Raw genomic sequence first — 60,948 nt, 5'->3', positions numbered from 1 at the left:
CGGACCTCGCCGGCGGCCAGAGGGGACGGGCAGTGCTCCGAGCCCGCGGGACAGAGCGAGGCAGGGGCTAAGGACTCGCGGGGTGAGGGCTGAGGGGTAGGTCCGCGAGCCTATCCTGTCGCGCCTTGACCTGGAGCATCCGCAGCGAAACGAGCGGGACAGGACCGGGCTGCCCGGGGCGAGCGGCACGTCCTCGACGGCAGCGGGGAAAAAGGAAAAACAACGCATTCCGCCCGGCAGGACGCCTGTCGTCCCCGCCTGAGCGTTTCAGAGCCTTCTCCATCACCAAAAAGCCGGGAAGGGCCTCTCGGAGAGAGCGGGGCCCCCCGCATCTTCCCGCTTTCGCCACAGACACGGCTCCGAGCCGAGAGAGACGCGGCGTTCCGACCGCAGTGCGCGCCCCGGGGGGAACCAGGCTCCTCACAGCCTTCCTCTGCCTTTCCGGCAGCCTCCTGCCCGCTGCCCCGGATCTCCTCCTGCCAATGCCCCGTTCCGAGCCCGCCATCCCCAGAGCCCGGTAGGGAGACGCGAGCAGTCAGAATGGGCGGAAAGCCGAAAACAGTCAGCACCACACCCGCCCCTGCTTTTATTCGGCCAGGTTGCTGAACGCGCTCCTACAATCCCGCGAACTTCGGCTTTTCTTCCCCGATCCCAACAAATGAAACGTCGGGGGATGACCAGCCTCCTGTCACGATCGGTTGGTTGGGAGCTCTTTTCCAGCAGCGGGAACCCGCAAGCGCTGCCGCAGACCCCCGCCCTCTGTCTTCTCGCAGAAGAACGCCGCGCAGCGCCCGGCTGAGTTTCTTGCCCCGCTCCCGGACCGAGCCCCGCGCGGGAGCCCGAGCGGCGGCGGCTGCGGGGGCGCGGCGGGAGGGGCTGCGGCGGCCGCTCCACTTCTGGCGGAGGAGCGGAGAGAAGGCGGAGAGCTGAACGGCCCTCGGAGGGAGGCATCTATCCCGTGTCACCGCCTGGCTCTTCACGGAGACTTCACGACGAGAAGTTTGATTTAAACTCGGACAGCGGTGATTTTCAGCTCCTCCCGGTACAAACAGAGCACCGTTCTGAGACCGTGCGTAACGCGCAGCGCTTTGCTTTAGGCTCGAGGCTGGGTTTGACGCGTACCGCTTCCGACAGGACGAAGCGTGTAGCCGACAGCCGAGGGAACCGCGCCGAGACACGGCCGCACGGAGCACCTTACACACAACCGCGGCTCCGCAGCTTCTCTCCGCGCTCCTCCAGCCCGGCCCTGCCCCGCTCTCCGCCCTCGCAGCCATGCCGCTCGACGCGCAGCTCCCGGCGGGGCCCGGCACACCGCCCGGCGCACCGCGGCCGTGCGCTGCGAGCGCCGCAGCCGGCGCGGCACTGCCGGAGCCTTGCGGGGCTGCCACGGCACTGAGCCTTGCGGGGCTGCCTGGCACTGCCGCGCCGCTCCACTCATTGCCCAGCTTTCGTCCGACCCGACAGACTGCAACGAGAGCAGTATGTCTCTCCTTCGACGCCGCGTTACCGACAAAGTTCATCTGCTCTTTTTTCAATGAATTATCCCTTTTATTTGTTTATTTCTTTGATCAACTATAAATGAAAGTTATTCGTGTATATAAAACTGAAGTTTTTTACCGTTGAAATCGAACTGTACATGTTTACTACAGGAAAAAATATCAACTCTTGTTTAACAAGACATTATACATCAATAAGCAAGAACCTTGTGGAGGGTTTGCAATCACCTGGTCTATAAAAACAAGCGGGACAAATAACAGCAATTTATATGCAAAAGTAATGATTTAATGACTATAAGCAAGACAAAGCAATAGAATTGTGCTTCTTTTGCAGACTGGAGACAATGAAATGTTTAACTACAATTTTCCCGTACAAACATGAAACAATATCCATATAGAATAAACACCCTCACAAATGTATAACTGGTGGGTGATGAACACACACGAAGTTCGACCAAAGCAAAGAACAAACTGAAAAGTGTTCCGGGCCATTCTGTTTGGTGTCAGAAAAGTTCCTTCTGCTGAACAAACCAAACCCTCAGGAGCCCCCAGGAAACGCCCCCACTGGCGGCCCTCCCCGAGGAGGCATTCTCCGCAATTTATCGAAGGAGTCAAGTACCTGTTAAGCTCTAATGAAGTTAGTACTGTACCATATCCGTATATATTAAAAGAAATTTAGATAAAATGCCTTCACCCAGCGAACTGCTGGCTCCTTAAAATTTATACCAAATAGTTTATGGCTTCTATAATGATTCCGTGTGCTTTTAAAAACACAGTCCCCACCACACCAAGTAATAAAAAGGCAATCAAGCACGTCAATTACTTTCATCTCCCTTAACTTTTTTGTTGGTTTTTTTTTTTTGCTTTTTTTTGCTTTTTTTTTTTTTTTTTTTGCTTTTTTTTTTTTTTTTTCCTTCACTTCATCACTTCAACAACATTTGGTAAAGTAAAATAGACCACTTGGGGGAACAACAACAACAAAAAAAAAAGACAAAGGCAGTCAAATGCTTTCGGGATTGGCAATCGCCTCCAGGTTATCAGAGTGGCTGTGCTTCCTCAGCGCTGCAGCTCTATGGCAGTGCGAGCAGAGCTCAACCAGGCGGCATCTGCAAGGGTCGAACCGGTTCTGAAATTTAACAACCATATCATGAGTGCATGAAACACAATATTTTCTTTATAGTATTTATAAATATATCATACAATACTGTTTCCTGTTATGTCATATACCAATATGGCATTGTACAATAAGCATAATGCCATCTGATTCTTACAAAAGCGAATCATTTAAACAAGTCAGTAAATAAAACGGTAATACCCGCTTTTAGGCATACAGATTGTAAAACTGAAGTTTACTTTTCGTTTGATCGGTTCTGTGCAGCAACAGAGAATTAAGGATGCAACATAAGAATCAAAATGGCTAATACGCAAAAATTGTTATTCACAGTGACATGGCTACATATATGCATTATTCTATGCATATCCTTTCTGTTTCGTCGAATTTCAAGATGAAAAAGCACTTGCTTTCTACAGGTTCACAAAACGGCATAATAACAATAACAATCGAAGAGAACGCGGTGGAGGAGTTAGTCTGGGTTAACCAGCTATATCCCAGGGCTTCTACCAGCTCGGTCGGGCTGAGGGCCCCGCAGCACTCAGCACACCCAGGTGTCACTTCTGTTTGCTTCCCGGTCCTTTGGAAACCATTTACATTTCAATCTCGCGTCGCAATTAACGTCCACAGCAAATGTCACCTAGTTCGCCTTTTATAGCCAAGTTCAGTGTCACTACAAAAGAAAGCAGTTTGGACGAGAGTCACGTGTATTAGCATCTATAAAGCTGTAATGGCATGAGAGATCTATAGAGAGGAGGGTCGGGGCCGGGCTGTCAGCCGGACGAAGTGGCCGAGGAGCCGTTTATGGAGGATTTCCGTGCTCTGTTGGTGAAGGAGGACTGGTGGTTGCTGCCGGGGCTGCTGCTGGTGCCATTCATGGTGCTGGAGATGTGTGGGAACTGCGGGTGGGGGGACTGGACCGGCGTGCTGGGGCTGGGCAGGCAGGAGGAGGTGGAGGGCAGCCCCCCGGCCGGGCTGCTGGCCTTGTCGCTGCCGGAGTCACTCTCCAGCTCGCCGCTGTTGCTGAGGCCTTCTCGCTGGTGGCCGATTTTCATCCGCTTGCAGGTGGGCCTCACGCGGTACTTGAGGGGCAGCGGGCCGTTCTGCAAGGCAAGAGACCCGTCAGAACCCCAGGAACCGCCCCGCCAGGCCGCTGCGTGCCACCAAGACATTACCCGTCTCCAGGTGTAGATGTAGGCAATGTCCATCAGCGTGTAGTAGTCCTTCAGGGGCTCCTCCTCGTACATCACGTCGATCTGCCGGGAGGTGCAGCCCGGTGTCAGCGTGCGGCTCTGTGCTGAAGGCAGCCTCAGAGCGCTCCAAAGCACCGGGCCCAGCACAAAGGGAACTGGGAATTTTCACGTATACTAAAAAGATCAATTAATCCCCTCACATCTCAATATCTGCAGCACGGCCAAACCCTCCACGAGGTATTTTAAATAACACCCTCACTCTCACCAGCATGCTGCCAACTCCACACATACACGGCCAGAAACCCAAAGCATGTAGGATGCCAGCAGCATTAGCAGGGATGGAGCAGCAAAGTACCTGGAAAGTGTTGGGGATGTCCATCTTGCTCCGCAGGAACTTTCGTAGATGCATCACTGTCATTGCTGCCGGGCAGCGCAAGTATCTCTTGTCATTCACCTAGCGGCACAACAAAGGGCACGGGTCACCAAAGCTGCACTCTTAACATCATAGGTGACATTTTAAAAATGCACATTGTTCAATTAAGAACTGCAATACGGCAATTTCTGCTCTTCTAAGGGACAACGGAACGACATGGTAAATCATAGCTCCAGAAAAAAATAAAAAGCCACTGATTTTACCAAAGAAGACTTACATCTCACACTACATCCCTTTCAACAATGCATATGCATTACAGGCTGACTAAAATAAATAAATAAATGATTTATTTATTACAAAATCACACACACAGAAAAAATCAGATTCAACTTTAAGAGTGACATTGCCAGCATTCGCTACTTGCTGTTTCTAGGAGCTGGCAGCACGTGGGGCTGCAGGAAACCCACAGCGCTGGGAGGTGCACTCCTTTTGTCCTCGTCACAAACCAGCTATTTTTCCCAGCTACAAACCCACGAGGAACTGCTCGCGGCTGTGTCACATTTCTCTGGGGTAAAGGAAAGTTATTTACCTCCTCCTTTGATTTTTCTTTCTCTTTATTTCCTTTTCGTTCCAGTCTGCGAGGAGAAATGAAACAATTACAACAAATAACAAAGAGCTGCTATCGGTCAGGTGAGCATAAAATACTGCCACTCAGGAACTTGCCTGTTCTGGTCAAAGAACTCAATGGATAAGCTTATTATCTCATCGTCTGTTATAATTCTTTTGTCTTCGTCAGCCACTTCTCCCCTGTCTTCATTAGAGCCATTGGCAGCTGCGCAGAAATTTCCACAATAATTTACATTTTGAAATTCAAATCAGGAAGAAGGGCAATTCTCGGTGAGGAGGAAAAGAAAAAAATCCCCACGGTGAGATTACGATTAAATCTACTGAACCGCCAAAGCAGCAAACTTTTATCATGCTGAATTTACTTCTTAAAATTCCACCCCGACAACACAACACAGCGCTTGTGAGTTAAAAAGGAAAGAGTAGAGCACCGGGGGCAACGCGCCATCGATTAGGGTCGGGAGTGAGAAGCTTTTACCATCAGCCGACGGATGAGCAGCATAGAAATCCCTTCTTCTTTTCATTTCATCTGGGGAAAAAAACACGTGGGGCATCAGAACCTCCTTGCAGCTCCCAGCAGGGATGCGGAAGAGCAGTTCTGGGTTCGGGGTATTTCTTCTGCTTTTTGGTACTTACTTTTGAAAAGGCCCGGCACGAGCTTGTACACAATATCCTGGAGAGTTTTATCTGACCTGGAAAGAAGCATTGAGCACAGTGCTGAGCGCACGAAGCAGCGTTTCGATGCGAGCGGCAGCTCCTGCCGTGTAACCTCTGCCAACAGCAGGCGGGACTCCCGGCCTCGCGGGAGGCCGCCCATAAAACGCAGCTTACAGGAGCTTAAAATCAAACTAACACAGCTCTGAGCACCGCTGTAAAACTAAAGCCGGGTCTACCGCGGCAGTGCCGCCGAAAAATCATTCTGCCTAAATCTACAATTCCTCCACAGAAAACGAGGAGCGGCAGAAAGGAACGGCGCGGACAAAACGCTTCTGGCAGCAGAAGCATGCCGAAAGGGTTCAGCTTTCGGCTGCCGGAGTTCCGGTAAGTTTGGGGGGCCGAGGTTTGGCCGTGGGAAACGGCAAGCGGCGACGGGAGCTGCGGGCGCTGTGAGGCGCGGGGACGGCACCGTGCCCGCCGCAGCCTCCCTCCGCAAAGCCCGACGCGACTCCGCTCGCACCCGGCGGAACCTTCAGCTTCCATCCATGACAAAAGTCCAAAGAGAGCGCCTGGCCGCGAGGCAGCCCGTAAATTCACGGCTCCTTTCAGATTGAAATCGGGACGCGGAGATAAGATCGCCCAACGGCGCGGCCCCGCGCGGCGTGCCCGCCCCTACCTGATGTTGAGCAGCGGCCGGGTTTTGTGCACTTGGACGTCGCAGATCGGGCAGTACTTGCTCGTCTCCAAGTACCGCACGATGCACGTCTTGCAGACTGCAAGGCAAACACGGGAGCCTTTAGCGACGGTCGGAGGTGACACCGAGCATGCATAGACAGAGAGAGGTGCGATCTCCTAAACTATGCGGCCGGGAATCGGCCATTGTCAGCAGCGCGCCGCTTAAGCTAAACAAATACTCAAATCGGCCGCGATTAACATGAAAAGGCGACGCTTAGAGCACATATATTGCGCCTTTAACAAAGACCGTAGGGCCGCCGCCAGGACGAGCCGCGGTGCCGCGGTGCCGCGGTACTCACAGGAGTGCAGGCACTCGATGATGGTCGTCGCGTCGATGAAGTACCCGCCGCACAGCACGCACATGAGGTGCGGGTTCAGCTCGGTGATTTTGATTCTGGTCGTCCGGTGCATTTTGGCGCGGGGCGAGGCGGCTCTGCAACACACACGGCCGGTGCGGGCCGCTCAGCGGGGCCGCTTCCCAGGTGCGGGGCCCGGCGGAGGGCGGCGGCGGCGGGGGCCGAGCCGGGCCGTGCGGGGCGCAGCGCGGTGGGCGCGGAGCCGGCCGGGCGCAGCGCGTGGAGGCGCGGACGCTCTCCGCCGGGCGCCGGGCTCGGAGCCGGGGCTGCCGGCGCGGCGCGGCGCGGAGCTCAGCGGGGCCGGCCGGGCACCGGGCTGCCGGCGAGCAGCACAAAGGGGAACCAGCGCCTCCCGGTGCGGCTGCCCTGGCATTTCCGGAGAGCGGGGAGGGGAGGCGGGGGGAGGGCGGGGGGGGGGACACGCACCTCGCGGCGGGGCCGGGCACCGGGCGGCGGGGCCGGGCCGCGAGGGGGTCCGGGCGGCCGCGGCTGCCGCTCGGTGCCGATCCGGATCCGCTCCGCTCTCCGAGGGGGTTGCTATAGCAACTTACACTTACACTTGGCATCCTGCCACCGCTGGGAACACGCGAGAGCCGGGCGGGGGGGCGGCCGGGGGGGTGGGCCGGGCCGAGCCGAGCCGGGCCGGGGGGTGGGACGCGGGGCCCGGGGGCTGGCGGAGGGGGTGGAGGCGAAGAGCGGCCCGCGGGGGTCTGGGAGCCCGGCGGCGAGGGGAGGGGACGGGAGGGAGGGGAGGGGAAGGGCGGGCAGGGGGAGGGCGGCGGGAGCCGCCGGGGAAGGGGGGTGGGGGGGGTTCGGCCTCGAGGGGCGCGGGGCGCGGTGCGGGGCCGAGCCGGGCCGAGGCGAGCGCGGGAGGCTCCTCCCGAGCCTCGGCCATTTCGGATCCTCGCGGGGGCCTCTCTCTCTCCACGTCGACTCGGGGCGAGGAGCTGCGCTGAGCCGCCGCTCGCCCCCGCCGCTCCCCGCCCGTTCCCGCGCCGGGCACCGCGCCCGCGGCCCCTCCGCTCCCTGCCTGCCTCCGCCGCTCCTCTCCTCTCCCCGCCGCAGCGTTCTGTCTTTCTCTCCCCCCTCTTTTGAGGCTCATCTGAACGTCTCCCGTGGCCGAAGTGGAGCGGGGCGAAGTTCCGCGGGAGCGGGTCAGAGGCTCGAAGCGCCGGGCGAAGGGATGAGGCAGAACACACGTCCCGGTTCTTATAACCCTTCTTTTGGGTCACGAAGAGGCGCAGCGAGGGGGGGGGGGGGGGGGGGAGAATGCAAAGCCCAAACCGACCTTAAACTGTACCTCCGTAACAACACGCGAAGGACCATGTGACCAAACCATTCCTAAAGCTAAATCAACACCTTGTCAACACGACGCGGCGACGGGAGCGAAAAACAAATGTCATCTTCGCAGCCTGAAACCCATAAACCCTATCGGGTGCAGCGGCACCGACGTTCCATGCACACTCACTATTGAAAACGATAGGGAACGCGAACCGAAGGGGAAAACGCTCCGCGGGAACACGCCCCACCAGCCCCGGCAGCGGCACGGCAGATAGCCTTCTGCCCGCCCGAGCCCGAGCAATGCCGCCCGCCACCCGGTCCCTCCCGCCCTCGGCGCCGCCCCCCACTCGCAGTCCGCGCCCGACGCCGCTCCCCGGGCCCCGCGCGGAGCCACCGCCCCTCGGGGCGCTGCTCCCAGCACCGTGCAGCGCGAGGAGGGCACGCGCGGCGCTCCCGGGGGCTCCGCGGTTCGGCCACGCTGCCCCGGACCGGGCACGGCGCTGCCCTAGAGCAGCGCACAGCGCCAACGAGCGACCTCGGCACGGAAACTTCTGCTGCTGCTGCTGCTCCAGGAGGAGCTCCAAACGAGCTCCCCAATACCAAACCGGAGCGAACAGGCACAGAGAAAAGCGAAGCGTCCAAAGCACCCCGGCTTAGAGCTGCCCCTACATCGGGCAGCAAAACGGGAGCCCGCCCCGCTGTGTTCCACGTGAATGGCTCCTCCAGGGTCCCTGACCCTCCGCTCCGCACTCCCAAAGAGGCACCCAGAGCTGCTGTGCCGGAGACACAACAGCGCCCTGCCGCGCTGTCCGCCCGGTTCTGGCTCTGCCCGCTCAGTGCTCACCGCTCCCAACAGCCCAGAATAACCTCAGCAGGAAGCTGAGCAAGGATTTCTCCCCATCCCTGGCGCTCTGGGACCAACTTTTCAATACACCGACGCGTTTATTTCACTCCTTCATAAATGGAGGAGGATTGAATTAACCCTGACATGCGTTTTGTCGACCCCCCCCCCCCCCCCCAACGCGAGGGATTCACCACCCGCAGACCGTCCGTGTCAGCACTGTGTCACCCTGCGATCCCTGCCCGACAGGACAACCACCGGCATCGGTCCCTGCCCCGCGCACTGGCCCCACGCACACGCGCACACGCAGCCTCAGCCTCAGCCCTGGATTTGGGCAGCAGCGAAACACCTTTGGATTTTTCCAGCCCGTGCTGGTAGTGCTTGACGAGGTCACCCGGCAACTCCGGGCCGGGACAACACGTGAGTGTTTAACCCGACACATAGAGCGGCCCGACCCAAACACAGGGAGATAACACCCGCCGGCAGCACACACTGCCCGCAACCGATTATTGAGAGGCCTTATACGGGTGATGTCAAAATGAAGAAAACCAGAAGGGTACTCCCCTGCTCAGGATCAGCGGCATTATCACAAATCCATAAAAGCAACCGACTCCCGAACTCTGCCCGATGTTCCCCGATGGAGCCCACGGACAGCCCCTGGTCGGGCCGCCCCGCTCTACCCCCGCGGTGCTTCGGGGAGCGAGGGGACGGGGCTTCCCGCGGGGGCTCCGAGTCCTCGCCCTGCAGCCAGGGAACAGCCGGGACAGAGTGAAAAAGGACCCGTCCTTTAAGCAGCCGCCGTGGCCCCGCGTTAACTCCGCAGCCTGTCCCCCGGAACCGGCCCGAGGTGCTCGCTGTACGTCGGGGACGGCCGGGGCAGCGCTCGGCACGGCGCGAGGCTGCAGCCCCCATCCCGGGGACGGCCCCCCGGGGCTGCTCGGAACGCTTGGGGCTCGCAGCGGTGCTCCCAGCATTTCCCGACCGGGAACGGGCACACAGCCGGCCGGGTCCCCGAGCCTCGTGAGGAGCGGAGCAGCAAGCAAAGTTTCTAAAAGCTGAAAAGCGTCTCTCCGACTTCCACAGAAACGCGTTTTTTTTTTTCCCCTTTATTTTTACCTGATTTTTCGCAAATATTGACAACGCCCCACGGCCCCTGCCCGCATGTATTTTTCGCCAGGCCACGCACCCGCACACACCTCCACAGCCGTCCGTCCGCGGCCGTCGGGGGTCCCACGCGCGGCGCTGCACCCGGCGGGGCTGCACGCGTGGTCCCCTCCGGGGCCCGAGAGAAGGAACCCTCGATCGAGCGCGGTCCCGTCCGCCCCTCCGTCCCTCTGCTCCGGGGCTCCGCACCCCGCACACCGCTCCGAAGCCCACACTTAAAACCACAATCTCAACCCAAAACTACGAAAAAAAAAAAGAAAAAAAGAGAAAAAAAAGTTCGGTCCCGGCGCTGCCCCCCCCCGCCGCCCCTCGCAGCGGGGTTACCCCAAACTTCGCCGTTTTCTGCACGGCCGGGAGAGAGGCGCCGGGAGCAGCCGGGGACCGCCATCTTACCGCCGCCCGCTCTGCCCCGCCGCTCGCCCAACTTAAGTTAATAACACTCGGTGCGGGGCGGCCCGCAGCCTAACAGCCCCCGCGCGGGGACCGCCGCCCCCCAACGGCCCCGTCCCTATAAAACGACCGCGCTCGGGGGCCCCTTCGCCCCCCCCGGCCGCGTTGATCGCCGAGAGCCCCGCGCTCGCTCGACCCGGGCGGCTCCGCGCTTCGCGATCGTCCCCGTTCCGTCAAAATCTGCCTTTAAACAAAGGGCGCCGGGGCCGGGCCGGCAGCGGGGGCCGCAAATACAAATATTCTCCTCGGGGGCCGTGCGCGCCCGAAGCCGCTCGGGGGCTCGGGGGGGAAGAAAGGAACTAAAATCGGGCGCCGTGGGCGCGTAACGAAAGCGGCCGCCCGGGCCGCCGCCGCCGCCGCCGTGTGTGTGTGTGCGCGCGTGCGGCGGGCGCGGGGCTGTCAGCGCCGCTCCGTACCGCGCCGAGCGGGGACGCCCCGCGCCCGCCGCCCCCCGCCGCCCCCCGCCCGCCCGGGGCCACCCCGCCGCATACGTACCCGGAAAAGGGAGCCGGCGGGCGACGATCGGGGCGGCCGAAAAAGACAATGAAAGTTAAAAGTCGTTCAGCAGAAAATGAATGTGAGCCAAGCGGCCATCTTGAAATGAACTGCAGACGCTGTCAATCGCGAGGAGCGCACCAACGCCGCCGCCGCGGCGCTCCGCTCATGCCGCCCGCGGGACCGCCGTGTCCGCGCCGCTCCGCCGACCCTCGGCGCTCCCTCGGCGCCGCGCGGGGCCGCGCCGGGCTCAGCCGGCCGGGGGCCGCCCGCTCCGGCCCATTGTCTCGCCCGCTCCCCCCCGCTCCGCCGCCCGCTCGCCGTTTTTTTTTTTTTTTATTATGATTATTTCATAGTTGGTGGCGGGGGGACGAGGGAGGGAGGGCGGAGGAGGGAAAAACGCGAGGCTGAAGGCACACACTGGAAACTGACACCGTCCCCAAAATGGCTCGGAGTTCGCCCGCCCCGCCAGCGTCACGTGGGGCTCCTCATTCCTTAAGGGTGGCCTGGGAATTAGCGGCGGTGCGGCCGGGGCCGGCCGCCTCCCCGTGACCCAATCCCGCACCCGGCCGCCTCCCCCCCGCCCCCCGCCCCCCTTCTCCTCCCCCGCTTCCCCCCGCCCCCCCCGCCGCCCCCTCCCCTCCCCCCGGCCCTGCACGCGCCCGCCCGCGCGCCGCCGATGCCTCCTTTTCGCCGCCGCCTCCCCGCCCCGGCCCGACCCCCGCCCGGCCCCGGCCCCGCTCCCCGCCCGCTCCCACCGCCCCCCTCTGCCTCCTTCCTCCGCCCCCTCCTCTCGCCTCCCCCCCCCACCTCCCCCGCGGCCACGCGCGTCCACCCCCCCCCCCTTCGGGGCCCCCCACGCCGCACTTGTTGCGTGGCCCTCCCGCGCCCACGCGTGGGGCAGCGCCGCGCGGGGCCCCTCGGGGGCGGGGGGAAGCGGCAGAGCCTCGCAGCGCGGAGCGGGGCTGCGCCGGGGCCGAGCCGCTGCCCTCCGTCGGGGCCCCTCCGCGCCTCCCCGGGGGGGCGGACCGACCCGACCCGTCCCGCGGCGCCCGCGCTCCCCCCGGCGGCAGGTGCGGGTGGGGGGCATCGCCGGGCGCGAGGTAGGGGGAAAGCCGCCGTCGGGCTCCGGGATCGGCCCAAGAGGAACGCGGAGCGGCCGTCGGCGTGCGGTGCCCCGGGAGGAGGCAGGGCTCAACCGCGGCCCGCGCCGACACGGCGCCCTCGGGTGTGGGGAGCTGCGTCCAGTCGGTACGAGAAGGAAAAATCGTCTTTAATGGAAAATGCACAGCATAAAAGAGGAGGGATGCTCTGCAGACAGAACGGTTGAGGCAGTATTTAACTGAAGCGTTAATTTTCAAGAAAATATAACAGGAGTGAGGAATACCGACTGCATATTCCATGCCAACAGCTTGCTTAATTCACATCTAGAAATCACTACAAAATAGTTTGGATCAAGAGATGTACATTGAGATGTGCACAGAAGGGTGTTTGCCATTGGGAATGTTCTCACGCAGTGCCCGGCTGCCCTCGGTCACAGCTGTGTTGCTCTCTCCAGGCTCTTGGCAGCGTCCTTCAGCTTCCCGACCAAATCCTGGGAGAGGGAACACCTCAGAATGAATTTCGGAAAGGTCAGCACGTGGTGCCACAGTGCCCTCTGTGCATAGCAGGATGGGATATCCTGGAGTTCACCCTCGTCCATTGGACAACACAAGCAGATCATTCCATTTCTTACACTTTTTCTGCTGTAAAATAGGGTGGTACACTGGAACTGAAGGACAATGCCTTGTAATATATATGACCTACTAACATACATTGCTGTCCTTAGCACATCAGTACAGCTGCAATGGCTGCTGCACATCGCTGCTCTGAGCACTGTAAGCACTTCTTCCACCCTGAAAATACCCTGAGTACCATTCTGCACAGGGACTACACCATGTGCCAGTCCTGCCTGGGGCAGCCATCAACCCAAACATGGGCACTGGCAAAGATGCCTCCCAGTGCCTCCAGTTCACTCCCTTTTGCACAGGCACATAACTACAGCACAGAGCAGAGCTCAGTGTTTGCTTCATCACACTGCTGGTGTGTCACCTACACACTAACACTGGCTTCAGTTCATTCCCTACTTGGGAGCATGACATGTCATTCAGCTGCTTCCTTCAGCAGCTTCTCTGAACCACTGGGACAAGGGTTTTGGGGAAGTGATGCATTCCCTCCCAAACGTATGTGTGACAGCACACCCACTATCTATGCGTGTACAGAAAGCAGCACATGCCACTGAAATCAGTCACTTTACAACTTCAATTAAGACCATGACTAGAAGTGTAGCACAGTAAATTCTCCCCTCCTGCCTGTTGTTTTTGGTTTGGTTGGTTGGTGGCTTTTTTTTTTTTTTTTTAAATAATTATTTGTGCCATCTAATTGTGACTGAAAAAGTGCTAGAGACATTGCCATCCAGAGCGGGAGCCAGGCAGAAAAACAGGGAGGGAGCAGGGGTACCTGCAGCTGCTCCATGGTGCAGCTGAAGCTGAGGTCTGGCTGTGATCCCACATCACTGTTCTGTAGGAAACAAAACCGAAGCAGGCTGCTTTACTCCAAAATGACATAAATGGCACTGAGAGGGGTGTGAGGAGTGCATACCTCAGTGCTGAGGGTCAGCAGGTAGGTGGGCTGGTAGGCTCGGTGAAGCTCGTGGGTCTGTGGCAGAACAGTGCTCAGCACAGCAGGGCCAGGGCAGCGGGGGGGTCCCACAACCCTGTGCCCCTGCCCTTACCTGGATGCGGTATGCTAGGCGCCAGGACACATCTGTCACATGTGGGGGGGCCCGGCCTATGCTGGGAGAGAGACAGCAGCAGGCGGTGTGGGAAGGGCTGAGACCACACTGCCTGTCTGCGGCACGCAACGCTGCTGCAATGGGTCACAGAGACTTAAAGGGCAATACGGAAAGGAGGGGGACAAGTTTCTATAGCTGTTTTATAAAGTTTGTTAGAAATGCAACAAAAAATGGTAATTAAAAAAAAAATAAAGCATTACTGTTGACGTGGATGAGGGGAAGTGTGCCTGGTGCTCCCCAGGCAGTGCTGGAGCAGCCCCTACTGCGGCCCTGTGCCCACTTACCTCCCCAGCAGCTCCTCCAGTGCCTCCCGGTTTTTCTGGAGAAAAGGAAAAAAAAAGAAAGGCGAGAGCAAAATACATTTGCAAATTTGAAACGATTGCTCCAGAAGAAAGAAAACGCCGACATGTTACAGAAGGGTGCCAGACCTGGTACTCGGTGCAGAACTGCTCGATCCGCTCCCTGTCCAGCTTGCACTCCTCCAGGCACGCGCTGCAGGAGGACACACGGCCATGGGCGGCCCCCAACACACACACAGAACCCCGCCAGCCCCGGCGCCGTGCGGCGGCGTTGCCGGGGCCGTGGCGGGCGGTATCAGTACCTGAGGGCCGCTCGGTCGGCTCTCTGCCTGCCCGCCTCCAGGATGCAGGCGGCGGCGGCGGCGTGGCACTGCTTCAGCACCGCGGGGTCAACGTCGCTCAGCTCGGGGTCGGCTGCGGGAGACGCGGGGCTGCCGACACCGCCGCTCGCCCGCGGGACGGCGCTTCTGCCCCGCGCCGCACGCTCCATCCCGCGACCCGAAGCCGCGTCCCGCCCGGCTCCGCTCCTCTGATCGGGGTCGCGGGCAGCAGCGGCTCCCCCCAGCCCCGAGCCCGACCCTGGGAGAAACGCGAAGGGGCGCGGGCACGGACGCGGCGAAAGCTTCAGCGGGCGGAGGAGCGGAGCGGCCGCGGGAGGGGTCCGGCCGGTGGGGACGGCCCGGGACCGCCGGTGGCGCGGTACGCGCGTGCCCGCGTGCACGCACGAGCACCTATGTGCACGCACAACCCCGTGTGCGCACCTACGTGCATGCCCGAGCACCTACGTGCATACATACCCCTACGTGCGTGGCCAGACCCATGTGCAAGCACACCTTCATGTGTGCGCACATACACCTGTATGCGTGCACGTTCCTCTATGTGCACGCACTAACATCTCTAAGCATGCACACCCCGATGTGGACGCACACACGCATGCACGTGGCTCTGTATACACGCACACCCGCACGTGCACGCAGACAGCCCCATGTGCACGTACATACACCCACACGCATGCACGGACACTCACGTGCACGGACATCCCCACGCGCGCACAGACGCCGGTACGCACGGACACCCCGACTGCACGCGCACCCGCAGGCACACACGCACCCCTAACCCCGGCAGGCGGCACGCAGGCGGCCCCGCCGCCCCACGCAGAGCCCCGCTGCCCGCTCCCGCTCACCCACGCCGCCGTGGGGCTGCAGCACGCCTCGGAAGGCGGCGCGGAGCAGCGCGGAGTAGGCGCGGCGGGACAGGCGCCGGGGGTCGCCCAGCAGCCGGCAGCCGCCCTGAGCGTACGCCGACAGCTCCATTGCGGCGCCGTGACCTTCGACACGCGCCCACGTGACCGCCGCCGCTGAGGCGGAGCCGTCGCGGCTGCGCCACCGGCGGGAGGAGGCGCCGCCGGGCGGGGAGCTGAGCCCGAGCGCCGAGCGCCGAGCGCCGAGCGCCGAGCGTTCTCCTGGCGGCGCCTCCTCCCGCCCGGGGCGGCGGCGGCGGGCGCGGGAGCGGGCGGCGGGCGGCGTGTTGCGGAGATCGGACGCGGCGAAGGGAGACGCCGGCCGGCCGCGGGCAAACGTGGCCAAATCCGTGCAGCGTAAATACGGTGTGCCCTTTGTGGTGTTCAAGAGCTCCCGTTCCGCACCTCGGCTGCCCCGCTCGGTGCGTGCTGTTTGTTACCCCTCGGCGCCGAGGCGGGGGGCAGTCCCATTTCGGACGGGGGTTCTCTGTCAGTAGGTGAAAACGTAAATCTCCAAGCTCGGCTCTCAGCCGCGCTCGGGCGGAGAAGAGGAAATCCCGGCGCCCGCAGGATCGGGCCCGCGGTTCCGAGGCGCGCCCCACGTGTGTCCGCCTTAGGCCTCGCGGCACCTCGAGGCGAACGGCTCCGTTCGGTGCGCGCTGCGCTGCCGCCGCGCTGTTCCGAAGCTTCGGCGTACCGATGAGCGCCTCTGCGTCCGTGGACGAAGCGCCGAGCCCGGCGGACGGCGTTCCGGGGATTTGCATTTTGCCAGGAACCGGGAAGGCGCGACGGCGGCAAGGTGGGCTCGGGAGCGGCCGTCCTCCGTCCCGTGGCACCGCTGTCACATAGAGACACAACACGTAAGAAAAGACATAAAATGGAGGAGAAGAAAAACCATAAAATGGAGGAGAGGACAAAGCTCAGAGCCGTGGATTTACGAAGGTGCAGAGACCACGGCTGTGAAACAGGATCGTAATAAAAAAACGTTAGAAATGTGCACGCGTGGGGCATGGCTGCACGCCACGGAAATCTCCTCCCTCATCATCGACAGCATGTGGAAATCTATGAATTAAAATCTAGCTTCAAAGACAAATTAATCTGTTAAGGATTCCTCGCAGCACGGCACAGTCCGCATCAGTCCTTTCAATAATTCTCTTCAGCAGATCTGTGCTTTCACTTCCCCTGCCCCACCTCCCAGCAAGATCTCTTCTCCCCTTTCCCCCCCTCCAAAGGGAACACGATGCATTCACACAGGCTGAGCAGATTTCACCACTCGTGCACGGTGTTTGCACCTTCTAAACTCTGTTCATTATAATTTCTAAGAGGAAGGGAATGTATATCAAATAAAGAAACTCCAAAGGAAATTCATTAATACTTGAATATTAATTAATCAGTGAAACAAACCACCCTGCTCTGTGCAGGCTGCTGTTTCCCCAGCTTGTTCTTCATTGCTCAGAAGAAAATAAAGCAGCTGTCCAAAGTGAAGGGAAATCATTTTGTGTGTCAGGAAATTTTAATTCTTAAAATTTCAGAATTGCCATAAGTGTTTCTGAAAACTCCCAGAGCTGCACTTTTTTCCCTGTATATTGGTTTTTGCAGAGTTAGAAGATGGTAACGTAAGATGGTGTTTCTAGCACTTATTTTGTACAAAATCGTTACTGACTTCAAGGAGTTTCAGCTCCAGAGCAATGGGCTGTCCCCAGAACCTTTGGTTTAGGTCAGCAGTGAGCCTACTTTATTATAATGTATGGATTCTACAAGGAAAAAAAATGTTTCAATCAGAGAAACACATTAAGTAACTATTTACTAAAGGTTGTATTTCTTGCGGGATTGATTTCTGAAGGAACAACTCAACAGTCACATTTCAGTCCCTGATAGTATCATAGCATCAAAGAAAAGGACCACACAGACCCAAAAGGCCCAGGAGAATTCCTTACATGTCTCTGGTACCAACGTGCAAGGCAGCAAAGAAGCTCCTGCTCTGAGCCAAGCCCTAGCGAGGTCCATTTCTTTGGTGCAGTCCTTGTAGGCAGCCCTCCTGCCCAGGGAAAGTGCAGTGCTTAGCATAGCCTTCCAGGAAGATGTTATGCTCCCGGGTTTGTCTTGCATGTCTGAATTGCAGGCAGTGCCTTGTTTGGCTGCAGACAGGGACTGCTCAATAAAACATTCAGTGTTTGCTCACAAATAGTTCTGATTTAAGTGAGGAGTTCAGGAAATTAACTTTTTAATTAAATATGTGAAGGAGCTTAATTTATTTCGGTAAGGCAAAACCCATAGAAGCTGAATATGGTTTTGATCAGGAATTTAATATCTCTGATTTTAAGTTCAACCTGAAAAACATTTTTGCTGCTAGGTGGCATTTTTGGAATTTAAGTGACATTAATTTAGGGAAAATAAATCAAGAAGGGTTTCTCCATTTATCTTTTGATTTTCTTCTCTCTGACTTGGTGCTGCCTTCTCTTTGTCCAAACTTCAAATCTCCTATAAAAAAGAGATATCTCTCTATAAAAAATATATATCTTTTTAAAGGAACTGTCAGCTTTCACTTTTAAATTATAGGCTCGCTTAAATTCTACACTTTTGAGCTGTTAATGTTTCATTCCTTCTTTAAGTGCTTAGCAGCAGAGACGAGCAGAGAAGAGCTGCTTGTTCCTCACTTTGTAGCTCCCCTGATTTCTAACAGTATGGAGAAATCTCGCCTGTTAGAAAAGTCCCTTTATTTACAGAATGCGTATCAGATTGAACTCTCAAAAATACATTTGAATTTGTATTTATATATCAAATAGAAATGAATCACAAGGAGAATTTCTACGTTATCTAAGATCGCATCAAAAGTAAGTAATAAAATGGTGCAGTGGTTTGGATGTGTAAGCAAGCATCACCGCCATGTTCTGGGCAACGCATCCTCGGGGAGAGCAGCTTTGTCCTTTTGTGCATTTTAACACATCCTAGCATCCTACTAATTAAGGGAAATTACTGCATTTGCTGAATTGTCAGTCGTTCCCTTTCTCCCACAGAGAAACAGAGCTCCACAGTTATAACACATTTGCTCCTTCACAAGACGGAGCTCCCTGTCCCTGGCCAAATTCAAAGGTTTGCAGTCGAGGCCTACGTGAAAGGTGCTCCCCTTTAGTGCCGAATGCAGAACCAAAAAGATCCCCGCTGCTTCTGCCAACCGCAGCGCAGTTCCCTGTCTGCTCCCATGTCACAGACACGTGTAGTTTGTCATACTCACAAAAATGCTGGGAACGCTGCTGAATGTTGATATGGGTAGCCTGTCTTTGTAAGCAACATTTCTTGGCGATGGATTTCACCCTGACGCTTTTGCTGCCTTTCAAAGGCTCTGACATAATTTACAGACACTTCAAAGTTGTGCTCCTGCTCCTGCTGCTCAGGCACACTCGGGTACGGGCGTCACGCGCTGCGCTCAAACCCTTTACATTTCACCTTATTTTTTTGGAATTTATTGAGAAATGTGCAGTCTGCCTGGTCCTCCAAACAGGAAACCAAATCCGTTTGGAATTTGTCAGTGTTTCAAGTCAGACTTTTTTGCATGTTGATGCAGTCAGCGGTGGGATCGCAGCCTTGCTGTTGGAAGCCTGTGAGGAGGATATTATGCTCTATTGTCAGGAAGCATTCACAGTCTGTCACATTAGTGCTGGAGATGTGTATAGAAGAGTAATTATTATAAGCTGACATCCAGCAAAGGAAGTAAAAACAGATAAACCTCAAAGGAAAATTAAGCTGGATGGTTCAGGTTCTGTTTGTCTCCAGGTGCTTAATGTCAGGGCATGGAAACATAATTTCGCATAGCACCTAGTTGGGAAAATAATTTTGTGCTTATGTAACAAATAGAAATGTGTTTTTTCTTGTAGCTCTGTGTTTTGTTAGCTTCTCACCAAGGCAGGTCAATACAGAAATACAATCAGCGAGCAATCAGAAACCCAGTATTTAAAGAGCTGCATGCTGTAACACCTTTAATTCTGTTTATATGGTTCAGCAGTATCAAGCTGTAGAAGTATTTAAATGTAGGAACGTGATGGGCTGTTGTCATAGAAAGAAGGAGATGGAACAGATAGCACAGTGACAGCAAGCACTACATGGCATTCTTTCTCTAGAATTAATCCTGCTGTTTCATGGAAATGTTTGATTCTGATCGTAGCGCAAGGCTTGTGTGCCAAAATGATAGATGCCTCGAAAGAAGCTTTGCTAAATAAAATCCTGCAGAGCTTGGCATTCACAGTTCCCTTTTGGCAATAGCGAGGAATGGCTGAGTAATATTTAGGAAATTGAGTTATTTAAGATGGAGTTATTGCATCCAAAGGCATTAGGGCTAGATCTGCAGCTAGTGTAAATCAGCATATCTCCCTCCATATTCTGTGTATTGCTTTGTGTCAGCAGAGAATCTGGCCCATATCCATTATCTAGAGGGAATATCAACTACTACAAAGCATACTTATCTAACCAAAAGCAAACGTAGTCTGCGTAGCTCATTGATGTTTCTTGTAACACTTGTGTTAACCTTTATAATGTGATAAAAATCTGGCACAGCTATGTACGGTTACAAATCATTTGGGTTTGATAGTATCAACAATTATAAATTAGCATGTATCACTTTTAATACTGCTTCAAATTACATTGATAAAAGCTTAGCTCGATATTGATGAGAAGACAAATAATTGGGGATCTCTCTGTTGCTCTAATTAATGTTACTGAGGGCAGAATTGGGCCTCTCTGAAACAGATCTGTCTGTCTAAGCAGTATGTAGTTGTTTTTTGTTTTTTTTTAATACAGTGTATTTTTTGTGTTCTCATTTGGTGAACGTAATCCCTGTCTAACATTTTACAGAGCCACAGGGTTTAGCTGCCTGGAATTTACATTCAAACAAGTAAAATCAACCCAGTATGATCTGTATGTTCAGCTCAATGCACGTGCCTGCAGAGCCTCAGATGCAAGTTTTAGTATAAAAACCTGCCCTGCGAGAATCAGAGCAACACGACCAACTCTGCCTTCTGCTTCATTTGCTTGGCTCAGCTGATGAAAGGGGGCAGTTTACTAATTATTTACATTCTGAGCAGTAAACGCCAGGGTCAAGCTGCACCTCAATTAGCAGCAATGATGCTGCACCTCAGATCCGTCCAGCAGCCGTCACTGCCCTGTCACTGATTGGGGCACAGAACGGGTGGCATCGTACACGTGCTGAACAGCCTGTGCTGCTAACGTGGCACCAGGTTTGTTTCAGACTGTAGGGACAGTTTTGAAAGGAAATACACTTGTATTTTCTGCCCATTTTTAAATGGCAAACGACTTCACAGTCAATATGGGAAAATAAAGAGGAGTGCTTTGGTGATCTTAAATGTATTGTATTGTTAACACTGCTGAAAACTACTAGTGTCCATGTACTGTCTGTTTCATGCAAGATTTATTTGTTGTGAGAGAAAGCCCTGATGGTTGGTTAGTGAATTAGGTCAATAAGCAATAGGATAGTGATAGGGGAGATTCTATTGCTCTTGGGGATTTAGGCTTCCTAGCACGACATTTAAATCAATAGGAATCATCAGCTACCCTAATCTGCCCATACCAAACAGTGTGGGGCTCAAGGTGGTGGAAAATATCAGAGGGGACCCTGAGAAACAGCAGGTTTTCCCTGGGATAATTAGTGGAATGTGCCATGTGGATGCTTAAAAACATTTTAAATCTACCTTCATTGTATGTATGATTTTATTAAAAACACAATGCGTTCCTAAAAGTGGCACTGATTATGATCAACATCACATATTATTCATTCGTTCCTGGAATTATTCAACCATTTTTGCAAATGCATCAGTAATCTGTCATTGCGTGCACGAGGAGGAGGCACCAGGCAAGACATCGCCATCACAGCTCAAATAAAAGTGTTGAGATCCTGGCTCAGAACTGCTAGCAATACAATGTTCATAAAGCCAAAATGATAACAGAAAGACAAAGTTAAATTTACAAAGCCCCGTACGGCCAGTGTGAAGAAATGTGAGAAGTCTGTATTTTGAAGGTAAAAATTTCTCCTCAAAAACAATTTGCATTTTTACAATATGAACCTACAATTACATAAGTGCATTAATGAGGCGCAAAGACACATTGTTCTCATCTCTTGGTCTTTCACTGATTATGCTGAATCTTGCAGTGAATGCCCACTGCCATAGCAGCACTCAGAGAGCTGAGGAAGTGTTCTTCCAAATAAACAAGAAAACCTTTGCATTCTTAATACCAGACGAATAACATTTCACTTCTGCCAAATTGCTTTTGCCAAGTTGCTATGATAAATCATAAATAATTGTCATATTTGATAATGGTTTTAAGCAACTTGTTACGAACATCGTGGATACATCCATGCCTCCTCTTGCCTTGTGCTCATTATAAAACATAAGCAAACCCATTCTTTGCTCATATAGTAATATGATGTATTGTATATGTATATGTAATATGTCCAAGGCTGGATGTATTAAAGGATCTTCTTAAAAAAAGACCTCTTGGGCCACCGTTTGCAGCAAATGTTAGATTCTCCCCTTGGCTGCACCAGGAGCCGGGTAGCCTCAGAGAGCTGCAGGAGCTGCAGCCAGCATTCACCGCAGCATCACTGTGCTGCCGGCCAAGCAGCCTGCCTGCAGCACCTGCATGTGAGGTGTATTTCTCCGGACAGATGTTGTTGCCGTCGCACCACTTCTACAAAGTTCCGCAGAGGCCAATTCAGAATTATGACAGTAAAGAGTGAGCAACAAATTTCAGAATTCGATCCATCATTTCTTGGCTGTGGAAGCCCGTGCCCATCTGTTCACATGGCAGACAGCCCACTTGCAAGCTAGCTGGACCTTTCCCCTAAGAAATTAGTGGCAGGCAAGAGCAGCTTACTGAATCTGTACAGCAATGCAAATACTTTTTATTTCTGCAGGAAGTGTGGTCAGATATATGGTGGAACCGGGCAGCATCTGCCTCCTTTCGCTTCCTTGTATTGCTTGATATATATATTGTTAGCTGACTGGAGGAGAAGAGAAAACGAGGAACTTACAGGCACTGCATGCTGCCAAAGAGACAGGTTGTATTGGAACAGGTGCTTTGAAAATCTGTGAAAGCCAGCTGAAAGGTGTCAAAATGTGCATATCGTGAACCAGCAGTTCATGGATATTTTGTGTGAATTTAGTCTTGTAGAAGGAGAGTTCAGAGGGACACTCCGCAGAAAAAATCTGCCTTAGGAACAGACAACCAGATTAGCAGGCATACCCTCGCCTGCTCGCTCATAACGTGTGTGATGCTCACATGTGGGATGAAAGACAAAGGGAAAAAAGGTTTCCTGTTGTTACACTTCTATCCTTCGTTATTTTAGAATTGTCAGATGAGGAAAGAAAGATATGATAAGCTGTTCTTCAAATATGTTAAGCTGATCACCCAGCCTAAAAATAAAAGTGGGTCGATTGAAACTCCATAAGCTGTTTTTTGGTGAGAGATTAATTGCAAAGAGCAGACAGGTAAAAGAAAGAAGAGTACCAGATCCTTTTTATAGTACCAGTCAGACTAATGCCTGTGAGCCACACTTGTCCCTTGACCTTGTTAAATGTGGCCCACGTGTTGGAAGGAGAACAGGCAACTTTTCCGACACATTCCCTTCCCACATGTTTTTCCTGCAGTGAGCTACTGTAGATAGTTCTAAAACACATGGGAGTACAAGTGGCTTCCCCATGTGTATTTTAAACCTCACAGAGCTTCAGCAGTCAAAATCATGCAGGGGGAGAAAGGATCATCAAGAAAGAAAAAGAGAGAAAGCTTTTTCACTATTTGTGCTCCTGTCCTTCATGCACTGAGGGAATGCATGGCAGAGCAACAGTAAGGAAAAAGAGAGGACAAGGGAGAGCAAGAGTAGAAAGGAAGAGAAAGAAAGAAGCAGACAGAAGCAAAGGGAAAGGAACAAAGCAGTGTGGCACTGGGGGGGGGGAAAAACGAAGCAAAACAAAACAGTGGAGAAAAGGCAAGGAAGAAAGGAGAAGGCACTGCGAGGGAAGGACAGGAAGTGACAGGGAAAAATCATAGAGAAAATCATTCCACTGTCTGTAAGGGTAAAATCAAACGTGCCTGACTGTGCTTTTCATTTCAGCTTGTGAGCCTGTGTGCTTAGCTTTAACAGTGTAGGAAGAAGCATGTTTTGCACATTCCTCGGTGTCGTCCCTCCTTTCGTTTTGTCTCCCGATGCTGCATCTTTGTTCAGCTTCTGCTTTCTGTCTCCTTCTGTCTCCTGCTTCCCCCTCCCCTTTTTCTCTTCTCTGTCTCTCACAGGCAGTGAATGAGATGTAGCATATCATTGTATTATCAGGGCTATTTTTTTTTCTCAAACTTGCCTTAAAAACGGAACGCCAGTGAGTGAGTGAGCCTTTCTTTTCCGAGGAGAATTAGCTGAGACAGCCTGAAGTCATCAGCATAAACCTAAGCGAGCATTTGTGTGAGATGTGACTTTTACTCCATGCTACTCATGGGAGATGGTCATAGCCTTGATTTCAAGGAGCTTTACAAGGAATCAGTGCTGAGAAACTTTCCCCTGTAGCTGGTGAGCTTCCAGAGGAACAATAAAGGACCCCCATCTCACTCTGCCCCGCCTGCAGCCACCCGTGTGCCTCCACAGCCGCTCCTGCAGCGCTGCCTTCGCACACCGGGCACGGCCAGCAGCCTCTGGGACAGAGCTGTGGGTTGGGACTGCACGGCACATGGAGCACTGCCAGCGACAGGTATTGCAGTGCTGAAAGTGATACACGGTGTGCAATTTGGGTTGGAACAAAAATTGAATTGCTTTGAATCCCATGGTTGTTCTGTTACAATTTGATAGGCTTTTGTTCATCTCCGATTCTTTTTCCTTGATTTGGGGATGAATTAATAATGCTGAGTTACGGCTTTACATTTAGATTTATGATTTTTATGTTTAAAAGCAAAAGATGACTGTGAAACACACCTGTGCTTTTACCCCCTGCTTTCTGCAGGTTCTAAGCCTTATCTACTTTTTCCTTGTTTTTGACCCATTTTAGTTTATGCCAGGGTCTCAAGGTTTCCAAACTAAAGCCAGGAGCCCAGGAGGATGAACAGCTTTCAGGAAACGGTCAACAGCTCTCAGAGTGCAATTCTAAAGGTCATTTGTTATCACATCTGTTCCTGTCAAGACGTCCGCTCTTAGCAAAGCCTATCTGAGAGGGGAAACCCTGGGAGGTTCAGTGGTGGGATTTTTCTCTCTCATGCTGTATGATGAAACTAAAAGGAATGCATTCATCTGTGGAGCTCTCCCAGTGTCAGGGAAAAGTGTAACAACCCTTTTTCTTCTGCCTGTTTCGCAGGGACCTTAATTTTCCAGCCACTGTCTTGATTCAAAAATCCCTCAAAAATAGTTAGTAGTAGGATGTGTCTGGTTTCCCCTGTGTCTCTTGGGGGCAGAGTAAAACCAAAGACCATCATTTGGCAGAAAATCCGAGCTTTCATGAATGTGGCTACGATGAGCAGAAGTCAGAGGAGAAAGAAACAGTGCTGGGGTTGAACAACCCATTCATTTTGCTACAGATGGAGCTTCCCCGCACTGTCAGTTGTTCATGCCACAGAAGTGACGGGGCTGATTAGGCTGGGCTAGCCATGGTGGGCAGGCTTGGAGGTAGAGTCCCTCTTTGTGCTTCCTGCCATCTATTCACGTCACTAGAATCACAGTGATAGATTCCACCAGAGAGAATGCCATGAGGAGTTTGCTTATAGAAACAAATTCAAGTATGCATTTTATGGCATAATCTAATTTAACTATATAGTTGTAGTATAAATTATCATTGCACTGTAGTCTTCTGGAAGAAATCAAACCAAACCAAACCAAACCAAACCAAACCAAATCAAACCAAACACAGCAGGCAGAATTTAGAATACCCTATACTGGACCCAGAAGAGCGTTACCTAGTATAGTTTTTAAGTAGTTTGTGAGCACAGTAAAATGCCTGATTAATTTAAAATGAGTTGTCATATCAGGTAGATAACATGTCATTTAAAATGTAAGTACCAGAGTGCTTGTTTGTCTGATCTATTATTTACAAGACAATCTATTAGAGTGATATTGTGGACCGAAATACCTTCTCTTACAAGCTGGTAAAGCCCTGTTGGATCTGTGTAGCTGTGTCAGTTACACCAGTGAAGAGCTTAGCTTTGCATTTCTATGTATTTAATGGATAGACTATTTTAATTAACCAAGCTCTAACATGCCTCTGTCATGACCTGGAAAATAAACTATTTCTGTAATTTAAATAAAGTAAAGATAGAGTAGCTGAAAACATAAAGCACTTTAAAGCATAAATAAATTCAGACAAATTCTTAACACATGTTAAGATTTCTGTTCATTGTTAATGTCTCTATTGCTCTACAGAGACAAAAGAAGTTAGGTAAAGGCTGTATTTTGCAGAAAGTCCTTGTAAAGGGGAGGTGTTCCAGAACTGCTCTGTGTTGTGTTTTACATGGCAGACAGAGGATAAAAAAATGGTGAATTCTGCATCTGTCACACTTCTGAGTCTGTCACTCAAAGAAAATTCCCCCTTCCCTTTTTAGGAAAGTTGCTGAAGAATGATGGGATGTGGCTGATAGCAGTGACCCATATTTAGGCAACATGAAGATTGTGACAGCATTAGCTACAGTAAGGGAATGCAGATGTAAAATCAAAACATCTGTTACAGTAACTTCAACTTACCCTGTCATTCCTGGATGTTGCAGTGTCATAACTCACATTCCTGCATCGTCTTGCTGTAAGAAGACACATCTAGCCTTGAAATACTGCACTAGCTTTAAATTAATTTGCTTTCAACTTTGTATGGTAAAATTATTATTACTGAAGCATGGCGGTTCATTTTTAGATACTAACAGTACAAGTAAGTGATCTTCTACTTGACAGATTGCAAAATGTGTTTATTTTATCCTTGATTGTGAGAATAATTTGATTTGCCTTAGCATAGCTATTAAATAGCCACCAAGAGATTGACTGCAGTGGTATGAAGGATTTCACCATTAATGGTTTTATGGGAGAGATTTGGAATATAAACAGATTTCATGGCTCTTCTCAACTGGAATTTCTGAATACCCCTCCTTCTCTACAGCCCTTCCATATTAGCTTGCCATGGAAACTTCTGTCAAAATGGAGCTTTCCTTGATTTTCCAGTGCTTTGTATCACAACGTGTTGCTGTATCACAGCATTACACCAGTGAGGGCTTTGGTCGTGGCTGCATAAATCACAGGGGAGCAGCGCCCTGAATAATGCACTGTACAGACTGAGGAGTGCAGTAAGCATGGAGCCTGGTCCTGCCACGTGAGGAATTTCAGAATGGAATCAGCACATTTCATTCTATTAATTTCAGAGAGGATCAGTCCCATTGCATGTACTAGGAACTGCCAGGATTCATTACAATTCCTTCTTTCTAGCAGTCACTCTTTTAATGATGAGCAAGACACAGTTCTGATAACTAATAGCTGCCGCATAGCTTGAGTTTAGGTGTGTGTGCAGTATCTGTGCTTGGGCTGCCAGATCACACTGCATGTCCTGTGTTCTCTCTGGCTGCTAGAATAACTTATTATGATACTGGACTTCCAAAGAATATATGAACTTCCTGACTCTCTGTAGTAATACCATACAGCTGGTTCAAATAAACATTCCAAGCCAGTGCATTTTTCATCTTGGAAAAAAAAAAAAAAAAAAAAAAAAAAAACCAACAAAAAAAACCAACAAAAAAAACCCACGGCAATCCCAAAAAACTTTTGTATTTATTCAGTGCTTACTGTCATTGCCTTTGACACAGAGCACAAAATTAATAGTTTAAAAACTGGGAGTTGCTCTCGCGGCCTTTGCATTGATTCTCGCTTCTTGTTCTTCATTTACTTTGTTGATCACTGCAATCAGGAAGAGAGGGAAAACTGCTCATGGAATTAATTTTCTTGAGTTATTACACTATTCTGTCTCACTAAAACTTTAATGCTCTTTTTTATACTCTGAAGAAAATGTGTCCTTTAATCTAAGGCAGAGTCCATACAAAGAATTGGAGTTTCTCTAGACTTAGCCTTACTAATATAAAAACGCATCCACACTGATGCCAAAACATTACCAGGTAGCTATCACATGTATTACATTTCTGCATGTGATTAAAAATACACTATTTTGTTTGTCTGGCTTTTCTGTGTCAGCTCATTTATTAATATCTCACCTACAAGTAGGGCTGCTGACACATTAAGAGTGACATCCTTATGCAAAATCATTGTGTAAATTGTGAATGTTTTGGCTGTGTACAAGGGGGAATGGTTTTAAATGAGACAAGAGAGGTTTAGGTTAGATATTAGGAGGAGGTTTTTCACACACAGGGTGGTGACGCACTGGAACAGGTTGCCCAAGGAGGTTGAGCCCATCCCTGGAGGCATTCAAGGCCAGGCTGGATGTGGCTCTGGGCAGCCTGGTCTGCTGGTTGGCGACCCTGCACATAGCAGGGGGTTGCAACTAGATGGTCATTGTGGTCCTTTTCAACCCAGGCCATTCTATGATTCCACAGTTCTATGATTATATTTGACCACACTTACTGCTGCTGTATTACTGCAAGCATGCTGAGTATTGGCTTAAGAGAGCATACACATGATTGAACAAAGATTTTGCTCCAAACATTGTTCACCATTAATATACTAATAATTCCCACCAGAGAAAATTAGATATCACACCATAAAGATCTTCTATTTAACGTGCAATTTATTAAGTAATTTCTTAATGAAAATTGTGAAATGCTCCAGATTGGATTTTATGTTTGTGCCATATCTGTGGAAAACTTTAATGGACAGACTCACAGAAAACATGGAAGTTGCTGCACGTGTTCACACTTCTCTGAGAGAACCCTCTGAACCAATCATGAAGAATGGTATTTGAAGTTGTGGAACACTTAAGGGTTTGTCAGATACAACCATACAACCCCTTTCAAATGGGAGTTCTCTAAAGCTGGACTCTAGTTGTCATCTCTTCTCTGACTGTGGGTGATATGAAGGAGAACACATCCCTGATTTCAGTGGGAGCAGGAGCAGATGACAGTTTTCCATGATTATATCATGCGTGAAGAAGGCAGATGTGTATGCAGGAGTTGTAATAAGGCATTTGGATATTTTATATGTTTGTTACAGCCGGTGAATAGTGGACTGTATGAAAATAAAGAAGTTTCTGATTTAGACAGATTATTCTGGTGTCCTGCTATAAATTGTTTCTCATTGCTGATTATCAGTGAGGAGTATGGGATCATTCCGATATAAAGCATTGTCTGAACAACACCCAGCAGTGAAAAATACTGACATATCACTGGAATTACAAGGTAGATGAAAGGCTGCTTTTAAATTCTGACTTTGCATTAAGGAAAACTATTTTGCATGTTTCTGGTTCAAACAGTCATAGAAATGTGCTTTTATCAGAGATCTGTTCCATACAGTTTTCAGGTAAGGTAAATCCATCTGCAGTTTTATGGCTGGAAGTGGGGGAGCATTGTAAAATTGCAGTATTAGGCAAAGTGCAGAGGAGCATTCTGAACCCCCAAATGCTGTGTTGAGGTCACACACGGTTTAAATTAGGAGTCTCTGTTCCCACTCATGAACGTCTCAAACTTTCACTTCTGACCTGAAACTTTTGGTGCTTGAATATTGTAACAGTAGCCACTGGAATTAGTAGATACTGACCCTTGTGACACAGGACAGGGTGTATATAACTGTATTCCTGACCAGGTTCCTGCTGCAAAGAAATTAAAGCTAGTCTCTGGCTGGAGCTCCCATGTGCTAGAACTTTTCTGCAAACATGACTGTTTTTTAATTAGTCCATCAGCATAAAATACACATATGAAAATAACATTAGGTTTAAATGCTTTTCTCCCCACTCACATGGTATCTGTCACACTGTATTAATCAGCAGCAGGAAAGCAAAGCATAACTCTGTCTCGCTGCCTTCACATGGCTGGTTATTACCTATGAATGCCTGAACATCTAACCTGTATGTTTTCATCCGAGGCTGTAAGAAATATTTGTGGTGTTCTTTCTTTGTTGTTCTTCTTTTGTTCATATTAACTGCAAGACAAGGAACATGACAAGTGCTGAGCACCTATTTATGTGGAGCATTCAAGCAAATGGAGAGCTATAAATATGTATGTTTGACGATAACACGGAGCTACAGCTAAGAAATTCCTGCCTGCATTTGTTTTGGAGATGACCACACAAAATGATGTTTTATAGAATTAGCAGTAAATGTATAATTTAAATATATATATACTATTTACATAAATACAAAATAATATGAAAATACATTTTTAGTCTCAGGTAGGAAAGCTCCTCTTGAAATATTTCTAGACAGATGTCTCTGCGTCTCCCTATTCCCCAAAAGCCATTTTCTGCAAAGCCCTTTTAAATGTGAGAGAGGATAGAGTTTCGCAACAGTTTATTGCTAGATTTACAATGCTGGCAAGAAAGTAATTCTCAAAAAATGGGATAGTCTTCTCCCAGGAATTGATCTCTGATTGGGTTAATGGATTATACGGGCCAGACTGTGACAAGCCCACGCACAGCAGCGCTGCTGCAGAGGCACATGAGTAGCGGTCCCTTAGGAGACTGCTTCTGGCAGCCCAGCACTCCTACCCGCAGGGTAACATCTCCAACAGAGCAGGAGTAACACAGGGTCGTGCTCAGTGCTCCCCCTTATACAGAGCTAGGAAGAGCGGGCAGCGCTGTCCCAAAGGCGATGCAAGCCCCCTGTGTGGGCTTGGTTAGGGAAATTTCTAATTACTCCCAGCTGAAGTGTTTGAAACTACCACCAGCAAGATGTATCAGTCAGCACACAGAAGGTTAATTATCTCGCTGTGTATTTTAATATTAATGATTGGACTTGATGATGTTAGCTCCTTATACAGAACTGAAATTCACAGTGTGGACAATCGACGTTTTGTACTTCAGATGTACATGTTATTTTCAGTTATTTCTTAACGACTCGTGTGACAGCAGCTGAAATGCTTTGGTGTATCCAGCTGTTTTTTTCTCCCTGCTGCATGTCGTCAGATCAGTGCATCCCACAGCTTATATCATACCATCCTGAGGTCTTCGAGCCCTCGATGCCGTGGGCAGCTGGGTCCTGCTGCCAGTGACAGCAGGGTGAGAGCCCTTAGCCTTTGGAAGGAGGAGGAGCAGCCGTCCCTCATCTGCAGCCCGGAGGTTCAGCAGCTCCTCCACGTGGGTTCTGGTGTAGGATGGTTGTTGCCTCTTTGTCTCCAAAGGGCTGCTGTGCAGTACTAAAACTGAGCTGTGAGGCACCGGGGTGATGGCTGGGCTGGCAGCTCAGGGGGAGGAGACATTTTGAAGAAAGAAGTGGAAGAAACCCACTGGGCGGGCAGAAGAAGAGCTGGTGCTGAGGAGGCAGGGCAGGTGTGAGGCAGGGAAGGCTGGTGGCGGGGCAGCTAGAGCAGCATGGTGCTGAGGGAGGAGAGGGGCCCTGTCGGAACAGTGCTGCTTTCACTTCAGGGGAGCTCTCACAGAATCACAGAATCCTTAAGGCTGGAAAAGACCACTGAGATCATCTAGTCCAACCCCAAACCGTCCCACCATGCCCACTAACCACGTTCCTCAGTGCCACATCTGCAGTTCCTCAACACCTCCAGAGACGGTGACTCCATCACCTCCCTGGGCAGCCTGTGTCAGCGCCTGGCCTTTCTGAGAAGGAATTTTTCCTAATATTCAGCCTCCCACATGCGGCTCCAAAAGACAAAGCCTTCATCCATGGCATTTTATCAACAGAGCTAAAGCCTGTAAAACTCAAAGCTTTTGCCATTCCTCCTGCTTAGGCAGTTGTGAGGGTAATTATTTTAGGAACTATTGGATAAGATGCGACCTTGGGTAAAATAATTTAAAAACGAGAGTACAGTACTTTATTGTCAGATTTCAAATCAGTAGAAAGTTTTGAAATCAGCAGCCTTCTGGAATTCCTGTGATTCTATATTTATTCAATGGAAAATGTAAGAAAATCCCATACAGAAATGTGTAATCAAATCCTGTTTACTAAAAAGAACCTGAGGATACTGGTGGACAGTTGGACATGAGCCAGCAATGTACCCTAACAGCCCAGAAAGCCAACCATATCCTGGGCTGCATCCAAAGCAGCATGGTCAACAGGTCAGCAAAGTGATCCTGCCCCTCTGCTCTGCACTGTGAGATCTCACCCAGGGTACTGCATCCAGATGTGGAGTCCTCTGTACAGGAGAGACAAAGACCTGTTGGAGTGCATCCAGAGGATGGCCACAAAAGTGATCCCAGGAATGGAACACTTCTCCAATGAGGACAGGCTGAGTGAGCTGGGGCTGTGCAGCCTGGAGAAGAGAAGGCTCTGGGGAGAGATGATGATGTCCTGTCAGTATCTACAGGGAGCTGTAAGAAAGAAGGGGAAAGACTCTTTAGCAGGTCTGCTGTGATAGGACAAGGAGAAATGGCTTCAAACAAAAAGAGGGAAGATTTAGATTGGATGTAAGGAAGAACTTTTTTCACTAAGGGCGGTGTGGCACTGGCACAGGTTGCCCAGAGAGGTGGTGGATGCCCCATCCCTGGAGACATCCAAGGTCAGGCTGGCTGGGGCTCTGAGCACCTGATCCAGTGTAGGTGTCCCAATTCATTGCGGGGGAGTTGGACCACATGACCTTCCAACTCAAATGATTCTATGATTCTGATTTATTTACATCATTTTAACCTCCATTTAAAATGTCATGTATATCTCAGATAGATTAATGCATTAAAACAAACAAACAAAAAGTCCTATAGGAAATGTTTCAACTAAGCAATTTATTTTGCTTGTAATTAATGCATTTTTACCTAAAGTACAAGTTATAAATAAAAATAAACAAATAGCAGGTAGTTTTTTGCTGCTATCACTCCAGAAACGGACAGTTGGGTGATTACAGACCATCAAAGAACTGCTGCACCACTGGTCATTATCTTTTAAGAACTTGCCAGCCTTTCATCATTCAAAAGAAATGTGTATCAAAGACTTTAAATGTATACTATTAATAAAATCAACCTATTCAATGGTACCATGGCTGGTACTTGCAGCTCACACGGGAGAAGTCATCTTTTCTTTGTTGCTCTAATAGAGAACACCATAATGGGAAATTGGTAACCATATCTCATTTTGCTACGTGTATGTTTCATAGCTGCAATTCTCCCCTTATTTAATATCAAAATGAACAAATCGTGTTTTATAAATCCAATAGTCTAGGCTGTACATTACCATGATAATTTTACTTTAAAACCAGACTTCGGATAGATAAGATGTATATGTGTACAGCCCCCATAGAGCTAAACTCAGATTTAATATGTTCTTGCCTGTGATCTTTGCAGTGAGTAGAATTCACATTTGCAGCACAAGACTGCAAAATGTTTTTATGCATGTAGTGGTGCTATGATGGTGAACACTTTTGTCTTTGGGGAGGGATTGGTCCGTGCAGTGTGATGCTGGTTGTACTATGCTTCCATCAGAAGTACTGCAGAGCTCTTGGATCCTGCCAAGACTTTGAATTTAGCATTATGGTACTCATCTGCTAATCAAGCCTTTGCAGATAGCAGACAGACTGTCTCCAGCAAGCATGCATCCACTACCTAAACTGATCCATATAGTTTGTGTACCCATTTATCTTGTGTTTAGATGAGAATTAAAGAACCAGTCCTGCGGCTCTCATTCAGAATACTTACATAAGATTGAATTGCTCATCTGAGTAGGATTTCCAGGCTGGGGACTGTGAGCCTCTGTAAATAGAATGCTGAAATTGTAAATAATATAAACCAAAAGCTAAATATTGTGCTCTGCCACTGTTTTCACTGAGACAAATGCTAATCATCATTAATGCATGTCAGAAATATGGGGATATATTGGCTTATACGAAAGGTCAGTTGCAGTCCGTGGTTATTTTTAATTCATTGGATTGTTTTCAGCAGGCGTATCTGTACGCAGGATAATCTCTTGCCCATTTTCTGCCAAACATCTCTAAATCCATCATAGATGAGAACAGAGCTGGAGGAAGAGGAAATGAACAATTTTCCAATTTATGCAATTTAAGAGAAATATTGGAGGGTGGGTGTCTTTAATGGCTGCTGGTTGGATGAAATAGAAATGGTCTCCTCCTTCCAAGCTGCAAAAGCCAAGAGGCAGACAACAGAAGAGGACAGAGATGCTGCTTTTAGAGGGTTCTGTGGTCCTATGAGACAGGTTTTGTTGTAAATCTTCATGTGTGCTATCAGATTGGATTCCATGAACTGTAAAAAACTGTAGGCATAATTTTTGTTGCTAACTTCATCATAGGTTTTAACATCCTTTAGCTCAATATTTTTGGCATAATACCTTAATAAGTTAAGAACATAAAAGAATTTCAGAAAATGAAAAATTCCAAGGTTGCTTGACAGCTTAATTGAGAATTCACAGATTTTAACAGCCAAGCTGATTATTCTAATTTTGTAAAGGACTGAAATTTTCCAGGTGCATGGCAGATTCACACACACCTGTTTGTTTTCTGATTTTCTATGGATACGCTGCAAAGAAGAAAAAGGTTTCTGAAATCTGGAAATAGCAACTGTGTGAATTCATAAGGAGCACAATTTTTACAGTGCTCCAAGTGTTAGCAGAGTATCTAAGAGCTAGTTAATGTTGTATCAGCACAAGGAGGAAGGTTTGTAAGAGTTGAAAATATGCTACAGATGTCATATGTTTGTTGTTTTGGGTTTTTTTTTGTTATTTGTGCTTAGGTAGTTATTTGTGCAAATAGAGCGAGTGTACAGCATATTATCGTGTAGTGTGGGGGAAAAGAGAAAGTGAATGATACTGCAATTACTGCCGGGCTGTGATAAACCTAAAATGCCAGATCATCTTCTTTTGAAAATGCATAGTTGTAACAGGTTGTCATGCAGGATGATCACGAGTCTCTTCAGTAGCAACTGAGATATATTGCTGCTTTATTAATATACCTTTTTTCCTTAAAATATGTATTTTATCTATATAATTGTGACACAAACCACAGGAAATGTGCAGAAACTTTTATATGGTGAAGGAAAAGTAAGAAAAGAGAAAAGAGGAAGGAATAATTGTAGTCTTTTCATGCTTAGAAGGGTTCCTGGGCAGGTGGGCCGATGAGTTTTCTCAGGGCCCCACATAACAGGCTGGATGTGGCTCTGGGCAGCCTGGTCTGGTGGTTGGTGACCCTGCATATAGTGGGGGGATTTAAACTGGATGATCATTGTAGTCCATTGCAACCCAGGCCAGTCTATGATGATATGGTTATATGATTCTGTGATAACAGTATCCAGGAGAAGGAGGAGGACTTGGCCATTGTGAGTATGCTGATGTGCACAGCCCATGCTTCTTTTTTCTTTTGCCCTGTGTAGAGAGGAGATGGTTGAATGGAAGAGCCCAGGGGTGGTATTTCTCAGGAAATGCTCTGTTTGCTTGAGCCAGATGCGGATGTCTGGGAGTGACCGAATTGCACTCAGTTGCAGAGGTGTGACCTCTTCTGTTCCCACTTGTTAAGTGCTGCACATGAGTCATTATTTAGGGGCAAGCTGTTGTGGGTTGTTTTTTTTTCCCAAATAAATGTCTCTCATGGAACTTGTGAATTGCATGTTTGTGGAGGGAGAGAGCTTGTGTATATCCCCAAAATATTTTATAATGTATTCTAATAATAATGAAATCCCTCTTTTTTCCTCTGAAGACGCTTATGGGAAGGACAACTGGAAAACAAGATTGTGATTTCTCATAACACCCTTGGCCTGTCCTACTTTATAAGGACCAGTTGGGACACATAATAAAGCTAACCAACTGTCTTTGTACACTGTATGTGTGCTTTTAGATGCATATTACGCTTCTGTTTTACCTTCAATTTCCTAGGCACATGATGCTATAGGGAGTTAAGATAAAGTGCAGTCATCCATCCTGTTTTCATCTTGTAGCCTTACCATATATTAAACTCTCAGACCCCACAGTGTTCTGCAGGAGATTATCCAAGAAATGATAAATCCTCCGTAGGAGCCATCAAAGCATCATTGCCAGTTTGCAGCCACTAAGAAGACCTCACAGCTCTTTCACTGTCACTGCATTATTGATTAGCCTGCAAAATACCGAAGCTGTATTGATTGTAAATATTTAGGGATGAAGAAGGAAACATTGTCCTTGAGGTATTAGCAGCCCTCTCTTTACGGAGATCTCCTGTTGCGTTTCTCTGGCTGTCTTCTGCCTATTGAATGCTGCACGGTGATGCATTCCATTCACCCTGCGGATCAGCAAAGCAGGCAGGTGGCTTCAGCTTGGTGGAGCCAGTGGTTGCTGAGAAGCTGGAAGAGGAAGGTGAATGCTTAGACGAAGATTGATTGGTTTTGCACGCACACTGGACAGAAATTATAGGAAGCAAAACTAATGACCTACTTGTATTTGTTTTAATTAATTTGTCTTTAAAAATCATCATAATGGCCCTGGCCATCTAGGCCATGAGGTCTGAAGCAGTCCTACAGGGCAGTGACTACCCTGCTGATAGCCAACATAGCAGCTAAAAGCTCAGCACATTTTGCCTCAGCATTCATGGATTGTCCTAACCCAGGTAAAGAAATATTGTGTGCAGGACTAAAAAACAAGACCTGAACAAATCTCAGCTTGTGGACCTATATAAAAGAAATCTGAAAAGGGACTTTGCAGCGAATAGCAGTGAAGTGCACAACAAAACAACTCCCTGCAAATTCAGCAAGTTGCTTCTTACTGTCCCTTCTCCAAGAAGTCCCTGCTGAGCTACATTGGCGCATGCAGGTGGTTTTTGCCTGGTTAGTGTACAGTTAGTCCTCTGCTGGTACTTAAGCTAAAATCATTAACACGTGTCTTGTGTGTTATCTGAATGAAAAGAGAGTTCATGAGTTATTATTGCCCATTTTTTCTCCTTGCTCCTGCACTTCCCTGCTTCGATTACAAATCCTCCTCCAGGCATAAAGCAAGCTGGACACCTACAGTGCAGCTAAAGAGTTATTTGTTCCCTAGGTGGACACTAATGAATGACTGCAGTGCTGCCCTGAGTGAGGGGGTCCCCACCATTAAAAGTTTAATAGAAAGATCTGAGAAGCTGGGGGCCAAGAGGAGGAGGAGGGGACAGGGAGCTGTGAGTAACTCAGTAAGTGCCTCCTCTGTTTCTTTGCTGCAGTGGAGATTATACCATCCATTGGGACAGGAGCAACTGGAGAGAGGTCAGTTCCCTCTTCATTCTCCTTTTGCCTTCAATCTCACCACAAGCTGTTGAAACTGCAGAAATAAGTTGGTTTCATTCTACTGTAAAATCCTGGAAAGCAGCAGGAATATGGCCCATTTGAAAAATGAGCTAATTCAGATTTCCTTTCGCTTTTCTGATTCCTTATCCTTTTGTTTCCCTCCCACTCCACTTTGTTTGCTTTTTTTTCCCTAATCTCTCTCTCTTTTCTTAATGTCTTTTACTTTCTATGCCATTATCTTTCTCTACCTTGTACTTGTCAAGATTGAACATAAAGGATCTTTTTTTTTAATGGTTCTCTCTTTAAATATTTCAGTGCCCACACGAATTCCTGCCTATGCTAAGTGATCATAAACTTTCATAGAGCAATGGAGATACTCTTGGCCCCTTGTTTTAACAGAGGTAACTATAAACATCTTCGTTTTTTCTCACTCCCACTGGCAAGGGATTGAGATCTAATTTCATTTTACTTTTTAGTTTTTGTCTAGACCCAGTTTCTGCACTACTTGTCCATGTCTGGGACCTTATAAAGAAAAAAGGTTGATTATAATCACAGAGAAAAAGAATTCCTTTCTTGTGTATTACCAAGTTGTTACTCGTATCACTTACATAACCCGTATAAGAAACAAAAAAATTATATTGAACACCATTCTTGTTATAATTTCAAGAAAGATATATTTATTGCATGCTCAGGCCACCAAAATGTGTTGTGCCCCGGGGTACAGAAGGGTGCTGTTTGTGTTGCAAGGGGCAAACAGGGAACAGTGCCAGAACAGTGCCTTCCTTGCACTGAAGGTGTCTGAGAGTCAGAATGGTGCCAACCATAACCACAGTAATTGAGGGTTTTTTCCATGATGGGAGTGATGAGGTCATAACCTCCCAGTTCCTCTATTTTGGCCATGGAGTTCTAGGATTGGAAAGCTTTGCTAATCTTTTGATAGCTGCTAAAGCGTGTAATGGGAGGAACTGAAACAGAATGGGTTCGCCAGGGTTCTTCTGACCCCAACTGTCATCTTTCATACAGATCTCTTCTAGCAAGCAATGCAGGAGCAGTTTTAGCCTTTAAAATCATCCAGAAAGGAGCTCTGATATCTAAAATTTACTTTGGATATCTCTGAAACCATCTAATTAAGCAAAGGCCTTAGTGGTGTTTCCTATTCAACCTGTCAGAACAGGTTTCTTCAGATTACCATTTGGCAGAACATGTTGGATTCCTGTGTGGAAATATCTGGAGTGGCTCCACAAAACTTAGTCGGGCTTTCCTTTCTTGCTGCCTTTCCTGCCCTTCTCTTGAACATTTGCTTCCAGCAGAAATGTGGCACTGGGACAGATGTAAAGCTGGTTAGTGGGAGCACTCAGTAACTTCTGGGGCTCAGTCTGGTATTTTCAGGCAGATGTGTTTTCCTGAGCATGGCAAGGATGCAGTATTTGTGCTCTGATTTTTTTTAAAGATTGCTCTAAAATATTTTTGTAATTCCATAGTAAACAGGTTGTACTTGCAGTCAATGTATGCTTCAGTGTTGCTCTGAATATAGTTGCTTTCCTGAGCTGAGGTCTATGTTCAGAACCAAAATCTAATCCTTCACTTCAGAAAATATGAAAATAGGTTGCTGCTCCCGAGAGCTCACACTGGCAATCTCTGTGCTTTCCTCTGTTCCATATTTTCTTGATACTCAGTATTATTTTAAGAACACTTCAGCATTCTCAGCAGGTGCAGATCTAAAACCTGCAAGGAAATTTCTCCCTTTCTCACCACAATAAAAAGAAGTGCTTGAGGGAAATACATGCCACATCATTATTACACTCCTTGGTGTTGTGCTCTCTTCTTATGCTAGAAATACGTTCTTCTTCTTCTTCTTTTTTTTAAAGCTCTGCCTGAAAATTAAGGGTTTTTTTTTTGTCATCGTTTCTGCTGTATTTTGTGGAAGTTGCTTCAAGTGACTTCCATAATGATCAAACTCTTTCCAATTATCAAGCAGAGCAAATAGGTTGCAGGAAACTGTAATGCAAAATCCCCTTATACAATGTCAGGTAAGATCTGAAGATCACTTCTGAGTCTACTTCTCTCTATTTGATTTTGGTCATTTTTTTTTTGTTCACAGATGCAGCCTATACTCCAAATTAGCATAATAGCAGTGGCTGATCAGTAGTTTTGTCACAAGTCACAGTGAAACAACATGCTGTCTCTCCTGACGTGAGTGCAGCTCTACTTCTTATACCCCAGACCCAGGCAGTCCCATTGCCCTTTGGTAAGCATGGCCATGGAGGCTGGGAGAGTGCTTGACTTACAGGTTACCCAACAGTCTGCTATTAGCCACATCCCACATTTTCTCTATTTGCTCATCTAGATACAGCCTTCTTTTTTTGTGTGTGTGGCTTGTAATATAAGAGAAGCCAAAGCTAAAGATCTGCAGACATCAGGAAAATACTATTGTTCAACCTTGTTCTTTGCCTTAAAATTAAGACAATCTATTTGTGGAGATGTTCTTTTGGTGGTAGCACCTCGGATTTAACTATCAGACCGAAGGATATACTTATTAAGGAATAACAAATGCATAAAATCTTTAAAAATGTGATGAGTATGAATCTAAAAAATGGTGAATCTATAAACAAGCAATTGAATAAAAATACCTCTGAGTTCATTATGTTTGAAGAATGAACAGAACAGAAGTTTTCATGCTGCTGGAGGAAGGCTGTCTGTACCCATTTCTTTCAACATTTTGAATCCTTCAGAAATAATGCTTTTTATGGCTTGATGTTTGCAGCTGCAGAAAATAAAGATTTTGTAATGCAAGTTTTATTCTCCACTTTTAATAATTTTCACAGCAATATTGGATTATGTTAGTTATTCTTCTATTTTAGTGCCCTGGTTCTGCTAAGGACTGAAATGATACTTTTCTGAAGAAGACACGCGGTATCTTTTGGTGGCAGGCAGTATCTGAAGTAGAACCCCATAAGCAGTACTTGGCATCTTCGTATTCTGGTGGTGGAGCCAAAAAGCCTCTTCAGAGGACAGACACTCAGACTTTTCCATTTACAGAGGTAAGCCCCACTGCTCTCTGCTATGATGGCTCACCGGTTGGTGCTTTAGCAGTTGTTGGAAGTCATTCGTGCATGGCTCTTTTGCTGGTCCGTGGGTTTCAAACAGAGATAACGTGAGATGTTGTACATGTTCCTTTTATTTTCTTAAAAAATGAAAATCCTTTGAACTCTTTTGTAAAACTGCAGATGAAAAACTCCAAGACTGAATGGAGAAGAGCACTGACAAGAGGTGCCAGTGACAATGCAGCCTGACCTGCTGCACTCACCTGGTCCCTATGGGCTGGATGAGCCTTGGACATCCATTGGCAGTTCCCGTGTTCCTCTCAGGCACCTGAGAATTAGAGCTGTGCTCAGGGTCAGCACAACTAAATGCCTTATTTAGTTCTGGCCTGTGGTCAGATTTTGCTACATTTAAGTGATGGGAAGATGTTTCAGGGCCCCAAATCTGTGCCCAAACATATCTTCAGTGTAGTACTTGCCATTTCCACCCCTTTGTGCACACCAATTTTCTCATACTGCAAAGCAGATGGGTGTACATCACAGTGCTGTGCGTTTGTACTCCTGCATGCAGAAACCAGAAGTGGTGCAGCCTGGGAGCTGTTCTGACACTGCAAATAGCAGTGCTCTGGCCATCATGTCCCACCAAAACTTTAAAGCATTCTTCAAATGATGGGCTCTGGGCTTTCTGGGCAGCAACCATCAGGTAGAGCTCCACAGAGGTGGTGGACAGTGCCAAGCAAGGGATGTTGTAGGGCTTCATGAAGATCCAGGAGGGCTGTGAAAGAGAAGGGGAAAACACCTGCTCACGTTTGAATGTGAGAGTTGGTACTGGACAAAGCCATGGGCACTGATTTAATATAAGAGGAGGTGGAAAGTAAATTTTGATAAAATAATAATGGGAATGCTAGCTTTCCTTCTGCTACGTTCAGTCACCCAGGGAAGTAAATCTAGCTGACCTATGTGAACACAGGAAGGTGCTTTTTAAAGGTGGCTTTTTGAAGTAGCAGTTCCCTGCAGCCACCTTACGTTGACCTTGAACATACTAATAGGGTGACTGTGCCATGATATTTAGGAATAACAGTTTGACTTGCACGTGTAATGGATGAATTAGTACCAGCCACGAGGAGACTGTATTAACACCAATCTGTGAATGTATTTCACAGAATCAGAGAAAAGTGGGTTAAAGCCCACTATGAGGGATCAGCATTTCGGACTGCCTAAGATAAGGTAACCCGCTGTTGTCACTGTTCACTCGGCTCTCTTTTAAGGCTGCTCAGGACGTAGCGTTGGGGAACCGGGTTTTGTTTCGTTTCACTCAGCCGGGCAGAGGAAAGCGGCGCGGCCGCAGTGCTGGGCAGCGCGGGCATCACCCGTGCCGCAAAGAGGCTGAGCAGGGGCAGTCTCTGTGGCGCAATCGGTTAGCGCGTTCGGCTGTTAACCGAAAGGTTGGTGGTTCGAGCCCACCCAGGGACGACGGCCGTACTTTTGGCTCTACGCCCCCCCCGCCGCCAGCCGTCGTTTTTGACTGTGCGCGCGTCGGGAGGATGTGAGATTAGCGCTGGCGGCTGTACAGGCGCCGCGTGTTTCTGAGCAGGGGGGCCCCCGGCGGGGAGCGGCGCTGGGCGCAGCCGCAGCGGCAGCCGAGCCCGGAGCCGAACGGTGCCGGGGACTGGCGATGGCCCCGCCGGCACCTCCCGCCTCGTGTCCGCGTCCCGCCGCGGGAGGGGCGGCCCGACCGAGCCCCGGTCCGCGCAGCCATCGTTCGCGCCAACCGCAGTGCGGCTGTGCCGACCCCGGCTCTGTGCCGGCTCTTTTTATTCGTTCTTTCCTCCCGTAGCGGAAAGTGTGAAGGAGCATCTCCCATCCGAGGTGCAGAACGGTGATGAGCGGTGACGCGGTGCGGGGTGGACGTGCTGCGGGAGGCACTGCGCTTACGGAGCTCCGGCACTCGAGCTGCTAACGTGGGTCGGAGCCGAGGTGCGGGAGGCAGAGCCGTGCGTTGCTGAGTGCTGCTGCACCCGGCTCTCGTTGCTGTCGGCAGCGTTCACTGCAATAAAAGTCAAAATGCACAAACGACTTTTATTTTTTCTCTTCCTGGCGGACGAAGCTTTGCAGCCTTCACAAGCGGTGCTAAATTCATCGGGGAGGAACGGCGCCTGGGAGCTTCGCAGCACACAGCCGGCAGCTACGCGGCCCCGCGTCGCTCCTAATCCGGTGCCACAGCAGCTCCCACTGCTCGCTGTGCCCGCACGGAGCCGTTCTGCATAAATGAAAGTGAAAAGTAATTCCGTCCGGAGCTTCGCTCAAACGTGTCACTTGGGAGTTGGCACCTCCGCCGTATCTGAGCCCGTGACCGGATCGAAATGAGCGCTTCGGCCGTGTGAGGCGCAGCTGCCTCCCGAAGTGACTCGTGCGAAGTCCGCTGGGATGTACTCGCAGCTCACAGAGAACAGAACTCACGTTACAAAAACCTCTTCGCCCCGTGACGTCGCATCTCACCGCCGCTGTGAGCGCAGCCCCGCCCGGGAGTGCCTGCAGGTACCGAGGCGACGCAGCCGAGCTGCGGGGAAGGGACGGTTCTTTGGGGGTGCCGAAGGGTCTTTTCAAAATGATCGCCGGACCCGCAGCAGTCCGTCACCCGCAAAGCCGCCAGCGGCTCTCGCCCCCGTACAACAGCCCCGACAGCGGCAGCTCCCGCCCCTCGTCCGGGACCATTGCCCGTCGGCCGGGAGGGGCGATTCTCTGCGTGGATGATGACGTGATGGGCGCGATCTCCGCAGCAGCCACGCAGCGCCTGGAGCTGCGCACCCCGCGTGGGGCAGCGCCCGGAAACGGGGCGCGAGTGCGGCGCTCGGTGCCGGGGGATCGGGACCGTGCGGGGACGTTCCCGTGGGAAGGTAGGCAGCGTCCGTCCCGTCTGCTCGCTGATGTACAGAGCTGTGGGGAACGGGAAACGTGGTACATTTCGGGAGAAGACGGGGAACGGAGCTTTGTGCGAAGGTGAAAAAAAAATAGTAAAAATAGAAGTGAGCGAAGCTTTGAGTTATCGGCTGTGCAGAGAGCTTCCAACTGCCGTGCGGTATACACATCGTCCACCTCGCTCTGCCTTTAATCCAGGGATTTGCATTCAGTGCAGGATACACGCAGTTCCAAGACCAACAGCAGCCTCACCATTCGATACTTTTAGCAAAAAGACGTGGCACCGTCCGAACTCCTTCCTAACAAATCTCGAAGCGGATTCCAGCGTTAGCGTTTTTCTGCCCCAACCCAGCCGTTCCCAGCGCACATTTCTAATCGGTGAAAGGCACGAAAGGTACCGGAACGGTGCGGCTCAGAGCAGAACACGGGCCCGACGGGCACCGGCACCCCGCGGCGGGACCCGCACGGCTCTGCGGACGGCGTTCCCGCGGGGCGCGGCAACCGAGGGGACACGGACACGAAAGGCCGCTTCGCCCCCGCCGCGGAAAACCCGGCGGGGAGAGAGCCCCGAGCCGGGAGAGCCCCTCCCGGGGCTTCCCCGCAGTCTGCAGCGAGCGGCCCCGGCCGGGCCGCCCCCGCCTCGCGGCGCTGCCATTGGCCGCCCGCCCCGCAGCTGCTCAGTAGCAGCCCCGGAGGGGAGCGCGGCTGCCTGTGCCGGAGCACCGCCGGCCCCGCGGGGCCGCAGCTTCCCCGGGGCGAGCGTTGTGCGGGGCGGCGGGGCAGCCGTGTCGTGCGGTGTCGAGCCGAGCCGAGCCGTGCCGATCCGTGCCTCGTCGGTGTGAGCCGTGCCGTGCTCAGCCGTGTTGCTCCGTGCCGAACCGAGCCGTGCCGAGCCGGCGGCTGCGGCGCATCCCCGCCTTGGCAGCTGCGCGAGACGCCCAACTGAAAGCGGCGTCCGAGGATTGCGTCGAGGTCCAAACTGAAAATACGGAGGTTTTTAAGGAAAGTCCTTTGAGCCGGTGGCCGATATTTAATGACTCGTAGGGGCCGTTAAGATGTGGAATAAAACACTCCTCCTGTTAATAAAGACGGGGCGCTAGAATATCTCAACAAGAAAACTGTAGAGCTCCCAGAAAGGGTGCAGAAAACAGCCATCTTGAATATTTTAATCTCTGGCAAGTGTTTCTTTGGAACAAAATGGATGTTGGAGAGAAGCAGCGCAGTTAACATTGCCGGAGCCTCCCGCGACCAACAGCAGTCGAACTCCGGGCACGGAGCGGGCGGGCTGAGCGGACGCCGCAGCCTTTCAGCCGCCTACAGTGGCAATAAATAATCATCGGGGAACGCCGTGCTCTGGAAATCCCGCACTCCTCTGAGCGACGGTTCTTTTGTAACGCGCGGTTTGTATCGATCTCTTCGCATCGATAGAAGTCACATGTGATGCCGGGGGATCACCGTCGGGGCTCCCGCAGCACCGACGGGCGCTCGGCTCCGACCCGCCCAGGGGCGGCTGAGGCTCCGTGCCGAATCGCCCCGAGCGCCGCGAGAGGCGCCGAAGGCGAAGGGAGTTTTGGTGCCGGGTGCCCGGGGGTCGGGTCAGGCCGGGGTGGACGGTTTGTTCTGTATTCGTGATACCAGCCAGTTATCCTAAGGATCCATTGTTTGCCCGTAAAAATCACTCTAGGCTGAAATTAGCCTTACAAATTCCCGGGATTTTTTCCCTCTTTTACTAAAATGGATTAACAGCTGTCTTTTCTCTCTCTCTTTTTTTTTTTTTCCTCCCCAGACTGATGGTGAAAACAAATACAACGTGTTTTCAGATGCTTTTTGTTTTCATAAAACTCCCAAATTGCGTTCCTTTTCTTCCTTCCTTCCTTCCTTCCTTCCTTCCTTCCTTCCTCCCTTCCTTTCTTTCTTTCTTTCTTTCTTTCTTTCTTTCTTTCTTTCTTTCTTTCTTTCTTTCTTTCTTTCTTTCTTTCTTTCTTTCTTTCTTTCTTTCTTTCTTTCTTTCTTTCTTTCTTTCTTTCTTTCTTTCTTTCTTTCTTTCTTTCTTTCTTTCTTTCTTTCTTTCTTTCTTTCTTTCTTTCTTTCTTTCTTTCTTTCTTTCTTTCTTTCTTTCTTTCTTTCTTTCTTTCTTTCTTTCTTTCTTTCTTTCTTTCTTTCTTTCTTTCTTTTCTTTCTTTCTTTCTTTCTTTCTTTCTTTCTTTCTTTCTTTCTTTCTTTCTTTCTTTTTTCCTTTTTCTTTTTCTTTCTCGTCCCAATTTTGGGGCCCTTTCATGCTGATTAGGCCTCTCTAAATTTAAAAAACCATTGTCTGAAGGCACGAGTGTGAGCAGTGAGTGCCGGAGGGCGGCAAGGCAGCGGGTCAGGCACAGGGCTCGGGGAGGCGTCTTCGAGGCGTTATTTATTTAGTTAGGTCCTTTTTGCTGTTTGCTTACTTTGGACCTGCTCCTCCTGCAGATAAGCTCGGCAGAAACAGCTAGGTGAGAAAAAGCCAAAGAGAACTAATAAAAATAAGGCAGAGATGGCTGGGCAGCATCTTTAATCTGAAGATTAAAGAACTGGACTACAAGGCAGAACTGCCTGATTTTATTGACTTACAGGCTTCCTTAATGTCAATGTAAGCAAAATCTCTTTTCCTGGGTGCTAAGAGTAAGTCTCCTGTTAAGATCTGTATTGTTCTTCTTGAAGTTTCTAAGTTTTCAAGGCAATGTTAAATGGCTGCGTACACAGTTCCTGGTAATTTCAGTCCCTGAATGCAGATTTACTTTCTGTATCTGAACACTTTTGCTTTTATTTCTCCATGCCATATTTTCTCTTGCGGATTGATGGCTTAAAATATATTTAGCATCTGTTCCATAGGCATCCTGATGTTTGAGCAGTGTTCCTTGAGACTGCTGGATCAAAAGGCACTATGAAGCCATGCAGCTTACAGCTCTTTTCCAGAATTGAGCACATGGGAATCTGAAAGGAACCGTATGAAAAGCAGCGAGCAGAACTGCTGCAGTCTGAGTGATAACTTGCGTCAGGGCAGAACTGCAATCTTCTGTTTCTGTAAGAAAAAAGGAAGAGCCCAGATGGTGACAGAGCTGCTGAGTTCTGGAAGGACATCTCATCCTAAAGATGAAATCAGCATTCTGTTAGCTCAACTTGTTTCTGCTATCCAAGAACAGGAGGCTCTCGGCTGCACTGAGTAATATTGGGAACGTGGGGAATGCTGTAGGAACAGAGGGAGGGCATCAAATGAGTGGAAAGGTTAAAGAGCTGCATGAACCTGTCATGAAAGCCCGATGTGGGAAAGGTACGTGGGATGCCAGGGAGGGTACAGAGTGCCAAGAAGGGGCTGAGGAGATACATACACCTCTCCATTTTGTTATCAGATGTGAAAGGCAAAGAAATGTGATCAGAACACATAAGTGAAAAATGACTTTTTAATGAGGACTGAAGAAAACAAAAAATATAATATTATCTTCTGTAAATAATAAGTTTTTATTCATATGGTCTATTTGCTCTCATATGCCTAAACCACTGCTACATAAGACAAAGTCAGGCACTTATCTCTGCTCACTGCGACATTCATTGATCAGCATCAGGAGCTCTGCTAAATCCTGAGAGCTCAGCTGCACACTGACATGCATAGGCAGATGGACAGAGAAGGCTGTGGGGCTGTGCCCATCCACACCTTCCAGCAGGGCACAGGAAATCTGGCAGCTTCCACATCAGTGAGGCCAAAGGGATCAGTGAATCTGTGCTCACTGGGAACGGACAGGGTGCTCCGATCACTTTTTTTTCTGCTAACAACTATTAGGTGTGTGTGGGAGCAGTGCTTGAACAAGCTGAGTGCTGTTAGTAAAAATACCTAATTAGGAATCAGTGTGCTTAGATCAGTTGTACAGCTTAGAAGGTGACTGTGAGGTGATGCAGTAACGTGGCAGAGACAAGTTTTGGACTCCTTATTATGGATTTCTTGCAAACATTTCTGGTTCTCTCCTGGTGCTCAGATCACTTCTTCAGCAACCTCTTGTTCTCCCACTTGGATGAGAATGGGTGGTTACAGGGGTAGCTAGTAAAAATTCAGACCTTTGCTGTTATTTGGGAACATCATCTATCCAACGTTGTTTTTTTCCTGGATGAATGAAACGTTCTGAAACTCACAGCTTGTCTTTGCTGATTGGCCCCTCTGCTTCCTGATGCTGGGGTGGAGGCAGTCCAATGCTCATGTGCTGCTGGGCCTCATGGAACCACAGAGTTAGGTGCTCCGAGCAGCAAGGAAATGTGACACACTGAGCTGAGCACGCAGGGGATGAGGATCGCACAGCCCCTGGCAGTGGGAGTGCAGCAGTGAGCGGCCTCTGCTTCTCCCTCGGAGCAGCTCCCTCACTTGGAACTTGCTCCACTACCTGCCTGTGTTCATCACTTAAAAAATGAGGATCTTCTGCATGCCCAACCTCACTATTTCCTTTTTATAATCGTAAGAATCAGCACTTGCTTTTTACTGCTGTCACATGCTTTAAAATCACAGATACACCAGTTGGAACGGTAATAATTAGGAGCTACTTGTGGAAAGAAGATAAGATTAGCTGCAGGAGAGATTTATTATTAGCAAATGAATAGCCCCATTTTCAGGATGTAAGAGACTCATACAGATTGCCCGCTGGACAGTTTTTTAGTTTCCAGTTTGCATTAGCACTGAAGGATCCTTTTGGGGCCTATTACCCAGCTTTGGAAAGTTTTCTTGTAGTGGAAAAAATTGTAAGGGATCTGGAAATGAAGCCTCATCTGGCCAGTGGGTGTTCATAAAGTCTTTAATGACTTCAGCAGCCTCGGGTGGGATGGAAACCGCCGGGCTGCCTTTGTGGAGGACGCAGTGTGCAGTGCTGGGTGGTGCGGGGTGCAGCCCAGGGGTAGGGCACTGGGCTCTGCCTGTGGCTCGGTCAGCACTTCTCTTTTGTGAATGATTCTGCGCTACACTTTGCAAGGGAAACAAATAAAAGATTATTTCTAATTATTTCTAATTGTTGGGAGCTTGAATTATGCTTAGAATGCTTTAGGTTTTCCTACAGAGGCACTTTGTAATTCTACATGTGTGACTTTCATGCTGTCCTTTACAGTTCTACAGAAAGGATACATTCCTTTTCATTGAAAGTGCTTTCAGTTTAGTTTGTGTTGCTTTGGAGAGCACGTGTAGCTAAAATCACAGCGCGTCTGACTTAGGACGGTGCCTTTGCTGTATTTGTTAAGGTGGCTTTACGGCATTTCTGGAGCCTTATACATACCTGAGTAGTTTCTGTGTTAGTCAGACATCTGTGTGCTGTAACTCAGGGCCAGCTCTGCGCCTCTTAGGGGCAGCCCAGCTGCGGTGGTAATGCATGAGGGACGCAGCTAATTTATGGTTGGTTTGACAGCAGCTACAAAAGTGGAATGATACGAAAATAATACTCATTCATTTTTAAAAAGCCCTTTGGTGATCGGTTCCAGCCTTGCCTGAGTGGCACACGGAGCAGATGATGTTGCACTCAGGCTGGTGGATGTCACCGGCCACCACAGATTGCATTGCCCTGTGAGACCCGTGCTGATTTTCACTGACCGTATTTCAACCGGTTTCCTTGTAAGGACATTTAGGGGATGGTTGTCTCTGCCTCGGGGGCTGAACGGACTGCTGCTAGAGGTGAGCAATGCTGTGATACTTCTTCTAGGAAGAAAAGGCTTCAGGAAAATTCTGCACGTTGTCATTGGCTGGAGGAAGGCTGGCTTTGTCACTCAGCCATCGGGCTTTGCCAACCATGTGCCTCTGCAAGATATGCGGTTTTCTGCTCAGTGCTGGGAGGAGAGCTGAAAGCATGAGGCCAACCGTAACCCTGCGTGTGCTGGGGAATTGTGCGAGCTGAGCTGCAGGAATGGGGTGTCGTTGGTTATAGGCTGAATCCCATCACCTCTCTGTCCCTGACTTTGCTAGGATTCCCTTTGAAAGAGGAGCAGGTTTTGGGTGCACCATGACTAAGCGTGGAGGAACAACGAATTGCCAAAGTGATGCCCAGCTGTCCAGACGCTCAGAATGGATGAGGGCATTGGTATTTGGGGCACACTGCTGATTTAGCCAGCAATTCCAATGGCTCTCCTTGGTCTTTTTGCAAGGTGGATGCAGATGCTGTGCCAGGTGTATTTATTTCTGCACAGTATACACTGTGCTGCTGTGCCAGTCATGTGAGCACACAGCAGCTGGGGAGGAGACTGGTGAGGCTCTCTGGGAAGGCAGAGGTATTACTAAAGACAACACCTGCAGGGACACACTCACAGTTCTTAGAGGCAAAGCCTGCCAAGCCTGAGCCCTCTGCATCACAGGCTGATGGGTCTGAAGAGGAATGAAACCTGTTTGCTTTTGTGGCGATGGCTCTGTGCCACATGCTCACTGCCCACCACGTGCCAGCCCATCAGGGTATGGAAATGAAAGCACTTCTCCCCGTGACCCCCATCCCCTCTCTGTGCTGCTTTCAGGGTGCTCAGAGCAGCCCAGGGCCAGGCCAGGCAGTGCAGTCTGGCCATCCCTGCTGCTCCTGTCTGTGCTGAGCTCTCTGGAGCAGCATTTCCTGCCGGGGAGAAACACGAGTGCTGTCTCTGGCAAGATGAATTCTCTCCTCGCTTCCCCTCTCCCACTCTTCATTTCTCCCCTCTCTCTTTGCAGGCTTTGGCTTCCAAGCTGCCCAGTTCCCTTTGTGTGCCCCCTCTTTTTCTCTTCCTTTCTTCCTTCCGTTTTCCCTGTTTCCTGTATTCTCTGTTCACTTATTTTTCTCTCTATTATCTTTCCTGTCCTCCTCTGCATTCTTTCGATCCCAGCAGGGCTCACGCATACAAATTGACCCCCTCCCAGCCAGTAATGTGATCGAAGCTCTTTGTGGCTCCTGCTATCTCTATGGTAACTATCAGGGGGGTCTCAGAGTGGTGGCAGACCCAAGCACCGGCCCACATACTGCTGTTCCTGCTGGTGCTACATGCTGACCGCGTGGGCCTGACTGCTCATTTAAATCTGTTTATTAGTATAAAAAAAACGCTGGTGTCTTCGGTATCTGCTGAACAGGGGCACTGACTGTGTGCTTGGAGGATGGCACGCATTTGCGTTTTCAGGGTTTTGTAAATGGTTTCTGCAATTGGAGCTGCTTTACTTGGCAGGTTCAGTGTTGTTTTCTGACCGTTGCAGAGTGCTGTGCTCACCATTTGGTGGGATGTGGAAACATGGGTCACGCTGTAAAAATGGGTGTTGGCATGGCAGAGGTACCGTTGGCCGTGCAGCTGCCATGGCTGCCACCAGCACCAGCTGTGAGCTTGGCCAGCTACAGACACAGTGCTGGGTGCTCCCGGTGCCCTGAGCACAGGATTCCTTTGGGCCTGGCACACCTTGCAGGTGGCTGCTGCCATGAGGGCATTAAAAATGAAGCCGTAGGTGAGCACTGCCTCAGTAACACATCTGCTCGTCTATAGCCTTTCTGTGGGTGTGTGACAACAGGCCTCATGCTGCAGGGGTAAGGCAGTCACCTAGAACTTTTGGAGAGCTGAAATGCAGAACACAATGTTAATTTAATTTGGGAAGTTGCTATTTATGCAGTAGATATGATATTAAAACATGAAACGTGTTTCGTGTCAGGATTGTAGTCTTTAAAATAGCTGTGGAGTTCTTCTTTGCCCCCAGACAAATGCTTCTATAATATGTCCAAAAAAGTGATCCTGTTTCTAACTCCTCCAGTGAACTCCATTAGTTACATCTGCATGTTGGCAGCAATAACTGAAATCTTTGGTTTTATATCTAAATATATATATATATATTTTTTTTTTTTTATTATTATTATTATTATTTTTTTTTGCAGGATTTACCTGGTATCTTACAATAATTTCTGTTAAATTTATCACGTAACTTCACAGGAATTTCAGAACATGGGAAAACTCCAACCAGCCACGTGATATCCGTGTGTAGGGCTGCAGCACTCAGCATGTGCAATGCCACTGCATTAAAATGCCACTGCATTAAAAGCAGTGCCACTCCGAATGCATCTGTTTGCTCAGATCCTTGAGAAGAGTAAGCATCGGGAGATGATTATTAGCTTTATTGCAGCCTTTTTAATTGTTTAGCTCATTTAGATGCATTTCGACTGTGAATTTCACATCTGCCGGCCTTCCAGTGAAACAACACCTATGAACTGCACTTTTGGTGAAGTCCATCCAGCAGTGAAATGGTTAACACTGTGGGCATTTAAGTGCTCATAATTAACAGTCCATTAAGATGAATGGAGAAAGTTCTCACTTAGCCATCCATTGTTTAATTCGGTCTGTTTACAGACTCAAGGAGGCAACAGTGTGTGCGCGCACATTCCTGCCCTTCCGCACCAGGGGAGCAGGGAATCACGTCTTAAAATAAAGGATAGCTTCAGGTAATAAATAAATAAACAAACGAGAGCTTTTGGAAACACGGGGAGATCCTCAGCAGCACAGAGCTGCTGGAACTACTGCGAGAAGGGTGTCTCGTTCTGGAGTAATACGCCGTTCCCTTTTAGAGGTTTGTATTTTATAGGTACCGTTTTTTCCTTGTAAATGGTTATGAGTGTAATTAATTATAGGCAATAAATCATAAGCGTGTCCCACAGCTGCCGGGCGCCCGCTGCACGGCCCGGCTCACAGGCGGCTGTGCCGGCACTCCGAAGGGGACAGCAGCAACACTCACTGTCGCTGGCATTACTCTTTGTTCTGGCATCACACTGCCTGCAAATAACGTGGCAAATGCCACGTGTTTTAATTAATCATTTGAACATCATCACAATAATAATAATTATTTTTTGGAGATGCTGTTTTGGTCTGAAGAACAGGGATGTGTGCTCAAAGATAACCTCAGACTGCAGCCTCAGGACTGTGTATCCCCTGGCGTTTCCCTTCTCTGCTCAAGAAGGAGCACAGCTCTGAATGCCTTCCAGAGCTTGCCTTGCTTGTGCTTTTATGTCTAAGTTCGAAATTTAAACATAGGTTCATGATTATTATTATTTTTTAATTAACATCAATGCTTTTAATAGGAAGCGATGTTAATTTTGGCAGCATGTGGCTGGGTACATCTCAGGCTGTAATGCCTTACACATACTTACATGTATGCACCCAAAGGGGCCTAGTGCTGCTGAGATGCTTTGCAGAAGATCTCTTTTTGGCTGGCTGTCCTGGCTAAGCAGATACAAAAGAAGAGAAACAGCATTGTTTGAAAATATGGAATGGAGAAAGTTCAAAAGCATTGCAGTGGCTGGGCTCCTACACATATCTCTGTGTAACACAGATTGCCCACATATTGAAAACAACATGACTGAAAACAGCCTGTGTGCATCCAGAAAAACTGTTTTTAAGAAATGAAATAATGTACTGATCAACAACGGAGACCAGGATAACATAGGAGGCACACTTGGAGACTGCGTTAGAAGAACAGTGGAATTGTTACTCATTACAAATGAATTAAGAGTCCATACGAATGTTGGCATCTTTCCTTATCTTATACAATTCTGTAATTCTGTGATTCTGTGATCTCTTTATGCACTCTCTTTAGCAGAGCAAGCATGGGAGTGCCAGCAAACAGACTGAAGATGGACAGGGCTGCTCACACCCAGCCCCATGGGTCTGAACCGTGGCTCACGGCCTGTCGGTGTGTGGTGCAGGTCTGCCTACACGAGGCAGTGTGAACACTGAACACAGAAAAGGCTGTTATGATGTGCTGCTGTGGAAATGCAGCTACTACTATAACGTGATGTATAATGAGCAGGGCAGTGAAAGATGATGCTAAATGATGCTGATATCATCGTTTCAAGAAATTACAGTGGTTTTCTAAGAATTATAATTGTCTCTAATGACAATTTGAAGGGCATGCAGAGCAGCATATTTTATGTGTGTTCAACACTTGGTTTCCAACTGCTCGCTTTATTACATGGTAAGAAAGCTTCTCTGACAGTATATGGCACTGAAATAATTCTAAGCACGTTTTGTCAGTATTTGTAGTATAATAAATGGACCACTGCGTGTTTTTAAGACAATGCAGACAATTGACTGTGTTCACGTGATGTTTTCTCATGTTACTGGACACTCAGGTGGACACACTGGGGCTTTAAACTCTCATTTCAGGTCAAGTGGCCATTACTTACTGCAAAGTGAAACATGGTAGGGCACCTGAGTGGGTGTGCATGGCCGCCAAGGGCCTCTGTCAGTTCCTCTTCAAGGCACACTGAAGCTCCTGTAAATTTATCTGAGCAATGCCAGCCACTCATTTCCCAACAGAATGACAGTAGTCACCAGGAATGGAGGCCAGGCATGGCTATCTTGTTGGTTGGGTTTTTTTAAAACCTTTTTTTTTTTTTCCAAATGTTTTTGAAATCCCATCTGTTTTATTCACAGCGTAAAGGAAGGAAGAAAATCAATAATTGGTCCCCAGTGAACAGGAGCTTAATTTTAACTGAGATCTCGGTGTTTGCCTGCCTGGGGGAAGGGCCGCAGCAGATGCTGCTTGGGAGCCTGCAGAATGGATGTCATTGGGAAGACTGTGCTTTGAGGTGAGGAGAAGCCTGTCTTGAAACTCAAGTTAAAGAGATTTTGCTTTCTTACGCCAGCTTTCTTCTCCTTCCTGCTAGAAATAGTGGTTTGTGAAGAAATGAAGGGATAATAATTTTTTGTCTTGATAAAGAAATGAATGATGATTTTGTGTCATAACATTTTTCTACATTTATTCTGAACAGAACTTTAGCTTCAGACCCTGTGGTATATCTAGTTTACGTAACATTTGGATTTGTAATGTGCGACCACATGTGAGTGAAGAGCAATTTGAAATATATGGCGATTGTAAATGCATCATCTACTCCGCCAGACTGGCTGATGGGCTATTTGAATCTTTTCCTAAAACACTTGATATGGAAATTTCTGAGCAATTGTTGCCATACTATGAACTAGCTGTGTGGTTTGGCATACAGGGCTTCTCTGCTGGCAGCACCAACTGTCTGGTCTCATTGGGAAATGTAGTGATCCACGCTGATTCCTGGGCTTTGCGAATTGCTTGTCTGTATGGTCAGACACTGGAGGAAGATCAGAGCTGCAATTAACCTGTTTACAGCTAAAGCTTGCATGCAGCTCACTCAGAAAAAAAACCCCTAACCTTCAAAACAAAAAAAGATGGAAAAGTCACAGAACAAGAGACTGAATAGAGAAAATCTGGTTTTAACTAACTATAAAATTGGTTGCAAATGTTTTCAAATATTCCTAGCATTAATGTGTTGGTGAGTATAATGGAAGTGCTCTGCAAGTGGTGTGGCTCTCTGGGGAGTACACCAGAGGTGGAGATGCTGTGTCTGGGATCATGCAGCCTAGTCCCTGTCAGGAAGGACACTCCATCAGAAAGGATGCTCCCCAGTAAGGATGTTCCACCAGGAAGGATGCTGCATTGGGAAGCATACTCCACTTGGAAGGACATTCTACCAGAGAGGATGCTCCACTTGGAAGGATGTTCCACCAGGAAGCAGCAGAGTTTGGGACAGTACCTGGTGGTTGCCTAAACAGAAGCATCTATCTTGGTGCAACTGAATGTGTTTTAACTGTCATCTGCTGCTTCAGCCGCTGCAAAAAATCAAGTCATTTGTGCATCCTCACTTTGAGACACTTCTTCCCTTTGAGTCACCTTGCGGTCTAAAATAGCATTGTGGATCTCACTGTGGACTTTCCCTCCTGCACATTGCTTAGTGATGTGCACTGGACCACTCACATATGGATCCATCTCATACAAACAAGTCAGCTGCTTTTCCAGAGGGATGCAGCGTGCATGGAGACTCAAGGAAAGTGCTGGGGTGAGGTATTGGAAGGAAGCACATGCTATTGAACATTGCCATTGCAAACATTTGGCAAAGCTTTTCTGTGGGGCTGGAATGACTGCTTAATTTTAATAATTGATCTCCAGTTATTAGCTGCAGCTGAAAGTGGTGACATGGTAAAAGAAAATGTGTTGGCATTTCCACAGCAGCCAGTGTTTGAGACTATAGTTTATTACAGATAAACATTCAAAACTCTCTGGCAATGCTAAATGCTTAAGTAAGTGACACTGTAGATGTACAGTGTATATTTGCCAATTTAGGCTGCAAATTTAATTTCAATCATTTCCAACATAAATGGGCAATTGATTCCTGTGTGAAGCCAGGAGTTGCTCTTGATCCTTGGGATCTCTTCCAGCTTCGGATATTCTATTCTGTTCTATTCTGTACCAAAAACGCTGTGGCAGAATCCTGCCCAAACTGAGGTGTTTCTTTGGGAGTAATAGGAGGTGACTGTTTAAAAAGAATAATGTTTCCTATCTGCAGAGCACTGTTAAGCAGAAATTCTTTTTTTGTGAAAAGCCCCAACCTTTACGTAAAAATCAAAACTGTGAAAAAACATTAAGGCTTTGAAAAACGTTCTAATAATGAAGCGGAGCAAATCATTTTAAAAATAATTTACTCAGGGAATGTAAATAATATAATAACTCTGATCTCAGCTCACAAGAGTCATACATTTTTAAATTTCTTTAATTAATATCTATATTTGAATTATTATCTGATTAGAATGTTTGATGCTTGCCTGCAGTAGCTCTTGGTCTGAGTTGAAGAGCAGCAATCAGCTCTGCTCCGTTTCTTTGGCAGATGGGCATGCAGGCATATCACCAGAGATTTCTACGTGTGTGATTTAAAACCTTAAAACCACATACGTTCAGCACTACTCAGTTGCAAACACAAGATATCCCACCGGCAGGATACCTCCAAGCATACACCATTTTTGGTTACTGAGATACTGAGATGTGGCTTTCAAAAACTATCAGTTTACACTGAACCTGTGAGGCCCACATGCAAACTTTTTGTTAGCGGGGTGAAATCCTACATGCACATGTTGGGGTACGTGTGTGAGACCCCAGTAAGCACAGTGTGTGGGCAGCCATCATGGGTTCTCTCTGCACTGCCATCTGGCCAGGTAGCACATGCTGGTGTTTCAGCTTCATGGATGACAACAGTGGTACAGAGTCACTGCAATGCAAATCTCCAAAGATACTTATACTTAAATAGTTCATTTCTATTTAAATGATGCGTATTTAACTGCAAATGATATATTTAAATATGTTACCATCTGGGAACCGTATCTAAGGCCATATTGGAAAGGTGAGTCAAAACAGGACTTTGAGTGCTGGTCACCTAAATCCCACAGAGGCTGTCAAAAGCTCATCCAATCCTGCTATGGATTCTTGGTACTTTACCTGCTGTGAAGGATCACACGACCAAACGCACATGGTTTTGATGGAATACTCTGCCAATACACCTGGTTAACCTGGAGGAAACCTGCCCACAAGGTCCCTGCAGCAGGGAAGGAGCTCGGGGACAGCTGCTGTACTGATGATGGCCCCAACTGGATGCCTACCCTGCGTCTGCTGTGGGCTGTGCAGCAACTCTGCACCAGTGTGAGCTTCATCTTTTTCTTTGTGAAAGAAGGAAAATAATTATATCAGGCTGTAACACTTGGTCTCAACGACTACCTGGGACCTGTTAGGATCTGGTTAATTTTACTCTTATGGAATAAGTTGCCAATGGGGAAATGTCTTTGTAGTGCCATGCAGTTTGATGTTTCACTCATGTCTTGAACGTGAGGACATAACTTCTTTGATAATTCCTCTTGTAGGAGAATCGCACAAGAGAAAGAGTGCTAAACTGGATCTCTTGTTTCTGCCTTAATTCCTGTCACTTCTCAGACCAGCCTACATCACGCTATGTGCGCGTGCAGCGCTGCTGGTAGGTGCTTTGGTTCAGAAAGCTTCTACTGGCCTAACAAAGTAGAAACATTTACAGGACTCATCACGGCTAAGTAATAATTTTAATGGGGCAGTTAATTAGCTCCGCTCTTTTCAGGCAGGAACATTAAAATTTAATGAGAATTAATAATTTCATAAAGCGTGGAAATATGTTGCCCTGAGCAAAATATGGTAAAGCACATTATCACAAACAGTCATTTTAAATGAATGTAGTGACATTTTCTCACATTGTTGGACGACATATAATATTTGTATGTCATTACTTTAGGTAAGGTAGGTATGCTGTATACATTAAACGGTATGTTGATTTAAGAAACAATTTTCAAAGCCCCTATTGTAATTGTGATTCTGTGTCGCTGCTGAATTTTTCTCCATCATTTTAAAAGCAAAACTACTGATCACCTTGAAGAACCATGTAATAGCAGCAGGATTCCATTGGCATTGGCTGTATTAGTGTGAGTTAGATCTCTCACGCTATTTATCTGAACAGAATAAATATGCTACATATTTGTGGACAAGATGCCACAAATGAAAGGCAGAAAATGTTTGTCAAACAAATACATTTGGGGCTATTTTAGTTTGACATAATTTGACAACACACTAAGGTAACAAGTAACATTTCATTTAAGGGGATTTTTTTCTTCGGCATTTTATGTAAATGCTTAGCTACAGATTTGTGTCTAAGCTATTGTCTGCAGTATGAAAGGAAACCATTTCTCATTGCCAGATTCAGAGCTGCTTTAATCTGACCTGACTTCCACTGCCCATCACCAGGTTGTACCCATGTCTGCAAGAGGAGGGTGGGATCCCACAGTTATAGTGAGGGTTTTAGAAGCCCCAGAACAGGGAGGAGAGAAAATTCTTCCTTGTTCAAGTCTACAATGTTATTATATATATACTATAACTGGTGATGCTTATTCTTCACAGAGTTTCTTCTTCTGTGCTTGAATATATATAATATAATACATGTATGACATTTCTTATTGTATTATTTGCAGGTTAAAATAGTAAACCAGTAAATCTGAGAAGATGATGGGTATTACAAAACTAGTGTTCTGAATGTGGCCAAAGCTTGCATGCTGAACAAATACAACACAAAACAGAGGCACCCAAAAATCAACTTGATCCCAATTCCCCATTCCTGTGGTGTGGTGCAGTTTATGTAGTCCAACACCATTAGATGGGCAAAAAACTGGGGCAAGGGGGCAGAGATTCAGACTGTCATAACTTCCGATTTCATTCCTGAAAGAATTACAGCCTAGGTTAAAGACGCCGACCTGGAGGTTTCCAGCCATAGGGGCTGGGCTGTAGCACTGCAGCATTAGATGGCGGTTTGTGCGGAGATCTGCATTCCACTTGCTGCAGCAGTACCTCGACAAAGCACAGAAGGACCAAACTATTCAGCTTTGCACAATAGGGCAGCCCATTTCATTCCTTAAAAATGCAGAGAAGCAAGATGAATCGTTCTTTCTTGCTGTCTATTCTGAACAAAAAAATAGTGAGATAAAACCTGGCTCGAACTTCAAAGGCACAGTGTGTCTCTCAGCACAGATGTGAAAGAAAACCAGCCAGGGTAGTCTTTTTTTGTAAAAATTAACGTATGGGAACTGTTGATTCATGGCCTGAACCACTGATTGATCACCTGAGGCAAGCACTGAGTCAGCCCTGGGAGCACAGGTGAAGGTGATTCAGCTTGTGATTGGAAGGAGGGAGCCTGGCTGCACCTCTCCTAGACCCCATTTAAGGGTTGACTGCTACTCAGGAAGGATTTTTTTCTCAAGATCCTTCCTCTCTGGAGTCTTTTCTGTGAACCCACGTCTCTGGATCTAGGTGAGCACTTCCCTGTTTGTTTCATTTCCTATTATCACTGTGATAATCTTTCCAGCTGTGACACCAAATGTGGCAATTGATGTTAACTATTAAAAAAAAGAAGTTACAGATTTTTTGGCATTCATAATAATATATATAATGTAAGAGTTAGTAATCAGCAGTATTTACAGATATAGGCACAAAATTCATGGAGTAATTGGTGTGAACGTTCCAAGTGTTGGCCATCCAAACATACAACAAAACATGATCTACTTTCATAGTTTTCTATTAAATTTTATGACTATTAGCACTGAAGGGGATGTTTTTTTCAGCCTCTTTTTCATCTTGTAAGCATGGTGATTTATGTCACAGCGTATAGGGACTGCATGTGCAGGTAGCAGGCAGCTGGCTCTTCCTGTCCATCCTGCAGGGCTCTCTGCCATGGGAAATGTTGGGTTTTCTATTGAAGGGTTGGCTTCCACCAGCCCCCATCCTCATAGGGGTCAGCACTGTGAGGAAATGTTCTTTTTCGTTTATGTATTATCCCAGGCTGGATGTGGCTCTGGGCAGCCTGCTTTAGTGGTTGGCTACCCTGCCATAGGCAGGGGGGTTGAAACTAGATGATCTTTGGGTCCTTTCCAACCCGATTCTATGCCATGGGTCTTCCTTCACAATGATTATTAAAAAAAGGAATGAAGATAATGGCTTTTCTTTTTGTCTTAACCCAGACCTTTTTTGTTATTTTAATGTTAGCTTAGAATTTAGTTAGAGTGTAGCTGGCATCAGCAGTTACACACTTCTTCGTCATCATATTGTAAGATCTAAAATCTGCTATTTCATCCCTCAAGATATTAGTTCTTATTGCTGTATTTTATTAAAAATTGATGCCAAAGTTTTCTTTTCTGCATTTGGAAATCCTTTCAGTCAATTAACAGCAAAACGTAAAGCTTTACATTTGGTGAGAGCTACTGTAATTATATTTACTTTGCAGTTTATTGCCATATGCTTAAAGTGATCGTATGTTTGTATTACACCTAAAAACTTCATTAAAAGAACATTAAAACTGCAAAGTCTGGCATTCTGAAACTAAGGAAATGATGGAAGTCTGTTTTCCTTCGCAACTTTAACACTCTGTAGGGAAATCAGAATGGCTTGCTAGCTGGTTAGGCTCAGAATGCAGCACAGAGGAGAGGCGAGCGCCCCAGAGTAGGATACCAGCCGACGTGGCGATGGTCAGGGAGCCCCTCTGCTCATAAGTGAGGGTGCCAGCAATGGGGGGCGAGGGACCTCTGGGCTCTGTGCAGAAGAGAAGAACCTCACTATGTTCCTTGGTTCAAGTGGGATCTGCAGCCTGTAATTAGCAGCTGTGCTGGATTCAGCTCCTTTCCCCAAGGGACAGCAGGAGAATCTCTGAGACTAAGTCCACTATTCTGTACTGCAGTGATGTTTCTGTTTCTATGGGCAGTGTGATGCGCTGGCTGCTACAAAGCTGCTAGTGCATCTTGCCTTGGTTACAAGCACAGGAGATAAAGGTAGCAGTTGTGCTAGGAATAAGAGCTGGGTGTTTCTCTAGCAGAGTTCTAAGGACTGTTTTCTATTTAACAAAAGTTGAGATCTTTTTTTACATTTCAAGAGAGGCTCAGGAGGCACGAGGCCTGCTTTGATCCGAGCGTCACTCTTTTCTCTTTTATGTTCAGGTGTAGCTTCAGATTTGAATGTCCTGAGGCTCTTCCGTTCTGGATCCTGGCTTCAGTTCTGAGGCTGAGGTTGGTGTTGGCGTACAAAGGATCTGCAGTGAGCACACAGCTGCACAGGTAACCTCTCCCTTTGCAGTGGGCTGCTTGGAAAACTGTAACCCAGTGTCCTGGTTGGAAACAACGGGGTCCAACTAAAGTTTGTGAGATTGAGGCTTATTTAAATCATTGAGAGTTTGTGCGTCGCTTTTAAATGCTGTTTCTGTGAGCACATAAATCCCACTTGGCAATATTGTCGAACTGCTATTTTATGCCGTGTGCCATGTGTAATGGTATCTGATGCAAGTCTACAGCTTCTCCTTCAGTGTTTCAAACAAAACTTCTGGATGAGTTCTTCAGATGGTTTGTGCTGCTCCTTTTGCTTTAGGGGAAATATGATGTTTTACACTGTTTAAGGAGAGGTCTCCCTTCCTAATGTTATTTCATTGGGTCTCTTTCACATGGTGTTTCTCCGTTGTTTCATTTACATTCTTTTACTGAGAACCTTAAATGCTTCCCCGTAAACATTAAAAAATCCACTTGTATCTTTAGCATCAAATATAACAATAGAACTTGTTCTTACATCTCTCCGTGGTACAATATAGAGGCATTGCCAAAAGCTATCCGCTATCATTACAAACATGGGAATGGAGGACATATATAAACAGAGAAGTGTAACCTCTTTCTCCAATAAGATTTTATAATAGCAACAGTGAACTTGACCCAGCGCATTTCCTGTAGGGATAAGGTGACCCGCAGGGGTTAATGGCCCGTGGCTTTGCCTTGGGCTATCATCTCACCCAGCCAGTGATTAATCCTGAAGAAATGCCCTTTGCTCCCATCATTATCCCTTAAATGGAGCCTTTAGAATTCAAAATGATTTTGGAATGGAATCTACTGCTGCCCTGCACTCCTTTCATTGCAGGGAACTTTACTGTAACTGCTTGTCACGCTTGCATAAATAACCTTCAGAGAGGAAAGAAAAAAAAGATTAAAGGATTGGCCTAGAGACAGGGAATAAAACTCCAGTGCACGCTGCCGCTGCCAATAATGCTCCAATGGCAGAGTGGTGCAATAACAGGGGGGTACAACTGCTGCAGCAAGTGGAGGAATATTTGCAGCACATAAGAATTTTCGTGTGCAGTCACTGACTGTGGTGTATTTTCAGGCAGAAATGTGTTACA

At 48.3% G+C, this 60,948-nt stretch overlaps 2 protein-coding genes across 2 annotated transcripts; both read right to left on the bottom strand.

The window, feature by feature from the left end:
- Positions 1–3,380: 3,380 nt before the first annotated feature.
- BMI1 (BMI1 proto-oncogene, polycomb ring finger) lies at positions 3,381–10,219 on the bottom strand (the record flags this gene model as incomplete). The annotated part of the gene is given in 14 exon segments (XM_079538632.1): positions 3,381–3,710; positions 3,783–3,863; positions 4,156–4,254; positions 4,763–4,808; positions 4,885–5,005; positions 5,276–5,326; positions 5,434–5,489; positions 6,131–6,227; positions 6,489–6,622; positions 9,864–9,914; positions 9,916–9,952; positions 9,955–10,054; positions 10,056–10,130; positions 10,133–10,219. Coding segments are annotated over 14 exon segments (1,365 nt in total).
- Positions 10,220–12,310: 2,091 nt separating this feature from the next.
- COMMD3 (COMM domain containing 3) lies at positions 12,311–15,221 on the bottom strand (the record flags this gene model as incomplete). The annotated part of the gene is made up of 8 exons (XM_079538633.1): positions 12,311–12,370; positions 13,276–13,335; positions 13,417–13,473; positions 13,550–13,610; positions 13,894–13,928; positions 14,038–14,101; positions 14,211–14,322; positions 15,092–15,221. The coding sequence occupies 8 exons, from the start codon at positions 15,219–15,221 to the stop codon at positions 12,311–12,313; spliced, it is 579 nt and encodes a 192-aa protein (XP_079394759.1).
- Positions 15,222–60,948: the final 45,727 nt, after the last annotated feature.

The sequence above is a fragment of the Tetrao urogallus genome (assembly GCF_951394365.1).
Source record: "Tetrao urogallus genome assembly, chromosome: 7".
NCBI lineage: Eukaryota > Metazoa > Chordata > Aves > Galliformes > Phasianidae > Tetrao > Tetrao urogallus.
This window is presented reverse-complemented; position numbering and strand designations above follow the sequence as displayed.